We start from the raw sequence: 72,089 nt of genomic DNA, 5'->3' as shown, positions 1-72,089 counted from the left end.
CGTGGTCACCCCTGTCTGACCGTCTCCTGCCAGTAAGGCCTGTTGTGATCTTGTTGATCCTTTTTGAATAATTCTCCAAGAACGGGAGTCGACGGGCTCCGTTCGGTTGTTTGGATGCATCCAATTTGGATAGGTTGAACTGCAGAGAAGTAATGTCGACATACCTGTTATCTGTGGCGTAAAGTCTGTTATATGGTATTTGTGTTTGTCTACTAACTAACATGTCGTGTTTCAGCAAATTGAACTGTTTTGGTTGTTGTTGTCGGACCAGCTACTCTCGGTTAGCCGAGAGTCAGCCTGCCCCAACGGAGGGCAGCCCCAGCCATTTCATGTATGTGAAGCATGGAATTGCCCCCATATTGTTCAACACCCTGTGGCACAAGTATACAAAAGGTAATGAAGAATTGCAGTGGCCGAAGACTGGTTCCTTTGACGAAAAGAAAGTTGCCTTCCTACAGGAGCAACTATTCTCCAGACGCAGTAGGCAATCTATGTTTGATGCCTTAAACGCCTGGCAGAAAGAGGCCAAGCAAAGACGGATGAGGGGGGAGAAGTTGGCGAGAGCCAAGGCAGGACAGACTGTAACTCAGAAAGCTGTAGCCTATGACAGAGCAAGAGTAGAGAAAGGAATCGATTGTATGAATCGGGAGTTTAGATTAAAAGTTGACAAAAGTTATGTGGCCCGACCCAATGCAGAAGATGAGATAGAAGACCTACTGGACATGCAACCACCACCCCCGTATGTCCCGCAACAGTTGTATCCGGAGATAACAGCTGCTGTTGTATCGGCCAGAGCACAGACTGTTGACCCCGCGCCGGCGCCCGTTGCCTCTCCAGCAACTTCAGTCGCGTCAGCGCCTCAGCCCCCCTCCCTTGCGCCGGTCATTGATCATTCGTGGCTGTCCTCCTCTGTCTTGGAAAGTATGGCCCTATGGCCCAATTTGCTGTCGGCCTCGACAGCTGAAGCACCACAGCTGTCACCGGGGGCCATGTATTCCCCTTCTGCCCTGACCTCTTCCTCCGCGAGTGCAACCCCTTTCGCAGCTGTTTCAACTCGAGTACATCCGACCGGTTTATTAGATGGTAGGAAGTTGTTCACTCGGTCAGCCTTAGGAACCGGGGAGAAGGAGGCCATTGCAGTCCAGGCATCCCAGTGGATGCGGCAACCTATCTATACCCTAACCGACATATGGAACACCATGCGAGATTATGAACCGGTAATGCAGCAACACGCGTTGGCCTATATGGCCCAACGCCTCATCTCGTTGTGGGAAGAAGCCTATAAAGAGGACAGAGCTCCGGCCATCCTATATGATATTTACACTCAGGCCCATAGGTCCCAGCTGAGCCCAGAAGCGGTATATGGGAACGTGAACACTTTGGTCAGTTACAGAATGCGCCTGCCTGCAGCTAGCCCTGTAGGGGTACAGCAGTTCCCAATGCGTGAGGTGCACCCTATTTATCACCCCGAAGTAACCGAGATAATAAACGCACAAGGGGCAGTCACCCGCCCAAGAGTAGCTGCCCGTTTTCAGGAACAATGGGTATATACCCCCTGGAAACGTAGTGAGGTACTTTCTTTAAAAACTCAGTTGCCCGGCCCCAGGAAGAATCCTACTGCATATTATAAGGAACTGACAGAAGCCGCCTCCTCGGCGGTGATGACACTGGCTGACATTGAGCTATTTTTTGCTCTATTGGTACCGGTGGACATATGGCGGCAGGTACATGACTAGGATCATGTGGCTGAGTTCGGAGGAACATGGGAACAATTGACAGACTGGGATAGGGATCGTAAGCCAGGAGATAAACCTAGAAGTGAGGTATTGGCTTTACCGGAGAAAATAATAACCTATATGCATTCCGTAATTCCCCCCAGGAAGGTGGATTGGGACAAATTGACTGCATGCAAGCAGAAGAAAGACGAGAACGTGTCGGACTTCTTCACGAGGTTCGAGGGAGTTTTTATTGATTTTAGTGGCCAAGATCTGTCTAAGGAGGGTGGCATACGTCTGTTTGTCAACAGGTTTGTAACTAACCTGTTGCCTGAGATATCAGCCCGACTTCAGGCTGCGGAGAGTACCTGGACTACATCAACCCCCTCGACGATTCTAAGCATGGCTCAATATTATGAGCATAGGGAGAACGAGAGTAAGGAAAAGACGGAAAAGAAATCGAAGGACTTGAAAACTAGGGTTTTGTTACAGTAAGTTGAGAGGGGACGTGGTAGGGTAGGGGAACACAGAATTTCGCCCCGCGAGGGGCGGGGCTCGGACAGGGTGGAGGACGAACTGATTTAGGAATAAATCAGTGTGCCTTCTGTAAGCAGGAAGGGCACTGGTGAGCTCAGTGTCCGTTGCTGCAGGCGCAGAACGGGGTTTCGAGGGGTCAAGGAAGAGGCCGCGCCAGTGGTCATCGAGGTGGATATACACGACAGGACGGAGTTGGGCAAGGTGAGGATAGCCAGAATTGTTTCGACCATGGTCGAGGAAAACAGTACTATAACGAAGGATGTGTAAGTAGCGATTCGGCAGGCTACAGTGAGGCATAGGGAGGCCGAGGACAGAGTGGGGGACTCGTGTCAATTCCGATCGATGAAAACGGACCTTATGTACATGCTCGGTTAATGGATGCATCAGGTAAGTTTCTAGTTGACACAGGGGCTATGAATAGTTCTGTTTCACACGCCCTTGTCCCTGGGGCTGCTCTGTCTGGCCAGAATAATGTGTCTGTCAGTTTCTCCGGAACTCCAGTGGTAAGCCCCATCTCCCAACCTCTTTCTCTTACCTTGGGGCCGATTTCAATTGACTCACCTTTCCTTCTGACTTCACAATGTGGTGAGAATCTTTTGGGTATGGATATACTGAAGAGGCTGTATGCCCGCATCTATTGCTCTCCTGATGGTGTTTATTTAACAATGAGGAAACCCTTACCTCCCTCTGCACAATGTTTCTCTAAAACGGACCCTTTGCCCCCTGAGCTCCATAGAGTCTCTGGGCTACTGGAGATGCTGATGTAGGGTTGTTGAGCATACCACCCGTTTCGATCACTGTGAAGCAAAATGCTCGATTACCCAGAGTTCCGCAGTATAAAATTGCCCCCGCAGGGGAGCGGGCATTACTATCCATTGTCCATGATTTGATCCACATGGGGGTGGTGGAAGAGACGGCTTCTAACACGTGCAACAGCCCTATTCTTCCTATTCTTAAACGTGCCCCGATAGATCACAGTCCTAATTATGCTGATACTTATCGTTTTGTGATCGACCTGCGAGAAATCAACAAGATTGTCGTACCCCAATATCCTGTAGTGCCTGACATCACTACTATCCTGACCATGATTCCCCCGATGGCTAGATTTTTCTCTGTCATTGATTTGAAGAACGCTTTTTTCAGTATTCCCATCCATCAAGATAGCCGTTATCTTTTCGGATTCTCCTTAGGGGGTCGCAGCTTCAGATTTTGTCGCGCCCCACAGGGCTATACAGAGAGTCCCAGTATTTATAGCCAAGCACTTAAAACGTTGTTGGACACATTAACTTAGCCACCCGGCAACGTTTTAGTGCAGTATGTGAATGATCTTCTCGTGGCCTCTGATACGGAGCATGGTTGCCGACTAGCGACGACTGCATTGTTACAGCACCTGGCAGACCACGGTAATAAAGTTTCATTGTGTAAATTTCAATATTGTCGACCGGAGGTGACCTATCTCGGTCATCTCCTGTCGAAGGAGGGACGACGGCTAACCCCTGATCGTATTCTAACCATATCTAACATGCCTGTTCCTTGCACGCAACGTGATGTCCGCGCTTTGCTTGGCATAACTTCTTACTGTCGCCAATGGATCCCTAACTATTCCCTATTGACTAAACCTTTCCTGCATCTAACGACTAAAGATGTGCATGAACCTTTACCTTGGACAGCTGAATGTCAGAATGCTTTTGTTGCTCTGAAATCTGCTCTTTGCTCTGCCCCTGTGCTTGGCACCCCTGATTACCGGAAGCCTTTTGTACTCTACGTGCATGAGGTGGATGGTTGCTCGCTTTCAGTGTTAACACAAGGATTTGGTGGTAAGCAAAGACCTTGTGCATACTTTTCGGCGGTATTGGATAATGTCGCCAGAGCACTTCCCAGTTGTCTGAAAGCCACAGCTGCGGTTGCTGTGGCGATCCGACAATCGGAAGGGCTTGTCCTGAATACGGACCTGACAGTGATGGTGCCCCACGCTGTGCACGTATTATTGAACAGGACACAGACTCAGCACTTAACTAGTGCGCGTCTTACGGGGTACGAATTGACCCTGTTTGCACCACACATTACTATTAAACGTTGTGTCACCTTGAACCCTGCTACGTTACTACCCCTCCCCCCGGAGGATCATAGTCAAGATATACAAGATTGCATATTTCGGACAGAAGAGGAAACGAAGGGGCGGATAGATTTGACAGACATTCCCTTATCTGACCCTCAAGGGGAACTGTATGTTGATGGCTCATGTTTTCGGTTACCCAATGGCACTACGACTGCTGCTTATGCGATAACCACCTTGCAAACAATAGTTGAGACGGCCAAGGTACCTTATCGATCGGCCCAGGCTGCCGAGTTAGTCGCACTACTAAGGGCTTGTGAATTGGGTGAAGGGTTGAGGATAAATGTCTACACCGATAGCCAGTATGCTTTCGGCGTAGCACATAGCTTTGGAAGATTGTGGGCGGAGAGAGGTTTCCTTACATCCCATGGTCAAAAGATACAGAATGGTCAATTGGTGTTGAGATTGTTAGCCGCCCTGACCCTGCCCCAAGCCATAGCAGTTGTCAAATGCAGTGCGCACAAAGCAATAGTTGATGATGTGGGTAAGGGTAATTCCTTTGCGGACAGAAGCGCTAAAGAGACTGCCCAATCCAATACCACTTCCATGATTGTAACAAGTTCGCATAACGGGATGATAGAGGCGGAGGCATTCAGTAACACTATAGACAGCGCAAGAGACTTGCAATCAGAAGCAACCCCTGAAGAACTACAATACTGGCAAGAGCAGATAGGGAAGCTGGATGACAATGGATGCTGGATTGATTTGTCAGAAAGATGTAGGTGGCTGCTGCCGAACGCCTTTGTGACTACTGTTCTGTCCATGGCACACGGTCCTGCACATGTGGGAATTCAAGGTATTTGCACAATCCTGGATCCTGTGTGGTATAATACCAACATCCACAGGACTGCGAAGCATCTAGTTCAAAATTGCATGATTTGTCTACAGCATAACCCCGGGGGTAGCATCCCTGTTTTGACTGGCAGCTTCGCGCCACCCACCCTACCTTTTGAGGTGCTACAGATGGACTTCATTCAGTTTGAACGGGTTAATAATCTTAAGTACGTTTTGGTGGTGGTTTGTACGTTTAGCAAGTGGGTGGAGGCGTACCCTACCAAGGAAAATACTGCCTTAGCCACCACGAAGGCCTTAGTAAAATAGTTCTTTCCCCGCTATGGGGTACCCCGGGTGATTTGGAGTGACAATGGGAAACATATCAATGCCGATCTGGTTAAACATGTTTGCAAGGGCCTGGTAATACAGCAGAAGTTTCATGCGGCTCGCCATCCCCAATCAGCAGGATTCGTGGAAAAATATAATGGAATCCTTAAATTAAAGTTGGCCAAGTTGCAGGACACCACAGGTCTAAAGTGGCCCAATCTCTTACCTCTGGCTTTACTATCTGTAAGGACCACTCCTCACTCCCGTAGTGGAATATCGCCATATGAGGTGATATTTGGTAGGCCCGCTAATGTATGGGGTGTGCCGCGACCAAAATCCCTTAGAGACATCGAGTACCCTATGTTGGCAGACTACCTTTATGCACTAACTAAAGATCTTCGTTCCATTCATCAACAGATAACTGCAGTGCTGCAGCCTCTGCCGGATGGTCCCGGACACGGCGTGGAGCCTGGACAGTGGGTTCTGGTTCGGAACTACCAACGGAAATCGCGCTGGACCAAGCCTTTCCAGGTGCTTCTGGCCACAAGGACGGCTGTGAAGGTCGAAGGGAAACGGCATTGGATTCATGTGTCTCACCTGAAGAAGGTTCCCCTTCCCTTGCCGGATGACCAGGGGGACCAAAGCGAGGTGTTGAGACACGAAAGCGACAAGTCAGCCGAAGAGTCACCTTCCCCGGACGCCCGAGGAGAGACGGATGGGCGAGAGGAGGGTGTCGTAAGTTTGGCGACATCAGTAAGAGGTAATCAGGCATCTGGGTCTACAACGGGTGACAAGAGAAGTCACGCACCCAATCCTTTACCTGACCCCACTGTGCCTGTTCTTTTCATTAATCCTGAAACACCGGGTCATGTTCGCTATAACCTGCGGCCCCGACCAAAAGCAAAGATCCCAGGCTCAGCCTAGAGAATGAGAGCGAGAGATCTGGGTAGCCTCTGAGAATAAGTAAAAACACTGGACTGAACCCGTTGAGAGCTTGGAACTTTTTGATATTGTTCTGTTCAGAAAGAAGAGAGAGACATTGGTTGACTGGTAGGGGCCCAGGTGGAGTTTTCCTTTCTTTGAGATTACATGGAACAATAGGAGTCTACCTGTGAGGCTCTATAACGGACACAGGAAAGAAGCACCCTCCGGCAGGTTGGACTGCTTGTAGATTTTCTGTTTTCCCGAGCTTATAATTGGACTTTTAGTGAGAATGTACCCTTTTGGCCGTTTTGTCCCTGAGGAAGAGCGTCCCATAGTACACCGCCCTTTGCATCCACATTTGCCAATGTTTTCTACTTGGAGCTTGCGTGCCAAGATTGTTTTTATTGTCATAATAATTGTTTCATTCATGTTATGTTTAGGAATGTTCATTTATCTAGAATTCCGTTATCCTGTACTTACCCTGATAGCTACCACTCCCGTTCCTGAGGAGCACCATTTTCAGACTTTTACCCCGCATAAAGAAAGACACCGCCAGACTTATGTAAACAATGCTTTCATTGAAATGTTGCACCAAACCCACAGTTCAACGAATACCACAAACTGCTGGGTATGTGGGCTCCTCCCCTCAGTAATGCACAAACATAATCTGTTCATTTCAATGCCGTTGTCATATTTAGGGAGTTGTGAGGCATGGTTCAGATTATTGTCAAAGATGTATGAACATTATGCAGTTGATGGACACCGATTTTCAGAGAAAGATTATGATCTGATTCTGGCCTATATAGAAAGACATCAGGGATTCACCCCAAATGTCGAGGGTGCGGACGGTACCCTGGATCCTACCGCTTGTATGAATGTATATATGGAACATGAGAATGACACCTGGTTAAGGGATGAAGTATCGGATTTTGTGTCCTTCAATTTTAGTGAGTATTTTAGATATTTCCAAGAGCGAAATGTGTCAAATGAAAGAGTCATCCCGGTCCCTGTGTTGAATAGTACATCCTCCTTCTGCATACATGGTACTGGCCATTTATCTGTTGGTTATAGTAGATGTAACTATAGCAATAGATTACAAACCTTTAGCAGCCCGCCTATACCCACCCCCCCGAATGTATATTTTGTATGTGGAGAAAATGCTTACACTTGGCTTCCTAGAGGATGGTCAGGAAAATGCTACTTGTCCTTCTTATATCCTCCTGTTTATATAGCGCCTTCTGATTATCATCTCACTCATTGAATCGGCGAAGCTTAGATGGAGATGCCACTGACCAGATTGATACCCCTGCCCAACATTTTGTCGATATAATAAAGGGAGTTCTGCCAATGTGGGGACCCATTGTGACCAGTAAAGAAATTAGAAGACTGTCCAGAGTAGTAGAGGGAGTAGTAAACACCACTGCTGGTATACTGACCAATATCACTGTCGAGCTTCAGGCGACCCGACTTGTGACGCTTCAGAACCGCCTTGTTTTAGATGTTATCCTAGCCGATCGTGGGGGAGCATGTAGAGTGATTGGCAGCTCATGCTGTGTATATATACCTGACTCCGCCCCCTCAGTCCATCTGGCTATACAGAAGTTACATCGGTTGGCATCTGAGATTCACACGGAGACCGGAACCTGGTCTATTTCAGGCTGGTTCTGGGATCTCCAGAAAATCTTCATGTGCCTTCTAGGAATAGGAGGTTTCCTTTTCACTTGTATCTGCATCCAATGTGGGCCCACTTGTTGTTCCTATTGTGCCACCCAAGTCCGCCTCGCCTTACCTACTCCTAAAGCAAACCAGGGTAAGGTAAACGCTCAATTGGTTCAGAAAGAGATACATGATATAATGCAAATAGACGAGGGAATTTTTGAAGAGTAGCCCCCTAGATAGCTACATTATGCTAAAAAGGGCCGTTCTGTGGGATTCGAGTCAAATATGTGTGGTTAGCATAATGTGTCTTAGACTGTATTTCTACTCTTTATGCGTCGAGGACTGCTTCGTAAAGTACCTACTGTGGTTTACATGGCCTGCATGATAGAAAGGGCCGAAAAGCCATACTGTGGCCATCTTGATTCATGAACAGTCGTGCTTCAGATCACGTGTCTCTCTCTCCCTCCTTGCCCTCCCTTTTGCATGATTTAGCTCATACCAGCCTAAAGACAGGATGAATTGTATTTACGGCCGAGGCCCAAGGTCACATCTGCAGTAGGGAGTACTAAGCTAAATTCCTCCGTGCCTGAGACGAAAGGGAGTCACCCGGCCGACCTTCTTTGAACAAGATAGTAACCTTATACGGGCAGATGGTATGAGCTCATTTAGGAGCTCTAGGACTAACTGGTACTTTTCCACTTGCAATGCTTTGTATGCTGAATCTGTAATGTATATAAGTGTGGTTCTGTCAAGGAGCCAGCAGTCTTCTTCGGCACACCTGATGGGTGAGGTTCGATGAGGGTCCTCTATGTAGAGTTCTGTTGTGGCCAATAAACACTTGAACCTTCTACGTTGCCAACTGCTTATTATTGACTTGATATTGCGGGCCACTGGTAAGTGTGGCCCTTGGGATTACTATTAGATTACTTCAACAGCATGCCACCAGTCAGCGTTGTTTGTCGATTTAGAGATGACCACAGCAGCTGGCAGTGATTTATTGAATATACACTATATTCCGCTGCGCTGCCCAAGCCATTCTTATAGCCTTAAGGGCCTGGAATAAACTGAATCGCCACTCTTGCCCAAGTGTCAGGGTTAGTGGGTGATGCTGCTGGGTTTTGCGGCTTGGCTGGAGCATTGTGCGGTGTAATTACGGATCGGTATGTCTCCCTCACCTCCAGAGTTTGATTTTGCTAGCAATAAGGTAATTTCTTATTCGTTTAAATGTCACTCATAGTTGTACTCGGACGAGGAAAATGTCACACATAGCAACCTGAAACCTTGGCAGCTATGGGTAGGGGCCGCTAGCGCTGTGTTGGCTATGCAACATAGCTACAATTGAGGCTTATTTATCGTATGCGACTAATAAGTATTGACTTACCCAACAGTTGGGGCTTGCTGCAGGTGCAGTGCTCCTTGGTAGTAAAGATAGGGATGCAATGATATAGCGGCTAAATACCGGGCAAGGCACAGCCTTCACCTGCACGTGTGGGGGGCTCTGACACTTAGGAACACAACACCTTGAAGGTTTGAGGTCAGGAGTGCATTTACTAATATTCTACAGCATTTGCTGTAGTACTACCAGCTGCCCTGGGCCTAATTATTGGGGGCACCTGCCTGGAGCGGCTTCAAGTGAGACAGAGCAGTTCTTACATGCCCACTGTGAGGAAGGTTACTGACAGTGTAAGTAATTGGCACTAAGGCTTGAGACCTCTTTTCCAAGTCACTTGGCATTCTGTCGATGATATCGAGCCAGGCCAAGGTCACATGACTGCAGATTATGCGAAGGTAGGCAAAGAAAGCACCTTATTTGAGGTTCCCTCTTATAGCAAGAGCCTTTGCACCACTTGGAGCTGTTACAGTTGATATGCCTCTTTTCAGTCACTTGGCATTCTGTCAATGATTATCGAGTTTCAGACAGAAGGGACATGTTGTCTAGTATCTGATACATCTCTCCAATGCTCCCGGTTAGTACTGCTTCTAATGGTTTCGTCTGGCTTTGGCTGGATTTACACACTTTTTACCTGTTCTACAGGGGGTGCCGCGGTGCCTCGGCGAGTGACTCGCGCAGGGGATTCGGGTTTGTGGTGCCTTTTTCTTCGGAGTTGGGAAGTTTGATGTAAACCTCAGTGTCCTGCTTGGTGCCTGGGTGGCGTGCACCGTGAGAAGTCTGTTTCGTATTATTCCATTGAGCGAAGATTTCGCCGCTTGGCCAGCAAGGTCCTTGGGCCACCAGGAGTTATGCATGTGGCCCTTCGCAATGTCTTGTTGATGAATGTGCTATTGATGACAAAGGGTAAAATGGTTGCCGGTCCTGGCCGGGGCTCGGCATGCATGGTTTCATCTTTCTCACCTAATACTCACATCACGGACTTGTTCATTGATAATAGCATGGTTCATCTTTTGCCCTTACATAGGCAAAAGTTACTAACAGGCTCTGTTTTGCTATGGATAGTTAGTTTGTCTCTGCATGTGCCTCTTTTGCAGTACAACAAGGTAACTTTTGTCTCCAACGTGGGGTTTGTGCGCCGCTATTCCGTTTCCTAAGGGCTCCTACTTTCGGTACCTGGCTTATGTGCAGGTGACCTGTCTGGGTTGCGGAAGTTGATTAGTGTAATGGTCCCAATTGCGGTTAAGCTTACTACTCAGTGTAGGGAGACAATCCATGCAATATTCAAGTCGTCAAGGTGACAGTCCCACCAGTTCTGAATGGAGGCATGTTCAATATGCTACACAGCGAAGGTGGAATTGTGACTCAAGTTATCTTACTGCACAGTTGGGGAAAACGTAGCGCAATACCCGTTACATATTACGTAGATGTTTTGCAAGATTGCAAGGTTGCACAGTACTAACTAGTGTCATTCCTCACGCGCGTGGTGGATTAAGTGCTGAGATTTAAGCCCCCAGAGCTCGGTACAACCTTTGGCTTATCCCGTGTCGTCTGGGGGGCGCTGTGGGGGCAGTGCGCTGGAGCAATCGGGTTGGTTTTATTGCATTGAGTGACGACTTACTGCTCGGCCGAAAAGGTCACTGTGCCACCAAGGGTTAGGTAACATGTGTACGCTCAAGGCGCCCCTCAACCCCGTAAGGCACATTAAGGTGCCTTAAACCTTGGTGGTCTTAAAGTTTCTCGTTGGTCTAATGGGGTTTAGTACTGATACCAATATGTCTCCCTCATCTCCATTGTTGATTTTGATCGCAAGAAAGTGTCAGTTATAGTCCTTTAGATGTCACTCATAGTTCATCCAGTGTTCCAATAAGGACAAAAGTTACTAACAGACATTGTTTTGCAAAGGATAGTTACTTTGTCTCCGCATGGGCTTCGTTGGCGGTTCAGCAAGGTCAATTTTGTTTTCAACGCGGGGATTGTGCGCCGTATTCCGTTTCTGAAGGGCCCCGGCTTTCTGCTGTCGGCACCTGGGTCACTTGCGGGTGACCTGTCAGGCTGTTGCGGACGTTGATTAGTGCAGTGGTCTCAGTTGCGGTAGAGCTTGCTATCCAACGAAGGGAGACATTTAAGGAATGTTCAGCACGTTAGGGTGACAGTCCCATCAGTTAAGGATGGAAGCATTTTCAATAGGCTACGCAAGGAAGACAGTATTGTGGCTTCAGTTAGCTTATACAACTAACAAGCATTGGTAAAGCCAAGGGTACAGGTGTGTTGTAGGTACAGTGGTTTTGCAGTATATATCCGGAGGCAATGTTAGAAGCCGCTAAATAACAGTCTGCCCTTCCCACCGGTTACCAGCCCATGGGTGAGAAAGTCTAATGTTATATGTACTCAGGAAACTTCAACGCGAAAAGGGGCACTGTTAAGTACTGTGACAGCATTGTGCCATTGACTAAGAGGACCCTCTGGGGGAACACCTGCGGGCAACATACAGAATTAGGTACCATCTACACTGTGCGGGCGTCCCCCTGTTAGCTTCTGTTAAGACATATTCACCCGCGCTTCTACCAGGGCAGCAGGCGGGTGGTGGTAGTTGTCAGCTAACAGTGTGCTACAGCACAGTTATGTTTTGTTACACTGCGTTAGTGCCAAACGGCAACTGAGTTTATCGACCTTTTGGCGTCCCAAATTGAGGAAAGGGCAGGTATTTGCACATAACTTCCCCTGGTTCCATAGACTGTCTGCCCCCCCCCCCCGGGTTATTCTTCTGTGGGCTAGAACCAGACAATAGAAGGGGCATCTTTTGGGACTGGGGTCCCGATCACATGGATAGTCAAGCGCGGGGGTAGATGTACCACAAAAGGCATGGTCACTACTTGGGTTGCCCCCCCAGTTCTGGGGTCAAACTGGGTTGGAGCATTAGTCTGCAGTCCTTGCGTAGCATCCAGCAACCATTCAATCCATGTAAGGGCAGTTAGCGATAGATAATTATCAGCGGGTGGGTGACATACACTGGATAGACAGCGGCTCCGTGCCCCGGGGGCATGCGTGCTTTACAAATACACTGAGCTGCAACCACAAGGGTGCCGAGTGGCAGTAAACCAGTAAAGAGGGGTGTCTCTGGCGCCCCAGCTGGGTTGAGCCAGTCCCATCTAGAGGTACGCCCGGGGGAATATGGGGTGCTCCTTTAGGTTCCCATGACCTAGGCAGTGTGCGGCACCTCCGACATCAAGTGTTAGGCACTGGATTACAGACAGTGTGCCCGATTCGAATCAGACAGATTCTCTGAGCGGGTATGCCTAGGGAGCTTCACCAGAGGGAGCTGAGCGTTCGAAATTCCCATAAGGAGTAAGGGATGCAGGGCAAGTGCTGGAGGGCAGCTGTGCTCATTGTCTCATACGCCTGTTATGGACATTCCTGTGCACATGGTTTTAGCAAGTAAAGGGACCGTGCCAGGGTTAAGCATTTCCCCCTTGCCGGTATAGCCTAGTTGGTAAGAGGGTGTTGGAACAGTCTTCTAACATGTGAGCTGCTGTCCCAGGGTTGGAAGACACATGTATCCAGCCACACATGGTGCTAGAGGGGCGGCTGCCTGTGTGATCAGCAAATAGGTGGGGCATCGTGTGCCAGGGTGTCTGAAACTGGCCGGTCCTGAGTGGGACAGGGCTGAGTCATGTGACGCAGTGGAACTTTGCGGCGTGAGGTGATTAGTGTTTGGCACTACTTCACAGGCATAAAGGGCGTTTTTTTTTCACCTGACACTAGCTGATCCAAGCTAACGTCGAGGGCTAGTGGGATATAGATGGGGCATCGATAACCAGTAGGGATGTTCTCTTTCATCTGATTTGCAGGAGGCTCTAGACAGAGAGTTAGCAGGCAAGACTATAGCTATTTTGGTGGGGGGCTCTGGCGGCGACGGTGGCCGCCTCCAGAGCTGTGGCAGAATTACAGGGCGATCTGGAAGCAAATGGGTACCGAAGGTTACCTCTGCGTGGCATAGGGGTGCCAGAGCCCAGGAGCCTCATGGGAGGTTCCTGGAAAACCGTGTTGGCGCCCCGTTAGTCCTTCGGGTGGTTGTGGGCCTGAACAACCGGGGGCTTGCCTTGCTGCACTCCGCCCTGAAAGGGGTGTGAGTAATAAGGGACCATGATCCGGGAAGAGGATCACTGGTGGGGCAGCACAAATGGGGTTCGCCCCAGTGCTGCTTGGCTCATCAGGCGGGCAATGGCCCAGATGGTTGCCTGCCCTTGGATCGCCCGTAAGATAACCCACCATATTACATAACGGTGTATGTAATAAACCTGCAGCAGTTTCTTACCCAAACAAAATTTGTGTGGTGTGTTTTATTTATGCATAGAACATGCATGCTTCTGTGGGGGGGTGGGGAGTGTTGCCTCCTGCTGGTGCTATGCGGCTGCCCTGGCGCCCGCAGGGTGCCCTAGAAGGGCAGGCCTCTAGTGCCAGCAAGGCACCAGCCCATCCCCCTTCCTCTGATTATGGGGACCCCTCGAGGAAGAGTCCCCCTACTCTGGCAGCCAGGGGCTGCGGCATGCAGGGCGCGTCATTTCCGGGGCACAGGGAATGGGGGGTTTATAGGCCTCCCCCACCCTCTGTCTTTCCTTTTTTGCATTTGACTCAATCCCAGACTTACAACGTTCTGTAAAACTGGGGATGCGTCAAAAGCCTATTCCTCTCCAGGGGTGGAGGAGTGAAGTCGCAACAGGGAGAAATAACTTTATTTCTCCTCGTATTGGGGGTATCGTAGCCACGCGGCGAGGCGGCTTCCCCATATGCGAGGGGGGTTATGGACAAGCCCTTGCTGTGGTGTTCTGGACACGGAGGGATTCACCGTTTGTTGGAGAGGAACCCAGGCAAGATTATGTTTCACCTGTCGGAGCTTGGCGGTTCCGAAGTAGCTGACACTGGACAGACTTATGGGATTTGAGGTACGAAGTATTTTCTAGGAGGGGAGGTAATCTTGAAGTGTCGCGCGGCAGAGTGAGTTTCAGCCCATACTGATTGGTTTTGCATCCCTGAGTTTGGATGTGCCTGGGTCAATCTGTCCGCTTTTCGCGCCTCGCATGTGGCTGTGTGGGTGGTTGGGAGAGTGCAGTGACTTAGCACATGGACAGTGGGCTTGGCCCACATGCAGGATGCACACGTCTTGCGGGGTGGTGAGATCCCTTCCAGTGCACCCCATGGTCAGCCCACACGCGTCTGGTGGGATACATATAGCAGCTGATGTTGGCAACGCTTGGTCTGAGCGAGAGGGGGCACTCAGGCTCGGGTGTCACTGGGGCAGTGTTCCTTGCCCTTGATTGTGCCCGGTTGATTTTGCATTGTGTTTTTTGTATGGGTGGCATGGCTGGCAGCTGTGCATATGAGGGGCAAGAAGATGTGACCAGGGACGGCATCTTCTAACAGAGTGCCAGAGCCTGTGAACGATCACGACAACACGGGAGGCTTACGTACGGAATACACCTATTGCTAGTCCATGTATCATGTATATTTCAGTGCTCAATGAGGTGTTTTTGCAGCCGGGTAGCACTGTCCCGCGGTTTGTGTTATTTCTCCTTTCACGCTAGTGTCATTTTGGCGCCATCGGTAGGGGCCATGGGCCTGCCTCTGTGCCCGCGGGGTGGTGGCACTGGTTGGATTGGTGGTATGTCCATCTATTCGAGTGGATAACTGGCACCGGTGGCATTGAGTTACTGTAGCCTGCAGGGTTCTTGACATGCTATACGCTACTTTTGTTGAGGCAGATGCAAGTATTGTTTAATGGTTATCCCCTGGAAGGGTTGTAGGCGATATAGTTACCTTCCCCCTTCACGTAGGCCTACGTTACCCCCGGTTTTACTGCCTGTCTCGTATTGAAACTTAGAGATGACCACAGCAGCTGGCAGTGATTTATTGAATATACACTATATTCCGCTGCGCTGCCCAAGCCATTCCTATAGCCTTAAGGGCCTGGAATAAACTGAATCGCCACTCTTGCCCAAGTGTCAGGGTTAGTAGGTGATGCTACTGGGTTTTGCAGCTTGGCTGGAGCATTGTGCGGTGTAATTACGGATCGGTATGTCTCCCTCACCTCCAGAGTTTGATTTTGCTAGCAATAAGGTAATTTCATATTAGTTTAAATGTCACTCATAGTTGTACTCGGACGAGGAAAATGTCACACATAGCAACCTGAAACCTTGGCAGCTATGGGTAGGGGCCGCTAGCGCTGTGTTGGCTATGCAACATAGCTACAATTGGGGCTTATTTATCGTATGCGACTAATAAGCATTGACTAACCCAACAGTTGGGGCTTGCTGCAGGTGCAGTGCTCCTTGGTAGTAAAGATAGGGATGCAATGATATAGCGGCTAAATACCGTGCAAGGCACAGCCTTCACCTGCACGTGTGGGGGGCTCTGACACTTAGGAACACAACACCTTGAAGGTTTGAGGTCAGGAGTGCATTTACTAATATTCTACAGCATTTGCTGTAGTACTACCAGCTGCCCTGGGCCTAATTATTGGGGGCACCTGCCTGGAGCGGCTTCAAGTGAGACAGAGCAGTTCTTACATGCCCACTGTGAGGAAGGTTACTGACAGTGTAAGTAATTGGCACTAAGGCTTGAGACCTCTTTTCCAAGTCACTTGGCATTCTGTCGATGATATCGAGCCAGGCCAAGGTCACATGACTGCAGATTATGTGAAGGTAGGCAAAGAAAGCACCTTATTTGAGGTTCCCTCTTATAGCAAGAGCCTTTGCACCACTTGGAGCTGTTACAGTTGATATGCCTCTTTTCAGTCACTTGGCATTCTGTCAATGATTATCGAGTTTCAGACAGAAGGGACATGTTGTCTAGTATCTGATACGTCTCTCCAATGCTCCCGGTTAGTACTGCTTCTAATGGTTTCTTCTGGCTTTGGCTGGTTTTACACACTTTTTACCTGTTCTACAGGGGGTGCCGGTGTGCCTCGGCGAGTGACTCGCGCAGGGGATTCGGGTTTGTGGTGCCTTTTTCTTCGGTGTTGGGAAGTTTGCTGTAAACCTCAGTGTCCTGCTTGGTGCCTGGGTGGCGTGCACCGTGAGAAGTCTGTTTCGTATTATTCCATTGAGCAAAGATTTCGCCGCTTGGCCAGCAAGGTCCTTGGGTCACCAGGAGTTATGCATGTGGCCCTTCGCAATGTCTTGTTGATGAATGTGCTATTGATGACAAAGGGTAAAATGGTTGCCGGTCCTGGCCGGGGATCGGCATGCATGGTTTCATCTTTCTCACCTAATACTCACATCACGGACTTGGTCATTGATAATAGCATGGTTCATCTTTTGCCCCTACATAGGCAAAAGTTACTAACGGGCTCTGTTTTGCTATGGATAGTTAGTTTGTCTCTGCATGGGCCTCTTTTGCAGTACAACGAGGTAAATTTTGTCTCCAACGTGGGGTTTGTGCGCCGCTATTCCGTTTCCTAAGGGCTCCTACTTTCGGTACCTGGCTTATGTACAGGTGACCTGTCTGGGTTGCGGAAGTTTATTAGTGTAATGGTCCCAATTGCGGTTAAGCTTACTACTCAGTGTAGGGAGACAATCCATGCAATGTTCAAGTCGTCAAGGTGACAGTTCCACCAGTTCTAAATGGAGGCATGTTCAATATGCTACACAGCGAAGGTGGAATTGTGACTCAAGTTATCTTACTTCACTGTTGGGGAGAATGTAGCGCAATACCCGTTACATATTACGTAGTTGTTTTGCAAGATTGCAAGGTTGCACAATACTAACTAGTGTCATTTCTCACGCGTGTGGTGGATTAAGTGCTGAGATTTAAGCCCCCAGAGCTCGGTACAACCTTTGGCTTGTCCCGTGTCATCTGGGGGGTGCTGTGGGGGCAGTGCGCTGGAGCAATCGGTTTGGTTTTATTGCATTGAGTGACGACTTACTGCTCGGCCGAAAAGGTCACTGTGCCACCAAGGGTTATGTAACATGTGTACGCTCAAGGCGCCCCTCAGCCCCGTAAGGCACATTAAGGTGCCTTAAACCTTGGTGGTCTTAAATTTTCTCGTTGGTCTAATGGGGTTTAGTACTGATACCAATATGTCTCCCTCATCTCCATTGTTGATTTTGATCGCAAGAAAGTGTCAGTTATAGTCCTTTAGATGTCACTCATAGTTCATCCAGTGTTCCAATAAGGACAAAAGTTACGAACAGACATTGTTTTGCAAAGGATAGTTACTTTGTCTCCGCATGGGCTTCGTTCGCAGTTCAGCAAGGTCAATTTTGTTTCCAACGCGGGGATTGTGCGCCGTATTCCGTTTCCGAAGGGCCCCCGCTTTCTGCTGTCGGCACCTGGGTCACTTGCGGGTGACCTGTCAGGCTGTTGCGGACGTTGATTAGTGCAGTGGTCTCAGTTGCGGTAGAGCTTGCTATCCAACGAAGGGAGACATTTAAGGAATGTTCAGCACGTTAGGGTGACAGTCCCACCAGTTAAGGATGGAAGCATTTTCAATAGGCTACGCAAGGAAGACAGTATTGTGGCTTCAGTTAGCTTATACAACTAACAAGCATTGGTAAAGCTAAGGGTACGGGTGTGTTGTAGGTACAGTGGTTTTGCAGTATATATCCGGAGGCAATGTTAGAAGCCGCTAAATAACAGTCTGTCCTTCCCACCGGTTACCAGCCCATGGGTGGGAAAGTCTAATGTTATATGTACTCAGGAAACTTCAACGCGAAAAGAGGCACTGTTAAGTACTGTGACAGCATTGTGCCATTGACTAAGAGGACCCTCTGGGGGAACACCTGCGGGCAACATACAGAATTAGGTACCATGTACACTGTGCGGGCATCCCCCTGCAACTAAGGGTCGGTATCGGTTAGCTTCTGTTAAGACATATTCACCCGCGCTTCTACCAGGGCAGCAGGCGGGTGGTGGTAGTTGTCAGCTAACAGTGTGCTACAGCACAGTTATGTTTTGTCACACTGCGTTAGTGCCAAACGGCGACTGAGTTTATTGACCTTTTGGCGTCCCAAATTGAGGAAAGGGCAGGTATTTGCACATAACTTCCCCTGGTTCCATAGACTGTCTGCCCCCCCCCCCTCCACACCCGGGTTATCCTTCTGTGGGCTAGAACCAGACGATAGAAGGGGCATCTTTTGGGACTGGGGTCCCGATCACATGGATAGTCAAGCGCGGGGGTAGATGTACCACAAAAGGCATGGTCACTACTTGGGTTGCCCCCCCTGTTCTGGAGTCAAACTGGGTTGGAGCATTAGTCTGCAGTCCTTGCGTAGCATCCAGCAACCATTCAATCCATGTAAGGGCAGTTAGCGATAGATAATTATCAACGGGTGGGTGACATACACTGGATAGACAGTGGCTCCGTGCCCCGGGGGCATGCGTGCTTTACAAATACACTGAGCTGCAACCACAAGTGGCAATAAACCAGTAAAGAGGGGTGTCTCTAGCGCCCCAGCTGGGTTGAGCCAGTCCCATCTAGAGGTACGCCTGGGGGAATATGGGGTGCTCCTTTAGGTTCCCATGACCTAGACAGTGTGCGGCACCTCCGACATCAAGTGTTAGGCACTGGATTACAGACAGTGTGCCCGATTCCAATCAGACAGATTCTCTGAGCGGGTATGCCTAGGGGGCTTCACCAGAGGGAGCTGAGCGTTCGAAATTCCCATAAGGAGTAAGGGATGCAGGGCAATTGCTGGAGGGCAGCTGTGCTCATTTTCTCATACGCCTGTTATGGACATTCCGGTGCACATGGTTTTAGCAAGTAAAGGGACCGTGCCAGGGTTAAGCATTTCCCCCTCGCCGATATAGCCTAGTTGGTAAGAGGGTGTTGGAACAGTCTTCTAACATGTGAGCTGCTGTCCCAGGGTTGGAAGACACATGTATCCAGCCACACATGGTGCTAGAGGGGCGGCTGCCAGTGTGATCAGCAAATAGGTGGGGCATCGTGTGCCAGGGTGTCTGAAACTGGCCGGTCCTGAGTGGGACGGGGCTGAGTCATGTGACGCAGTGGAACTTTGCGGCGTAAGGTGATTAGTGTTTGCCACTACTTCACAGGCATAAAGGGCGTTTTTTTTCACCTGACACTAGCTGATCCAAGCTAACGTCGAGGGCTATTGGGATATAGATGGGGCATTGATATGAGGGATGATTGAGGGATGTTCTCTTTCATCTGATTTGCAGGAGGCTCTAGACAGAGAGTTAGCGGGCAAGACTATAGCTATTTTGGTGGGGGGCTCTGGCGGCGACGGTGGCCGCCTCCAGAGCTGTGGCGGAATTACAGGGCGATCTGGAAGCAAATGGGTACCAAAGGTTACCTCTGCGTGGCACCATAGGGGTGCCAGAGCCCAGGAGCCTCATGGGAGGTTCCTGGAAAACCGTGTTGGCGTCCCGTTAGTCCTTCGGGTGGTTGTGGGCCAGAACAACCGGGGACTTGCCTTGCTACACTCCGCCCTGAAGGGGGTGTGAGTAATAAGGGACCGTGATCTGGGAAGAGGATCACTGAAGGGGCAGCACAAATGGGGTTCGCCCCAGTGCTGCTTGGCTCATCAGGCGGGCAGGTGGCCCAGATGGTTGCCTGCCCTTGGATCGCCCGTAAGATAACCAACCATATTACATAACGGTGTATGTAATAAACCTGCAGCAGTTTCTTACCCAAACAAAATTTGTCTGGTGTGTTTTATTTATGCGTAGAACATGCATGCTTCTGTGGGGGGGTGGGGAGTGTTGCCTCCTGCTGGTGCTATGCGGCTGCCCTGGCGCCCGCAGGGTGCCCTAGAAGGGCAGGCCTCTAGTGCCAGCAAAGCACCAGCCCACCCCCCTTCCTCTGATTATGGGGACCCCACGAGGAAGAGTCCCCCTACTCTGGCAGGCAGGGGCTGCGGCACGCAGGGCGCGTCATTTCCGGGGCGCGAGGAATGGGGGGTTTATAGGCCTCCCCCACCCTCTGTCTTTCCTTTTTTGCATTTGACTCAATCCCAGACTTACAACGTTCTTTAAACCTGGGGATGCGTCAAAAGCCTATTCCTCTCCAGCGGTGGAGGAGTGAAGTCGCAACAGGGAGAAATAACTTTATTTCTCCTCGTTTTTTTCCTCTTTCCATGTATGCTACATTCAGCAGCACACATAGATGGAGGAACTAACCTTCAATGATTGTTACCTGCACAAAAACAATAATTCCCACAATGCCACAACTTACCACTAATGAAGTCTTAAACCGTCTACTAATGCTGGTATCAAGGGAAGGACCTGTCTCTCCAGGTTATTTGTAGGAATCGTGCATTGTATTTGTCAACAGCTCTGTTGCCACCTTTGGACATATACTCTTGAGAAGTGGGCCCCTTTTTTCCAAAATTAACAATGTCAGCTCCTCGTGCACTGGGTAAATCATGACACTTTCACCTGCATGAGCACACCCTTCAATGGAGTGAAAGACCACCAAAAAGCAATTTGTCAGTCTCTTGACCACAGTCCCTGCAACAAATGACAGATCACCTTCAGCTTCCGTGCATTGTGTAAAAGTTGGATGTTAGCTTAAATTGAGCTTTGTGATGCTCAGTATATTTTTAAGAATTTGTTACATCCTCACAAATCTTTTGCAATTGGTCTTCACTGTTGTCAATATTCAAAGCCCCTTCCTATTTAGACCTATATGGACAGTTTCCAATAGCTGAGACATGCACAGTTTTCTTTATTTGCTTGTGAGAAATCCCCTGGTGGTTTCGTAGCCTAGAAGTGACTTAAATTGTTTCCACCTGCGGAGGTCAGTCCTAATAGTCTCAAGAAGACGGGGGTAATTAGCTGCATAAAGCAAGCAGTGTTGTGGCATAAGGTACACCCCCAGATATTTTAGCTTTTGCCCGGGGCTCATCTGAACAGGGTTATAGTCGACAGTTTGCTTTTCACATCTTTGGACAGCCCACAGTATAGCGATCTGCTGATAACTCCGCTATTCTAATTGTTAAAATCAATCCAAGAAAATAGGTATTAATCCAGAAGAGAGGTTTATTTGTCTGCACAGTACCTTCACAATCATCAAATGACCCAGTACTGGTTTTATTCCCCAGACCCTCACGTTCGATTCCAGAAGCCCCCTACCTCATACTGTTAGACCTAAACTAAAGTATGCACAACATTCCCAACCTGCATATATACTAAAATATAACACTACTCTTCCCAAATTTCCTCTTACACATCTCTAACGTCTTGCTTTTACCTCCAGCAAATATGCCTGCTATAACCCTACAACTTCCCATCTTCTATGTCAACAACAGATTAGTAATGGCCTTTAAGGAGTTGGAAAAGAAGCTGAAGCTCTGCTACTGCCCCTTCTGGACCAGCATCACTGGATGAAAATTGTCAATTATACACATATTCTTGAGTCTATCACCTTTCCACAGTTGTATCCTAGCTTACAGATGCTCTGTCTGCCACCTCCATATCCATATGTACAAAGTATTTTTCATAGTATTGAAGCAACAATTTGAACAACCGGTGAAATTGTGTGTGATGTAGAGTATCCTAAAGTCAAATATGACCAACTCTCCAGACTCCCTCACTACCATAACCATACATTTGGAAAGTCTCAACACTTAGGGACCGATTCCGATGGCCGGTCGGACAGCTGTCCGTAGCCTTACCCTGCGACCGACACGTACCCGGAGCCGGTCCATCCTGTAGAGTAAGTACGATGCGCATAACTGCCAAAAACACGACCGACGCGTAGGCTGTGAATCAAGCCCCATTCTCCGTCCGAGCCGTAACTCCCAAAGAGGAACCGTGTCGCCCGGAAGCAGTATCCATAGCAGTTTCCGGCATGACAAGTACGATGCGTACTTCCTACGCGCCAGACGGGTTGTCACGTACGGCACGTCACAGCATCCGGAAAACAAGCATATCAGCTACGATTTGCGCCACAAATCAATACACGGCTATGAGACGGACCAGCTTGCAGCGTGTACGAGACAAAGCAACAATCAGCGTGCACGACACAAACACATCATGAATCCCATCGCGCAGGTCATACCAGTACTCTACATCTAGGAACCGACGTCGAAGGCGCAGGCGGTAAGTCAGACACCTACCACATAAACAAACGACACGTACCTGCAAAATGGCACACACACACACAGGGGATCCACATCCTGGCCACGAACAACAGCCCACCATAGGGGTTGCATGGCCAGCACCATTAACACCCCCACTCATAGGGGGCCTGTTGCCCATCACTACTGCCACCCCCACCCATAGGGACTATGTTGCCCATCACCCCTGCCACCCCCACTCAAAGGGGACCTGTTGCTCATCACTACTGCCACCCCCACCCATAGGGACTATGTTGCCCATCACCCCTGCCACCCCCACTCACAGGGGACCTGTTGCTCATCACCCCTGCCACCCCCACTCACAGGGGACCTGTTGCCCATCACCCCTGCCACCCCCACTCACAGGGGACCTGTTGCTCATCACTACTGCCACCCCCACCCATAGGGACTATGTTGCCCATCACCCCCGCACCCCCACTCACAGGGGACCTGTTGCTCATCACCCCTGCCACCCCCACCCATAGGGACTATGTTGCCCATCACCCTTGCCACCCACACCCCTAGTGCTTATGTTGCCCATCACCCCTGCCACCCCCACTCACAGGGCTTATGTTGCCCATCACCCCTGCCACCCCCACTCACAGGGGACCTGTTGCCCATCACCCCTGCCACCCCAACTCACAGGGGACCTGTTGCCCATCACCCCTGCCACCCCCACTCACAGGGGACCTGTTGCTCATCACTACTGCCACCCCCACCCATAGGGACTATGTTGCCTATCACCCCTGCCACCCCCACTCACAGGGGACCTGTTGCTCATCACCCCTGCCACCCCCACCCATAGGGACTATGTTGCCCATCACCCCTGCCACCCACACCCCTAGTGCTTATGTTGCCCATCACCCCTGCCACCCCCACTCACAGGGGACCTTTTCCCATCACTACTGCCACCCCCACCCATAGGGACTATGATGCTCATCACCCCTGCCAACCCCACTCAGAGGGGACCTGTTGCCCATCACCCCTGCCACCCACACCCATAGGATGGGTGATGCGCAACACATCCAGCATATGCAAACATCAGGTATGTCCGCAAAATACATCCCCCATGACATCATGACAACAGTGTGTAGTCTGTGATAAATGCCCACAACAGTGATTATTGCTACGAGCATACAGTGTAAGTAACAGCACATGTGTGACCAACACATGAGTGTGACATACACAAGGCAAGCATCACCATAGCACTGTGGCAATGTAAAAAGAACGCCCCCTCACTGTGTAGAGCAGAAGTTAAGTGGGGGCTCACAAAATGCAGCAGATGTCGAGCATTGTGGGGATGGGGACCAAACCCCCCTCAACACAGTGACCAAAAGGTAAGTGTCATCATGGTCAAAGCTGCAAATAACAAACAGCATGTGTGATCCCTGCTCCCAACACATCAAACACTTCTGGGGCAAACTAGTGGTTGTGTCCCATACACACAGAGATGTGGTGAGGCTAACAGTGCTGTGAAAACATAACACTCTCGACCATGTGCAGACAAGCACCACACATGGGGGCTGACAATGCACACAGTGTACAATGATACAACAGCAGAAGTGAGCATCACCAAGCATGCACACATCTCGAAAATAGACACACCAATCAAAACAACATGTGTAGACTGTAGGTGTCAGCTCACAAACTCACATTCCATGCCAGCAATGGCACCCAACAACCATGATGACTGTGTACAATGATGTGAAATGACTCACAGGGACAGCATGCAAAGTCACAGAAACAGCATCCAGACCAAGGCCCACAACAGCAATACCAATGCACTGGTGCTGATGCACAAACAGGTAAACTCACACTGCACATCGGATACAACATGTGTGTGTGTGTGTCACAGTATCCACAGGCAACTACACAACACATGAGGGGGGCTGAACCACAGTGACACAGATGTGGACACAGTGCCATACAAAAGTAAACCATCATTGGGACACCCTCAGTGGGCAATCAGACGTTGGGAGATGAGAGGAAGCACAACAGACACACGTGACACAAGCTGGGATGAACACCAACTAACACAGCAAGAGACTGACACACAACACCACTACCCCCAGGGAACAGACAGTGGGGTGACACAAGCATGCATGACACCTCCACTGTGATGACAAAGGCAGATGTCGTACAACTGGGAAACCCAGACATGTGTCCTGCGTCACAAACGTACATCACACATACACAAACACAAATCACTCAGCATGGCCCCTCATCCATGGACAAACAGGATCTAGGGGACCATCCATGCAAACATTCACATCAGTCCACCATCAACACCACACACCTGAACTGCAACAATGTGTATCTGTGAAGTCCACATGGACAGGTGACATTGCACATGCACCCATGACAAACACAGGAATGTTGCCAGGAACTAAGGTGCACACACACAGCACACAATGACTGTTTACAACCCTGGGGAATGACAGACACACTGCACAGTATGCGGTACATGGCCATGACCTTAAAGGTCATGTAACCTTCAGAATCCCTGCCACAGTCCCAGGACTATGCAGATGCCAAGGAGGAACACAAAGCACCCATGCTGACACCTGCCAGCATCGCTGCCGTGAACCCGATAAGTGGGAGCAGTCACACACACATACAAATGTCTCAATCACTGAAAACTACCACCTAGGGACAACTACATGATATTGCGAACAAACAAGTGCCTTGAGGAACCATGACTGTGTCCCATCTGTGTCTGACAACATCATCACCACTCAGAACTGACAAATCACAATGATGATACACCAATTAACCGTAGTGTGTCATGCACCCACACATCTGGTAGCCCATTGGAAAAGTAGTGGGATGAACCCAGTACCACTCGGCAAGCATCAACAACAGGAACATATCATGGGAACCCTGCCTGTGTATGAACAGGGATGTGGACACACACACATGCACATCCAACACACACCATGGGCCCAGGCCATGTCACTGGACAACACACTAACTTGAGGGGACACAACTCCTGTGGGAGCCCAGCTGTGCCAAACATATTCACCGCAAGTCCCACTCATGTCTGCAGAACAGTTGGTCAGTCAGCCATCAGTTACCACACAATGAAGGCTCTGGTCACAACAGCCTGGGTATGGGAGTCTCCCCTAAGTCACCTGCACATACTCAAAACATATGTCTAGAAAGTTGCACAGAGGACCCAGTTGCTCCTATTACAATGATGCCCACACCTGTAGGGCCTGTAGTGATGAGCACGAAGTATGTGGAAGTGACAATTTGGACAATGGTAAGCACATCATATGTGCAGGGGTGCAAGCCACATATTTGACCATGCCAATGAAATGCTCACAGAGAGATGTACACAAATAGTTGATCCAGACACACCCAGGTAGCTGCACCCACCAGAATAGGAAACATATCATATGGACCACAGGGAGTACCTCACATCAACACATCAGTATGCAACATTGTAAACCAAGCATTACAGGTGCAAGGGCATGTAAAACAACATCAACATGATGTACAGCTAAATCAAGTTCACAGGGACAAAGTAAAAAGCTTTATTCGGCATATGAAAAGTGAAATGTCTGTTCCAACAAAAGGCCAATGGCCAGTCCATGTCCAAATGGCAAGTAGTGAACTAGAGTGACAAATTCAGTATATGAAATGCTAAACGTCTGTGCAACCAAAAGGCCAATGGCCAGTCTATGTCCAAATGGCAAGGAGTGAACTAGAGTGACAAATTCAGTATATGAAATGCTAAACGTCTGTGCAACCAAAAGGCCAATGGCCAGTCCATGTCAAAATGCCAAGGAGTGAACTAGAGTGACAACTGTCACACCTTGCTTGCCTGCACTGCTAAGGACCCGGGTTATCCCCTCGGAGGGGGATACATGGGGGCAGGCCAGGCACCGCAGGGACAGGATCAGGGCGCAGCAGAAGGAGGCAGTGAAGAGGTGGGGGGTGCAGGCGAGACACTTGCAACTGCAGTGTAGCTGACTGAAGTGGTGGGTGCTGTCACAACTGTGGGGCAATAGTCAGATGGGGTGGGTGCCGGCACAACTCCAGTGGGCAGGTCAGATGCAGTGGATTGGCTCATCACTGCAGTGCCCAAGTCAGACGGGGTGGTCGTGGACTTCAAAGCAGTGCCTACATCCATGGGAGCGGAATGGGGGACAGGTCAGGTCGGCAGGGCAGGGGGGGGACACAGTCCCCACATCAGTGGCACCAACTGTCTGACCAGGTGTGGAGGAGCAAGTGCTAGGGGGGGATGGCCTTAGCATTTGGGGGATTGTGTATCTGTGTGCGGGGGAACCCGGGGCAGGGCGTGGTGGGGGAACCTCTGGAGTGGTGGCCTGCGGGATGGAGGACAGAGACTTTGCCTTGGAGCTGCGTGCTGGCGGGGGGGTCTTGCTCTTCTTGCGCCGGGGGGACTTGCGGGTGGGTGTCTTGGTCTGACTGTGCCTGGGGGAGGGTGTCCGGGTGTGAGGGAACTCCCTTCTGTGTGTGGGGACTTCCTCTTCCCCTTGTAATCAGGATCTGCTGGGTCGGTGGGGAAGAGGCCAAGGTCACAGAGGAAGAGCTTCTGGGGGGATGGGGTTGCAGGTGAGGCAAGGGAAGGAGGCTGGGAGGGAGAGGTCTTGGAGGACTGTGGAGTGGTTGTGGATGACTGTGTGTGTGTCAGCAAACCAGCCCCTGTGAATGTGGAATCAGTCCCCTGTGCTTGCTTGTGTGCATGTCTAGCCCTTGGTTTGGGGGTTTCTTTGCTTGGGACAGGTAGGCTGCTAGGAATCGTGGGTGGTGCAGGGGTAGGAGGGGTGTGGGACTGTTGGAGGAGGGACACTGCTGCCATCAGGGAGGAGGCCACAGACTGGTTGGTCCTCTGTAGGGCAGACATGCCCGAGGAAATGCCCTCCATGAATGACACCAGTTGTGTCAACAGACCTGTGTGTGCATGGAGGAACTTCAGCATCGACGTCTGCCCTACATGGATCTGTCTAAGTAAGTCCACAGACTCCTCACTCAGGGCAGCAGGGGACACAGGGGCAGGGGGTGCGGTGCCTGGCACAAAGGAGACATGCTCACGAACACGGGAGCCCACAGGGACCTCTGGGATGGTAGCCGATGGGAGGGGGGTGGAGGTGGTGGTGGCGGTGGCGGAGACAGCCTCACTAGCTGGTGTTTGGTGGCTGCTGACACCCACCTCCACAGGGGAGTCATCCTCAGAGCTGCTGTGGCCTTCAGCTGGGGGGGTGGTGTTGACGACTCCTCTGTATGGCTCAACTCGCCCTCTGTGCCACTGGGTCCACCTGACTCTTCTCCTTCTGTCCCTGTAAGGCTCTGTGGCTCCTCCTGGTCCGTGGAGCTGTCCACTCCTGTGGCCGTGGATGTATCTGGATAGGAAAAGGAAGTAAGAGAACAACATCAGTCACCTGCACCAACTGCACACACCATAGTGAGTACATCACATCACAGGTCAAGCCCTGGCATCATCACCTGAACACAGCTCAAAGTGCCAACACTGTTTAGGATGAGACAAATGTCATTCTCAACATCAACCATGGCACACATATCCCTCCTTGACTTTCACACATATGTCCGTTGCATGTTGGGTGATAACACACCAATGTGCCAACATGCACCAACCATACATTAGTTGTACATGCAAGTGAAAATGTAGGAGTATGTCACTAGACACACAGCATATCTCTTGCGACTGACTCAGTACAGATGTCCAGATGAAGGGATGGGCAGGGACTCATTTCAGATGCTTGGGATGCATGCCAGCAACACACACTATGATGTACTCATGTCCTGTGACAGGCTATGAGAGGTACTTGGCCAGTGGAAAAAGTTACCTTATGACTTCTATGGTGAAAGACTCCTAAGTAGGAGCATGTTCAAGAGGATAATCAAGGTGGGTCCCTCAGAATCAAATCCCATCATCAGGAATGTTTTCTAAAATAAGTTTTGACTGCAGGAGGCATCGTTTTACCTGAGACACACAATGTGGGGAGTTGGTGACCCAAAGTTAGGTCTTCTATTGTCACACATCTAGAGTCGGAATCTCTTCAGCTGACATCTGTGTCAAGTGGTGTCCGATGAGGGTACCGTGGCATTGGATTGGCTTGTAAGGAGGTAACAGGTGAGGTTCTGAGGGTCTTTCCAATGGCACTTATGCATCTTACTGATATTCACCATCCATCAGAATAATGACAGCATGGCCCCATTGTTACAATATGAAATACTGTTTTAAACTAGCTCCGAAAGGAGGCACTATGCATATTAAAACTGAAATGTACAATGAGACGTACATTCCACCTGCAAGAGATGTGCTGCATATAAAATATCAGATGCACATTTAAAAGGCAGAAATTGAAGAGAAAATAAAAAAGCCGTAGAAATAAATTTAGAGAGGATGAGATATATAGGATAGAAGAGAGATCTGTATACATATAATACTGTATATTTAGCCAGATACAGAATCACAGTGGACAAGATCTAGCAGAGAAAGTGACATGAGAAAGGGAAAAACAAAGTCACTGAAAGAGGGAGAGCACAGGCCCATGAGAGAGCAAACGAGATAAACGAACGAGAGAAGGCCAGAAAGAGGAAGACAGAAACAGCGAGAGAGATCAAGCAAGAGAGAGAGAGATAGAGACAGAACTAAGGAATGGGAGGTACTGGGTGAGCTGGAGACAGAATAGGGAATGAGTTAAAGTAAGAAAGCCAATTACAAGAGGTAGAAACTTTCTGAGCTTGATTAATTTAGAGATGCCCAGAGCGAGGAGGTACTGGAAGACGGAAAAAAAGAATGAGGGTGTAGAGAAAGCAAAGAGAATGAACAAAACAGAACAAGAGGAAAAAGGCAATTCGTCAGAGGGCAGAGAAAGTCACTCGGCATCAGTATCCGGCTGGAGGGCTTCAAGATGAGCAGAAGATATTAACATTCAGTAGAGAGGGAGAGAGCCGCAAAGAGGAAGGGAGGCCGCCTGCGCCCGCCACTTCTGTCCGAGCCGTCCTCCCTTTTCCATTATCATTAGGAGACAAGAAAACTCGCCCATCGCACAAGAGGCTCTTTCAAGAAAGTCTAATAACGTTCCGCAGGTGAAGAAGTTATCTCGGCTTTTTCTTTCCCAGCAAAGCTAACACTTTGTACATGAAATAAAGGTTATCTAGCAAAGCAGAGCGCCAGCCCCGCATACAAAGAAGCCGCTGCCTGCGCAGCCAGAGATGTGTCGGCAAATTGTCTTAGATGCATCACTCTGAGACAGAAAAAAAATATCTCGCTCTGTCTGTTTTCCCGAGTAATCTAAATTAGCATTTAAATAATGATATTTGTTATAATAGAAAACTTTCCTTTTTCTCACTCCAAAGATGTTTACAAGAGAGTGGGTGATTTGATTAAGTTTTAAGACAAAATTGATTCATAACCTTCAAAGGGGGTATGCATGTACGGGTGCGGAGGGGGGCAGGGGGATAGATCGCTATCAAACGACAACATCAAATTAATTTCTCCCCGGCGCTGGGAACTCATGTAAAATGTATGGAGTGGGCTTTAATTTTCTCTAGTGCAGGGCATCTTGTGGAAAGAAAAGAATTGTAGCGGGGTGGGCGAAGCTCTCCGCCTCCCCGGAATTGGTAGTACCGTCTCGAGCCGGGCGCGAAGCGACCTTGCTCGGATGCCGTACTTTATGTGGCCGAGTAATGAGAACCGAGCTCAGCTAATCAAACTGGAAAAGGTCCCATTACCTCTGAGTCCTTGCACCACTAGGGCATGTTAGACATCCAATGGCGTGCCATGTGTGTTGCTCCAGTTGGATTTAATGGAGCAAATGAGTGCAAGAGGGCACCAACCCCCTGGGGAGCTCAATTAGGTAGAACCACTTTGAAGTACCATCACAATGGGGAGCGAAAATGTACCCCAGGGGGAGAGGCATGAAATATGCCACATTTCATAGGATGATGAAAAGGCTGCATGTACAGCCCACCCTGATAGACAATTGTAGCATGGCTATAATATATTTTCTAATTATAGTAACTCAGTTGCTGTCTACTGCACAGAAAATGTTGGCCCTTGATAACCATTAGCCATTAGCGGCCCACACCCTCACCGCCAAACCCGTGTGGCCACTGCGCACCAGATTACGAGTTTCCTCATGTCTGGCGGCCTTTTGTTGGCGGTCCCATAGTCGTGCCCCTGAAAATGGGCACTGTGATGGGAATGCCACAAAAAGTTCCTGAATGGCATGGATTGTAAAGTGCAGGAACTGGGGTGCATGCACACAGAGGGGCACATGTTGTGCCCCCTGCATGCATCCCCATGCACATGGGCATTTGTATCAGGGCTCTATCCTCTTCATGGAGGAAAGACCTCCATGACACTGCCTGGTAACGGCGGTGCAGTGGCGGTCCTACTGCCCAACTTGTAACAGGGCTGTCGGACTGCAGTGTGGCAGTGGCTGGACCGGCACCACCACACCTTCACGAGTCTGAAGGTCTTCCGACTCATAATTAGGCCCTTACTAGTACCAATTATCCAGCATCCAGGAATAATGATGGTACGTGGTCATATAGCTAAACAAACAAATATGGCCAAAATCAGGGCTACATAAGAGTCCTCTGCCTTTTGAGTTTGCACACAAAACTGAAGGAGGTCTTCTCAGCTTGCACCTACTGCCATCACCTGAAGGACATATGTCCTCCTAAAATATTTTTTAAATGGGTTGAGAAAAAGTGTGACCTATTTCCTAGAGTCCCATGGTAGTCAGAAGATAATTGGCCCTAAAAGTACATTGCTATCAGAAACACAGATGCGGTGACATGATGAAGCCAAGTCCACCATTTAACCACATCTTAGAGCTCAGTCAAATCTCTAGCCCCTCGTAATTGAGGGATATTATGTTCAGGATTTCTCCCAAAGGTACCTAAATGGGTTCCTAACAAATAGAAGACATTTACCTAACTGTGGCTTCCACGCAACCTACAGTGGACGAAACAACTTCAGCATCCTTCAACATCAGCTCTGATGGTTCTGTCGAGTCACTGTGAGCATTGCAATCTCCATGTTTATAAGTGCATCTTAATGCTGGCTCTCTTTCTTGATTGGGTGTTTTTATATGGCAAAAGATACACCAGATCCAGGGTGCCGGGTGCTATGTGTCAGGGAACCTGGTGACAGACAATTCTACCCAGTTCAAACCAAGTCTGTCATTTAAGACAAAGGCCTTCATTTCTTCTGTTTGGAACAATGCAGTGCTCTGAATCGGAATTACCTCTACCCCTAGGATCAGACATTTTATGATGAGGAAGTAGCACACTATTCTAAGTGTGATCCTTTGGGCACACTTAGAAAAAGGGAATCACTGCAGGAATCTTTAGTACCACACCCAATTCCCATGGTAATCCCCATTTTTGCCTGTTCTCCCATATAAAGATGTCACCAGTTTTTATCTGGTGACATGTGTGGGAGTTGAAACACAAAGGAGTGAGGTTTTCTTATGTGATGTGAAATTCAGTTTCATATTGTAACTCCTGTTAGCAGTTGAATTGGGAATGCCTCCTCACTTGGGGCATGATTATGATCCTGTCGGGAATGGGACTGCCTGACTAGCTGTCAGCAGTCCTACCATTGGGATTAGGATGCGACCGCCTTCAAGGAGGTCGCAATCTGTATATTTTATAGAGCGGAGTGTGCTGCAGGCTGCAGTACACGCCACAGTCCAAAATAAAGACATTGCACATATCCCTACACTATGTGGCAGGCACCATACGGTGCCTGCCAGATGGTCCGGGGATATGTAGGGTGGCACCGTAGATGCCCCCCAGGGTCCATATCGGAGAGCGGGGGGGAGAGTAGCCTAATACGGGCCCCCCAAGTCCCTTTCCGTCTGCCTTTTCATGCCGGGTTAACCTCCATGAAACAGCCGGCAGAAATGGACATTGTAATCCCTACGGCGGTGCCTGAGCAGGCCCCCCACCATTGTAGGGATTGCAGTCCCTCCGACGGGCTCACTCTGACCACCCACCATCTGCTCGCCAACGTAATGCAGTGGGCAGACCTTCAGGGTCCGATGGCGTTGGGACCACCATCGGCAGCCAGACGGTGGCGGTCCTACCGTAATTGGGTCCTTGGTATCAGGGTTTTAGTTTCTCACTACTGTAGCTCCATGGGAATATTTTACGCTTGTTTAGAAAGTATTTCCTTGCTCCCATAGCCATTGTTTCTGAAATATGCAGGTTATATATGTTGTTGTTTAACTTGTAGAAGTTTTCTAAAGCTTCTGCATAACTGTCAATGATGTTCAGACTGGGAGTGATTGGAGGGGTTTGACCTTCTAAAATTCTATTGAGCCAAGTAAGTTTGATGAGTTTTGAAATAGATATATATATAATTAGATCTATAGGTGTTTTGGTCTGTGTGTCAGATTCATCTGGTGTCTTAATGGACAATTGTAACTAAACCTTGGTGCAGGACCTTCGGTAGTTTTGTTCTTTATTCCCTTCCTTAGTGGAATTGTGACAAATGTTTTTTGATGATGGTTTTGTCTAAGGTTCGTTTGATATATCAGTCTAGTCTCTGTCCTGGTGTCCCCTTGTGTTTCTGGCTGGGAGATAGAGAATATTTCTCATTCAAACTGTAACTTTTGTGGTCCTTTCATGATTGTGTACCGCATATTTTATCATCCGGTGCCCTTGCACCTGACCAAAGTAAAGGTGGTCTGTGGAGATTTAGTTTCATGTATCGTGGTGTAGTCTTGTTTCAGTAATGGTATGCTCCAGTGTCTAAGCTGGAGTATATAATTCCTAAATACGTATTCCAAAGTTCCGCATGTCAGTCTATTCACTCTCCAAATATTGTCGTTTTCACAGAACTCAGCCCCAAAAAATACAAGACATTTCTTCTTCTTTCTCCTTAAATGAAACATTTGGATGCTGAGCTCAGAATAATAGAGACAATCAGAAAGAGGAGAAGCTAGGTGAATGCCTGTAGCAACACTCTTCATTTTAGGAAGAACTTTGGACTTTTAGTAAGTACAAGAACATTTGACTTTGAAGTAGGATCGAAGGGCCAGACTCTTCTATTCTAGGCCAGTGTGGCCTAGAGTGCGGACATTCTTCATCTAAGCATAGGTTGCTGATGTAGATGCTTGAGTGAGGCCCCAGCTATCCAGGGCTGTAGATTGACTGTAGTTTGATTGGCAATCAATGGGGTATGGTTCCATGAATATCGTTGTCAGAATATCGTCTGACTTAAATATTGTGTCCTAACTACTGTTTACAAAAATATCACCACATTGTTGTAAAAAATAGAAAATCAACACCCAATAACACATTTATGTAAATGTCATTCGGGACAATATTTCTGCAGGCTGTGTTCTGAAATAGAAGCACTAATGGGAACCTTATCACAGCCTACCATGAAGACACTCACCTTAAATCAAACTTTAAAGCTGACTAGGAGTCATAGTTTACACAGTTAGGTGAAGGTTTGAGGAATTATATTCTCCAGTTGCCACCTTGCAGCGTAAGTATTTATTTGCAAAGCAGACTTTTGCTAGACTACAGCAGAGCTGCAAAAATGAAATACTTGTGGTGGTTATGTGCAAATTGTTGGCCTGTATTGGCGCGAGGCAGCATTCAGTGTGCCAGGGCAGGGAAAGAGCTGGAATGCATCATATCTTTCTAGATATGGATTATTGATGCGTTCTCCCTGTCACACAATGCAGCGCAGCAAATTGTCTTGCTGTGTTGTGTGACTTTTTGAAAAATCTGCTCCCAAGTTGGCCCCATAGTAGTTGTTTTTTTTCCTACTGGGTTTCATGAGAGAGAGAGAGAGAGACACACATATGAAGGAATGTTTTTCACAATATTTGAAACAGGCAGTCAGATGATTACCTTGATGAACGACAACCCCCACCTCACCTCCGTAGCCCCCCCCCCCCAGTGGGACAACATGCTGAGTGTGCCTGTGTTATAAAAATTAGTGCTGCGCTGAACACCACTAAGCAGTGGAACACATTAAGAAATGAATATAGACCAGTGAACAAAACCCTCCCAAACACCAGGTCTAACTCCGATTAACAAAATCACATAACAACTTGCAACAAAATCAATTAATGCAGACAGCAACTACATGCTTCTCACAAGCCCTCCTGCCACACCCACTGAGCTGCATAATACATATACCTATTCATCATTAACACATAACTATTCCAGACTACATCAGAACCATAAATAAACGAATGATGTTACAGCTAATAACCCCCAGTATTCTTCAGCCTGTCGGAATTCTTATAATACGGATGAGAATGTTCCAGACCAAATGATGCTCAGAGGGCTATGCAAATGGCAGAACATAACATGAGTCGAGATCGAGTAGATTCGGTTCTGCCAGACCTAATTAGTAGGCAGATAGTGCCCGAACTCATAAAAAATGTAAACTGTTATTCATAAAATAAGAGCGAAATGCAACGACTAGACATTTGACTCGCCCTGCAGGAGCACTCAGCAACACACGTCTGCAGCCTACCAATGAGGATGAGGCTGCACCCCCTGCCTGGCGTGTCGCAGAAGAGGTTCATGCCCTGCACATGTCCGCCACACGTGGACACATTAAAAATACATGGCCAGTGTTTGCTTTTAAGTGTAACCCACCCAGCTTGATTACCTGTGATTGGCGTCTGGCATTTCCATTGCACAGAACAAAATTACTGTCTTACATAATTGATGATCAGTCAGTACAGAAGAAGAGGCAAGTGAGGATGTAAGGGGGAGCCCTCCCTTGAAAGTCAACGCTTTAATTAAGCATCAATAACATGTATTTACTCTGGAGCTGTCAGATGTTGAGCTTCAGAGTTTGGCAGCGCCTCCGTCGGACATTTATACAACTTTCCTGTCTTCCTGCAGTGCACAGACCTTTCCCATCACTCAGACGTGTCTGCCAGCTGGAAGGAAGCCTGGTGCTGCACCACCAAAGCTAGGTGAAAGAGTTTCACTAGTTCTCTGATAGACCCTATTGTGCATTGGAAATTAAGAAAGTCATTTAGGACCTTATTACGAGTCCGGAGGTTGATGGACAGCCAGACACGCAGGGTGCGACAATGGCAGTCCTCCAACCGTATTACGACCAGGGCGGTCGGGCTGCACTGGGACTACCGTAACCGCCAGGGATCAGAGATCTCTGACGGTAGCGAAGGTGGTCTTGAGGCGTAAAATGCTTGACGGCGCTGCTGCCTGCACCGCTGCCAAGCATATTACAAGTTTCCTCACCACCACACTTTTCATGGCAGTCGCACCGACATGAAAAGTATGGCGGTGAGGAAACAAAGAGGGCCCTACAGGGTCCCCCTGTGCTTATGCACCATGGGGGTATGACTGTATGAATGCACCCTAGTACCTGGACAGCATGGACTGCAGCAGTTCATGCCATGCAGGTACTCATTTTGACATTCCCATTGTGGTGCCTATTTCATAGGACCGCCATGGGACTGTCGAAGAACAGCCTGCCATACAGAAGAAAACTCCTAATCCTATGGGCGGCTCAAATATGGGTTTGGTGGTGCGTGGTTGGGGCGGTTCCGCTCCCGTACTACCAAACTCATAAGGCCCTTAGACTTTGGGCCCGATTTAGATCTTAGTGTACGGTTGTTAGAAATTGGGTTTCTTATTGGCTAAGGCATACACCTAGGCCAGGCAGAACCCGCCACTCCTAGTCAGGGTAAGGGAGCTACACACCAAAGATAACCCCTGCTCACCCCCTTGGTAGCTTGGCAGAGAAGTCAGGCTTATCCCAGAGGCAATGTGTAAAGCGTTTGCGCAATACACACACACCAATGACACACTAGGCACACCAAAAAAGAGACTGCACACAAGGTTATGTAAAAATAGCCTTTGTATTATATATACATCAAACATTATACCATAAATCACTGCGTAGTATGTAAAGCATGTTTGGACCACCTAACATAAACCACTGTGCCACTAGGCACTTGTCATAAAGAAAGCATATTACACATCAGACCCCAATCACATGAAACACTGTCACTGGGTGCTTGTTATGACATCACATTAGCCATAATCCATTTTGTCATTTCAATATAATTCTTAATTAACCTGTACCTGTTAAGAGTACACCTTTCTGAAACACAATACAATTGTCATTTGAAAACCTTCCACACCTTTGATAAAGCAAATCTATGTTTACATACTGAAGAATATATAGTCCCAACAAAAGAGAGTTTGGAAACTATCAAACAGTGAGAGATGTGATGATTTTGGGGTCCCCCTAACCTAGGACGAGGCCCAAGCAGATGACAAACACAAAGAGAACATCATGCTGAACGATTCGGTGGTGGTCCCATCCTCCTAGGACCACCCCAAGCAAAGTTATGGGCAAAAATTAGGCCTGGGCAGTAAATTCCGTTCCGCTCGCGGAATTTGTGGAATTTCGGTAATTTCACGTTCCACGGAGAATGCAGAATTTTGCCAAAAGTTCTGCATTCCCCGGCTCCGTGGAATTTTTTGCTTGATCGCGTTCTCAAAATGCTTGTTCGCGAGATATTTCCCCTCGAGCACGCAAACAGCGTTCGCAAACAGGAAAAAAGCATCGCGAACAAGCAATTCTGCGTGTTCGCGGAGATTTTTTAACGTTTCGCGGAGCTTGCATAGCAAATTCCGCCCACTCCTAGCAAAAATGGAATACAAAGAAAAGGCCCTGCAAAGAATCATGGGGCGATATTCCATAGTGCCACTAAACTGGGGAGAGTCACTGCAAGGTTTGGCTGAGTTTATCTCCACATCTGGGGGTTTGTGGGAAGTGCCTCTCCCACCGTGCACCTCAACAGAGTCTCTTGGTGGAGGTCAGCTCGGGGAGCCCACCCCATATGTCCTCACCGGCTCCCTGCCCCAGCAGCACTCACGCGTGCTGCTGCAGGAGCTGGCAACTTATATGGAGGTCTGCTAGTTTTGGCGCACAGTACGGCAGTCCTCCACGGTCGCCTCACGCTCCTGTCAGACATTGGCACAGGGAGCAGGGAGAGCAGACCACACGGAGGAGGCAGCGGCCCGCCCCTGTCCTTACTGTTGTGCTTCCCCACCTCAGGAAGCACATGGGGCCCGGGAAGGGGTCCCGGCCCCCTTTAACATGAGTGTGCCTAGGGATGGGGTCCTCGGGCGCGATGGAGGCATGGGGAGGGTGGACACATGCACGCCCCTCCCCGAATGTAACACATTACCACATCAGCGTTCCCTTGGGCCCTGGCCCTACCTGGGGGAATCTGATTGAACGGCAGCAGAGTTCCACGCGCTCCCAGTGTGGAAAGGTCAAAGGTCACCAAACCTTCAAAGGGCATAACTTGGACCCGTTGGGCTAATTTGGATGATCTTGAGCTTGTTTAACTCCTGGCAACCAGCTCTGTCCACCAGGAACATTTGCAGCAACCTTCTTTACATATAAAGTTGTACAGCCCTCCAAATGCTGGTCCTTCTGACTCCCTGTGCCAGTTCTTCTTTGTGGTTTTGTTGGGGGGAGCAAAAGAGTCCAAGGTTTCCCTCAACTGGTCCCCAGGGGGAGAAAGGGTACCAGCACACACAAGCCCTCGGGATTCTTACAAGTAGGATACCACAGCAGGGCATACAGAGTCAGTCCTTTTCTTCCACCACAGACAGAAGCAGCAACTGCAGGCCAACCCTCGCCTCAAACAGAAAAGGCAGCGCTTCCCACACAGTCCCTCACTCTTCTTCTTGGTAGAGTTCTCTTGTTTCTTGAAGCAATCCCAAGTCCTGGGGTTTTAGGTGTAATGCTTATACCCAAAAATGTTTTTGATCTCTTTGTGGCAAGGGTCTCTGAACCCAGTACAAACCAGTTCTCAATTTACTGGTGCAGACTGAACACAGGGGGCGGATACAGCATTTATGCAAACGGAGACACAGCCTATTCTGGTATAAGTCACAATCCTCCCACCACTCTGAATGCAGACTACGTCTATTTAGCTCTGCATTGAGTCACCCAAGCAAGCAGGGCACACCTCAATCCCCCGTCAGTGACTGTCTGGAGTGAATGCACATCTCAGCTTCTGTCACCCACACACCGGATGCTGAATAGACAAACAGCCAGAGGCACACAGAATAGTGAAGTAAGAAAATGCTCACTTTCTAAAAGTGGCATTTTCAAAAACAGGATTTAAAAAACAACTTTACTAAAAGGTGTGTAAATAAACTCTGTGCTCTGACAGTCCAAACATGATTTTCCTATCTTGTCCCTGTGGGGAGTTACACATGTAAAGATGGTACAGTGCAACCCCATTATAAGCCTATGGGAGAGAAACCTTTCAACAGTGAAAAATGTAATACACTGTATTTCACTATCAGGACATTTCACACACACTAGTACATATCCTACCTTTCACATACACTGCACCCTGCCCGTGAGGGTATCATGGGCCTACCTTAGAGGTGCCTTACATGAAAGGAAAGGGAAGGTTTGGGCCTGGCAAGTGGGTGCACTTAGTATCTCACAATAGAGGGTCTAGTAAGGCCCACAGGATGCATTTATATACTACAAGATATGCATCACCTTCATCAGTCCCTTCATGGCAGGTTTTGAACTCACAGGTCTCAAACGCTGCATCTGCGAAGGGCCTGGAAGTGGGTGCACTTGCCAGGACAACATGGCAGTTGCAAACTGTGCTCGCAGACACTACAGTGGTAGGTCTTAGTTATGTTTACAGGGCTACTCATGTGGGTGGCACAACCAGTGCTGCAAGCCCACTAGTAGCATTTGATTTACAGGCCCTGATACACACTGTGCACTTTACTAGGGACTTACCAGTAAATCAAATATTCCAATCATGGATAACCAATCATTGTCACAATTTATACAGAGTGCATATGCACTTTAGCACTGGTCAGCAGTGGTAAAGTGCCCATAATAAATAGCCAACGAAAACAGGGTCAGAAAAATAGAAGGCAAAAGGCAAAACATTTGGGGATAAACCTGTCAAAAGGGCCAGGTCTAACACAGGATTACTCCGTCACAATGGTGACGGATATCCCAACCGTCATATTATAAATCCCATTACACTCTATGGGACGTTGTGACAGAGTAACCGGTCCAACAAGATCTAACTCAGGCCTTTTGTCGGGTTTCTCACCCCGTCAGTGGAGACCCTGACTTCCTTTTCTCTGGCGGAGGATTGTCTGCCATATTTATAGATCAAGAGCATCTTTGTAATGAAAGTACATCCCATGGCAGTGGCAATTCAATTACTGTTGAATGTCACATGGGATGCAACATCCTTGGCTTTCTTGTCAGTGAAACAGCCCTCAACACAGGGGTATATGGCCACAAAGGTAAATACAAATGTTCCTGATGCCCAGGGATTTCTTTTTCCACCTCCGAAACATTTCAACATTTACATGGCAGGGAGTCCCAGGAAGTTAAACACAGTAACGTTGTCCCCTTTCTAAATAGGTTGGAGCAACTTTGATTCAGCAGTCTTTTGGTGGATGAGACTTTGCCTATAGATGGCAGCGGTTTCTAACTGGGGTGCGGTACCACAAATATGGCAAGGCAGGAGCACCACCAACTTAAGATGGTGCTTCCGATGCACCAAACTCTAAACAGATTATTATTTAGCACAAATTGAGTTTTAAAGCAGTAGTCAGCCAGTGATGAGTTGAAGAAAAACTAACATGACTCAAATAATTAGAAGTGATGGGACAGTTTTGGGTGGAAACTAAGGGCCTGATTAAGAGTCTCACAGATGGGAACTCCGTCACAAATGTGCCATCCACTTTATAGGAGCATTGTGCGCGAATGCACTTGCAATAAGACAAATGGGATATACATCATGTTTGTGACAAAGTACTTATCCGCCAAACTCCAAATCAAGCCCTAAATTGGGATTAGATGAGTCCTGTGGCAGTAATGTGGTTTAGCATGGAGAAGGCACTTCTGAATTTCTATGGTAGTTGGGTTTTCACTTACAGCAGGAGACTAGGTTAACAAAGCTTGAATTGTAGCAGTAATGGGGTGATGCCAGTAGGCAGTCTGTCAGTCCAGCAGGTTGGATGATGCCCTGGCCTCATTTGCAAAGACAGCTGGATGAAATCTAGACAACTGTAAGATTAAAAGTTCTAAAAAAATATATACAATTTCATTACTATATATATCAATGTAGAGACCCCAATCACACAAAAGGTGATGGGAGGAATGCTTGCAATTAGGCTAACCACTGGCAATCGCTAGGGGTAGTATCTCAACCCCATTGTTATTTTCCTTATCATGCCACCTCAGTTTGGAACCAGCCATATGCAAATTAGTCCTGAGCCTGCTCCTAATGGGAACAGTCCAGCCCAAAATGCCAAGCCAGGTCTTCCCTGATCCGGAACACAAGCAGTCCAGGACCAATTGTAGAGACCTCATCAAGATTCACATAATTATTATTTGTTCCTTGTTTTTGGTTTTTTAATTCCTGTGAGTCTGAGGTTACAAGGACATGTTGTGTGCCCTCAGTAGCCACATTGGATGTGTCTATCACAAAATGAAAAGATAGGTAGATATAAGTACTGAGTAGCTTTCAAACTAAAATATTTTATGCCATATTTAGTTAGCTAATGTATTGTAAACACCTGTAATGTGTTGTAAAGATAGTCAATGCTATGTCCCGCAGGCCTGTCTCCATCATGGCAGTCGGTGCCCAGAACTAATGTATGTGAATTATTGGAAAACGAAAACTGAGAAAACACATTGGAGGAAACCAAATCATGGAAAACCAAATTTAAGGAAAGACAATTTTAAGGAAATACCAATAATTCGAAAATTATAGGAAACATTTCAAATGAACAATAAGGTGCCGATTCCGATCCGGTAAAAAGGCCCTACGAATCGTCGTACGGAGCGTTTTCTCCGTACGACTCGTTCCCGGTAAACTGTCAGTACAACCTAGGAAGTACGATTCGTACAGAAAGCCCATTTCCGTACGAATCGTAAAAAAGACCGTACGGGTAAAAAAACCCTACGAATCAGATCCGGAACAGCCTGTACGCGCCGTCCGAATGGATGTAAGCAGCTTTTCACGGCCCAGCAAGTACGATCCGTCCCTACGGCACTCCGTACGGCTCTTTTTTTACGGGAGCCAAAAAAAGCCGTAAAAGCTGATTCCCCAAGGGTATACAGGCCCCCCCCACCCCCACCCCCATATGTACGCACCGTACCCCCACCACCCCCGTATGTACGCACTGTACCCCCACCACCCCCGTATGTACGCACCATACCCCCACCCCCGTATGTACAGTGCGTACATACGGGGTTGGTGGGGGTACGGTGCGTACATACGGGGGGTGGTGGGGGTACGGTGCGTACATACGGGGGGTGGGGGGGCCTGTATGACTGGTACCCCGGGAACAACTTTTCCCAGGCTACAAGTCGTACAAACTTCGCCTCGTAGTGGGTAGAGTCACTCCCCGTGTACGGGCTGTTTTCCGTACGATTCGTAAATCGGATAGCCGGTCCGCATCGTACTTGCACGCTCGGACTGTCATATTACGAATCGTACGGAAAAGTGTCTGGGTACGTTTCATACAACTTTTCCCACTACGATTCGTACAGAGCGGGCCGATCCGTATGTACTTTTTCCCATACGAATCGTACTTCACGGGTCGGGCGTGACTTCTATGATTCGTACGGAAAAAAATACGGATTCGAGTCGTACGGAAATATTTTTTAACGGATCGGAATCGGCACCTAATTGTAAGGAAACATCCAAAGTCACACCCTTGGGTGAAGATTAGGCATATTGAAGGGTGTTTGTGATCAGGGATGGGAAATGTTTTGGGCTGATGAGGGTGTTTAAGAGTTTCAGGATTAGGGATGGCTGGAGTTTAGGGGTCATGCAGGTTTTTTAAGGATCAGGCATAGGTGGAGTTTAGGGTGGGTAGGGGTTTTTAGGGTTCAGTTATTAGTGGAGTTTAGGGGTGGTGAGCAGTGTTTAGGGTTCAGGGATGGGTGGTGTGTAGGGGAGTTGAGGTTTTTTATGTTTTACGGATCAGTGGAGTTTAGGGCAGGAGACTGTTTTTAAAGTTCAGTGATAGGTAGAGTTTTGAGACGGTGAATGTTTTTTAATGTTCTAGAATAGGTGGAGTTTAGAGTTGTGTGGGGTTTTAAGGCATCAGGGGTAAATGTAGTGTATATGTAAAAAAATTCTTTTTAGGGTTCAGGGATGTGGGAGTTTAGGGATGGTGATTCTTTTTAGAGGGTCATGATTAAGCGCTTTTCAGGGGTGGTGATGTGTTCTTGGGATTCAGGGATGAGTGGAGTTTAGGGGCGTAGTGGGATTTTAAGGGATCAAGAATAGGTGAATTGAGTCATAGAAAGTGTTTTTTAGGGTTTAGGACTGGGTGGACTTTAGTGGTAGTGAGGGAGCTCTAGGTTAAGACTAGAGATGGGTGGAGTTTAGGAGTAGAAAGGGCTTTAAGGTTCAGGGATGGGTGGATTTTAAGAGTCAGACATGGGTGTAGTCTATGCTTGGGGAGGCATTTTTAGGGGGCTGAAATTGATGTTTTTTAGGGGAGGTGAGGGCTCAGCAAATGAAAAGCATCCTAAGTAATTTCTTTACAATTTAAAATATATAAATCCGAAATAATATCCCCTGACGTAAAGAATTGAAATAAGCACCTTCTGCAAAAATGTTGCCAAAAGACGTGCAATCATTTCATCTACACCTTAAAAATAAGTATGCAGAAGTCAACTGAAAAGAAAAAATAATTTCTTTGAAATGGTTTCTATGAAATGGTCAATACCATTCATCCTGAAAATTTCCATTAAACCGTGTAGATAAAATTGTTTCTCGGTAATGATATTCCAATAAATCGTTTTTATATTAAATCTCATAAAAGCATCCAGAACTGTGACCCACTCCTTTGAAATCCCAAAAATTATTTGGAAGGCCCTGTCTCCAGTCCAGTCCCTTCGGATCACTGACACAGTATTGTGGTAAGGAATACTGTCCAAAATATTGGAAAAATACATTGTTGAGAATAATATCGTCCAAAAATTGAGAAAACATATTTACTTTCTTATTACAAATAGAGTCTAAAGTAGTAAATGGTAACTATTTTAATCTATAATTTTAATATAATGTATTGCTCTAATATATATATTATTAAATATTAGAGCAAAACATTTATATATAGTACCACACAAGAGCTTCATTTTGCCGGAGTTCTGGACCGTTGTCAGATGGTGCATCACACTGGTGAAGCCTCCCGGAGAATTTAATTGTCCACACGATTCAAAAAGAAGGAACGCGCTATCAGGAAATAAACCAAGTGAGTTTAATTGGTAACGCGTTTCGACAGACAAGCTGTCTTGTTCACACAGTGAGCATATACGTGGGGAGGCTATACATAGACAGTTCAGCAAAAGTAATAACAGACTCCACGAAAGATACTGTGGATGCATCGTACGACTGTGGCGGCCATTTATAAATGGGCAAGTATAATATACATCACATTAACGTGCGCTGTATGAAGTACAAATACGTGTAATATGTGATTGAACAGTCTGATTACCATGGTGGTAAAGTAACGCAAGAGTAACGCAAATTATGTCACAGCATAATATCTGCTAGCAAATAAAAAGCGGGTATAATATCTATGCAATAATAACCATAGTGGTTTGAAATGTGACAGTGTTACTAGCGGGATAGATAGCGCATACTGCAAACAGTTGTATGAGATGCCCAAGTGTTGACAGATTTGAGTAGAATTACCGTAGTGGTTGATAGTACACAGTTTGAAAAATGCAGTTAACCACAGCAGCTGTTGCTATCAGGGTGGATGAAGCATATTCTAACCAGATACAATATGATGCAATGTCGGAAGTATTAGCAAAAATGGCAAACATGATGATTAACCTAGGAATAGTAGGATAATACAAGGGCATTCACTGTTGAAAGTCCACATGATTAGGGATGGCTGGAGTTTAGGGGTCATGCAGGTTTTTTAAGGATCAGGCATAGGTGGAGTTTAGGGTGGGTAGGGGTTTTTAGGGTTCAGCTATTAGTGGAGTTTAGGGGTGGTGAGCAGTGTTTAGGGTTCAGGGATGGGTGGTGTGTAGGGGAGTTGAGGTTTTTTATGTTTTACGGATCAGTGGAGTTTAGGGCAGGAGACTGTTTTTAAAGTTCAGTGATAGGTAGAGTTTTGAGACGGTGAATGTTTTTTAATGTTCTAGAATAGGTGGAGTTTAGAGTTGTGTGGGGTTTTAAGGCATCAGGGGTAAGTGGAGTGTATATGTAAAAAAATTATTTTTAGGGTTCAGGGATGTGGGAGTTTAGGGATGGTGAGTCTTTTTAGAGGGTCATGATTGAGCGCTTTTCAGGGGTGGTGATGTGTTTTTGGGATTCAGGGATGAGTGGAGTTTAGGGGCGTCGTGGGATTTTAAGGGAACAAGAATAGGTGAATTGAGCCATAGAAAGTGTTTTTTAGGGTTTAGGACTGGGTGGACTTTAGTGGTAGTGAGGGAGCTCTAGGTTAAGACTAGAGATGGGTGGAGTTTAGGAGTAGAGAGGGTTTTAAAGTTCAGGGATGGGTGGATTTTAGGAGTCAGACATGGGTGTAGTCTATGCTTGGGGAGGCATTTTTAGGGGGCTGAAATTGATGTTTTTTAGGGGAGGTGAGGGCTCAGCGAATGAAAAGCATCCTAAGTAATTGCTTTACAATTTAAAATATATAAATCCAAAATAATATCCCCTGACTTAAAGAATTGAAATAAGCACCTTCTGCAAAAATGTTGCTAAAAGACCTGCAATCATTTCATCTACACCTTAAAAATAAGTATGCAGAAGTCAACTGAAAAGAAAAAATAATTTCTTTGAAATGGTTTCTATGAAATGGTCAGTATCATTCATCCTGAAAATTTCCATTAAACCGTGTAGATAAAATGGTTTCTCGGTAATGATATTCCAATAAATCGTTTTTATATTAAATCTCATATAAGCATCCAGAACTGTGGCCCACTCCTTTGAAGTCCCAAAAATTATTTGAAAGGCCCTGTCTCCAGTCCAGTCCCTTCGGATCACTGACACAGTATTGTGGTAAGGAATACTGTCCAAAATATTGGAAAAATACATTGTTGAGAATAATATCGTCCAAAAATTGAGAAAACATATTTACTTTCTTATTACAAATAGAGTCTAAAGTAGTAAATGGTAACTATTTTAATCTATAATTTTAATATAATGTATTGTTCTAATATATATATTATTACATTTTAGAGCAAAACATTTATGTATAGTACCACACAAGAGCTTCATTTTGCTGGATTTCTGGACCGTTGTCAGATGGTGCATCACACTGGTGAAGCCTCCCGGAGAATTTAATTGTCCACACGATTCAAAAAGAAGGAACGCGCTATCAGGAAATAAACCAAGTGAGTTTAATTGGTAACGCGTTTCGACAGACAAGCTGTCTTGTTCACACAGTGAGCATGTACGTGGGGAGGCTATACATAGACAGTTCAGCAAAAGTAATAACAGACTCCACAAAAGATACTGTGGATGCATCGTACGACTGTGGCGGCCATTTATAAATGGGCAACTATAATATACATCACATTAACGTGCGCTGTATGAAGTACAAATACGTGTAATATGTGATTGAACAGTCTGATTACCATGGTGGTAAAGTAACGCAAGAGTAACGCAAATTATGTCACAGCATAATATCTGCTAGCAAATAAAAAGCGGGTATAGTATCTATGCAATAATAACCATAGTGGTTTGAAATGTGACAGTGTTACTAGCGGGATAGATAGCGCATACTGCAAACAATTGTATGAGATGCCCAAGTGTTGACAGATTTGAGTAGAATTACCGTAGTGGTTGATAGTACACAGTTTGAAAAATGCAGTTAACCACAGCAGATGTTGCTCTCAGGGTGGATGAAGCATATTCTAACCAGATACAATATGATGCAATGCCGGAAGTATTAGCAAAAATGGCAAACATGATGATTAACCTAGGAATAGTAGGATAATACAAGGGCATTCACTGTTGAAAGTCCACATAGCATAAATACTATCCTCAAGCATGTAAATAATCTGGAGAATACTTAACAGAATAATAGACTCTCACCAGGAGGGTAGCTACGTATGAGCCTCCTGAAGAACAAAGAAAAGTGACAAAAGTGAAAAAGTAGAATAAATCATAATATACAAGAAATCTTAACTTAATGTAGAGTGGATCCGGAAGACGGGGAAGAAAAGGGTAGGGAGGCCGAATTGTATGAGACAGTCCGCAGGCTGTGAATCCCTTCCTTTCCTCCTGTGCAAAGAGAAAATAGGAAAAGTAATATTAAAACATAACCTGAATTACTATTGTACACGTAGCAACACAGACATATTGAAATTGACATTAGCATGAACCAGAATCAGCAACAATGTAATGTAAAAAAAAGTATTTATTGTACTTTATATTGTTTTTATTATATTTTTCTTCATATGAAAATATATATCTACATGTATATAGATATATATTTGTACTAATAAATAGGGCACAATATGTAATAAAAATATAAAAAATATGATAAGATAAAATATAATAATTATTTACACAATAAATAAATTAAAACAAGTTAAAAAAATCCATTTACAAAAAACAGAGAAACATTAAAATACATTTTAGAATAAAAGGAAATAATGTTAAATATAAACTTAAAATATTTAATGCTATAAACTCTAATTAGCCAACATTATTAAAACTATTGCCGTCTAAGAATATTATATATAATATTCTCACTCTAGTTTATGTAATCATTAGAAAAGTTTTGAACTTTGGGGGGTTAACATATATTACTTCCACTCCAGTTTGTGCAGCAATAGAGAAAGCATTTGATTTTGGAGGGGTGAAGTTTACTATTCCCACTCCAAACAGCATAACAGTAAGGAAAGTTTTGGGCTTTGGAGGGGAAAACTAATCCCACTCCAGTCTGTGTAACAATAGGAACAGTGTTGGATTTTGGAAGAATGAACAGCATTACTCCCATTCCAGTCTGTGCAACAGTAGCGAAAGTGTTGGATTTAAAGGGGTGGAATTTACTATTCTCACTACAAACAGCACACCAGTACGGAAAGAATTGAATTACAAAGAGGTTAATTTTACTTTCCTACTGCAGTCTAAACAGGAGTAGGGAAAGTGCATTACATATATAAATAACACCATGAATGTAGAATTAAAAATACATTCTTAATATAAAAATTAATTAACACACACTGATATATAGTTAATAAAAAATACATTTATATAATTACTATTCATTAAAATAATGAATTATCAATTAATAAATAGTTATTTCATAATTAATTAATCAACTGGCACATTCATCAAGCAAAAATCACCTCGCAAAAATACCGAATCGCAAAAATCTCCCGTTAGCGAGTGCCATACAACGGATCCCAATGCATCAACACCAATAGCGAAAGATTAAAGAATCGCAAAAATAATCCCCGTTAAAATAAAGAATCAGAAAATAAAGAAACGGCAATACCGAAAATGCAAATAGCGCCTGGCATTAGCGAATCGCAAATAAAGAATCACTAAATAATGCATCAAAACTCGCAAATACCGAAAATATCAAAAATCGATATTTTGCATGAGCAGATTAAGAGGATTCAGAACCAGGAGGTAAAGTTGCAGAAAAAGTTTAAAAAAAAAAAAAATTGCTCAAGTGTACCGCAGATGTAAGCAATCCGAAGGCCATAAAATGTGGGCCTGGAGACCCTGTTTCCTTTCACAAAATGGCAGCCCTCTACGTGCTTGCAAGGAGGATGAGGATAAATGCAGCAGCACAGCGCAGGAGAAGGATCCAGGAGAGGATATTCAGAGTGCGCATTACATTGCTTGGCAAAAATGAGGATGAAGTATACGACAAGTACCGTTTCAATCATGCAATGATAATGTGCCTAATTGCTGACCAGGAACCACTACTGCAGCACCAGACACGTCGGACCAATGCCATTCCTGCGCACGTCCAGGTCCTATGCAGCCTGCACCTACTGGCGTCTGGAAGTTTCCAGGGGGTCATAGCGGTAGCGGGAGGCGTATCACAAAGCGCACTTTCACGCTTCTTCCGTAAATTCATTGATGCCATGCTGACAATGATACATACCCACATCAGCTTCCCCACAACCCCACAGCAGATGGACCACACCAAACAGGAATTCTACCAGGTGGCCCAATTCCCCCATGTTATAGAATGCATTGACTGCACGCATGTCCCCATCTGTCCCCCCTCAGCCAATGAGTACATCTTCCGTAACAGGAAGTCCTACCACTCCATCAACGTGCAGATCGTGTGTGATGCCAAGCACATCATCACAGACATAGTGGCACAATTTCCAGGGAGCACACACGACTCATATATATTCAGACACAGTGGCATCCACAGGCGTCTGCTCAATGGAGAATTCGGAGAGGGACTCCTGCTTGGTACGTACTCATACCTATTCATAACATCTGTATCACACATGAATCATCATAACAGACGCTAAGCCTTTGATTCCCCCCTGTAGGTGACAGTGCATACGCCCTGCGGGAATATATCCTCACCCCCCACATCAACCCAGCTACACCACAGGAACAACGCTACAACGCGGCTCATATTAGCACCAGAAATGTGATTGAGAGGACATTCGGGATCCTGAAGAGTCGCTTCCGGATCTTACATAAGACTGGTGGTGCTTTGCAATATAAACCAGACACCTGCTGCAGGATTGTAGCAGTATGTGCCATGCCGCACAACATTGCAACCAGAAGGGGGATACCCATAGAGGTGGACAGGAATGACAACTATCGGGATGATCAACCAATCACATAACACTGACAGGCACACGTTCCAAACACAGCTGAAGGTCAAAGGAGGCGGACATACATCACACAACATCATTTCAGAGCAGGTAAGAATGAGCCATGACGATGTCATTAGGAGTGCTACTGTTTACTTCACATGAGCACTTATGTGAATAATGTAACATTAACATGCTCTTTAGAGTTCCCCCACACATTGGGGGCAAAATGACCGTTGGCATCACAGGAGTTCTAAGGCTAAATTAAATTTGCCCATGGTTACCCCACCATGGTCAGGGATGCAGGACTGAATGTCTAGTGGCGCTTCCCACGAACACCCAGCCTCTTATTGCGTGTCTCCTCCACCTCACCACGATGTGTCTCTGTGGCTGTGGAGCAGCGCGAACTGCGCCTCCTGGTGCAGGTCTCCAGCACCGACACGCTGCTCACACTGGATGCAGCCTCACTGCCCTCCTCCCCCCCCCAAGGTGCTGCCACTGAATGTCCCTGACTGCAAGTGTTCCACTGCAGTGGTCACCTGGCCTAAGGCCTTCGCCACGTCCCCACAGTAATGGCCGAGGTCCACCTGCAGTGACACTGATTGGCGGGACAAAACAGCAGTGCTATTGCAGAGCTTTGCGATGGCCCTGGTCGATGCTGTGGTACAGAGCAAGTTCTGCCTATGCCTCCTGCGCTCGCTGTGTTGGCCTGCTCGGATGGCAAGGGTGAGCTCCTGAAGGTTATGGCTTATGTCCCTATTGCCCTCTGGCACAACTGTGGTCATGTGCCGCACAGCGTCAGTTAGAGTGCACAAGTTTGGAAATATTGAGGTTCATTGTCCCCATGTGTCTCCCCTGCAGGCGCTGAACACGCAGCATCCGGGCCTCGACACCACCATAGATGTTCCTTGGCTGGTCGTCTCCCTCGCCAGTACTGCGCATGGACCTGCGCCACTGCGTGACTCGGCCACGTGCTGGTGGTGGTGCTGGCGGTGTGACACGTGTCTGACTTTGGCCACTTGTGGGTGCAGGACTCGGGACTTCATCCATCACCTGCAGGGAGGGGACATGTGCCCTGCGTCTTGGTAGTATTGTCGCTGGTGGTGGTGGTAGTGTCGCAGGTGGTGGTGGTGGTGGGATTGTCGCTGGTGGTGGTGGGGATTGACCTTCCTGCGGAGTGTCGCCATCGATATCTGCCGGTGTCTCGGAGATGATGAGGCGCTCACTATCATCTGAATCCCCAGGAGATGCATCTGTGTATGAAACAGTGCGTTGTTAGTTTTCTTGGTGACTACATCTGTTTGTCATTCTGCATTTATTTCCTACAATGAATTACATGATTTGACACTCTGTTGGCCCTGTACTGCTGATCTCATTTATTGTGCATTGGTGACTATACATGCACACTTGGCTGACATGACTACGACTCCCATGGTTCAATACTAATGTGAGGGCATATGTGTTATGCACTTCTCCCTGCACACTGTGATTGACCTGGGGGGATGGGGATGGGTATACGATATGCAGCGTATGGGCGCAGGCATGCATCTTACCTTATTCTGTGGGAGCTGCGCCGGAGATGTCAATCAGCGTTACTCCGACGACCGCCTCTGGCTCAATGGTCCCCTCAACGAGCTCCTCCAGGGCAGTGATGGCAGGTACTGTGGATGGCCCCCCTCCTGTGCCAGCTGCCTCCTTGACCCTTTCGGCAATTCGTTCCTTTGCCCTCTTCCTGAGGTCATACCACCTCTTCTTTAGGTCGTCGATGCTGTGGGGCGTCACTCCTACGGCATTCACCCTCTCCCTGATGTGAAGCCAAATCTTCCTCTTTTCAGCTTCGGGCAGCTTGAGTGACAGCTTCCCAAACAGCTTGTCATGCTTGCTGCTCACCCCCTCGATCAGGTGCTCAAGTTCCCTGTCAGAAAACTTTCTCTTTCTCTTCCTGGGCGTGTCTGAAGTGGCAGGTGCATCCTTGTCCATCCTGGATGAAGGTAGGGTGCATGGTTTCAGTGGGTGAAGGCCTCAGCCTGTATGCTCTGCCTCCTCCTGTGAGCTCCTCAGGGCAGTGAATGAGGGTGGGGCTGGTTGACTTCCTGGTTGTGATGTCATCAGCCCGCTTCTAGAGCGACCCGTTTTTAGCGAATTCGCTAATACCGAAATCGCTAATACCGAATTCGGAAATACCGAAGTAATTGCTAATATTTATTTTAAGGAATCGCTATTGAGTTTTTGGTAGATTTTTAAGGAAACGCTAAGATTTACCGAATCTGTTCATGCATTCCGAAATGCGATTCCTTATTAGCGATTCTTTATTTTTCGCTATTAAGGAATCGGTATTCAGGATGTTGATGCATGTGCACCCAACTCCCCACCCTATACACCTACAAACCTTGCAGCCCGCATCTAAAATTTGAAAAATAAGAATTTCATTATTTACATATTTGAAATCAATGTAATAAATAAAACCAGAAAATAATTAATTGAAAATTAATTATTGCTTAATTAACTTCCCAACCAAGCCCCCTACAAACCTAGCAGCCCACAACTAAAATGTCATTAAAATAATGTAATATTCAATAATTTACATATTTAAAGTACACCCATACTCCACCCATGGAATGCCTCCGTGGGGAAGAGTAAGGCAAGGCAATGATGTGCGCTGCCTTGCATTACTCCAGCTGTATCGAGCCATGCAGGGACACACAAGGTGGCCTTGTATGCCTTGATAAATCTCACTTAGGTTATGCTTCACCCTAGCAACCCTTTGTGCCAAACAAGAGTGACACAAAATCTTGATAAATATGCCCCTAAATTTCTCAAGGTTACATGTCTCAAATTCTTGCACGCCCTGCACATCACCCCAACGGTGCATATAATCCCTAGGTTTCTGGCTCAGCAGTGATCAGCCTGATGAGCTACTGATGACATCCACCACTGGGTCCCGAGTCTCTGGAGGTGGCTGTTGGGTGGGGGAGGTTCTGGGATGGGGCAGTTTGTTGTTTATTTTCACAATACCATGTTATATCGATTGGGACTTTATATTGCTATAGGGGTCATTTAACTCACGCTATGGCATTCTGACATTGGGTTTTCTTTCAATTTGTGTTCCCCATCGGCCAAACGATGTAGACAGGTGTCTCTGTATCTAAAACTCAATCAAAGCAGTGATTCCTAAAAATCATCGTTTCAGAAAACATGTATCAAGCACATCCCAGAATGTAAAACAATACCACTTTGTAGGCCATACACAGGTAAGTAAGTACCTTTGTCCTGCTCTGATTGCAGACTGTAAAAGCATTAGATGAAATTCAATCTCCTGCTAACTCCACACACAGGCGCTGGGTGGGGTCATCTCCCCTTGTGTGTATCCGTGGTGTTGCAGTGCTGCAGGGAAGATCTCTCAATCAAAATGTCATGTAACAGTCCAAGTGCCATTAATGAGAAATGTATTTTCAACCAAATGAATATTCCATCAATTTACGCAAATTCATGTATTTCCATTCCTGTTCCATGGTCTATTAAGCAAACAACTTCCCATCAGAAACTGGCCTCCTTGCCATTTATTTGAACTTCTGACCACACAAAACACAATCCTACTAATTAAATAGACACTATACATAGTATTTGTACTGGCTCATCATGCTATCAACCACTCTTAATAACGATTTGCCATAGCAGGACCCTTTCAAATAAATCAAGCTGAGCTTCTATTGACCCTCATTATTTCAAACCCAGTACTTTGTTCAACAAATCTCCCTTCACACTACCTGAACCAGTACTCCACCCACGAACCAACATCCCAAAAGGTAAAGCAAATTATCTACCAATACAACAACCATTCGCCTGGCTGAACAAAACTTAGCTCAACATATACACGCATCACTTTCAATAAACCAGCTTAATACATAAAAACGCAATGACAAACTGAAAATCAAACACATAGGGGCTTATTTACAGGCCCTGTGCGCCGCCAGGATGTCACTATTAATTACGTTCCGGCAGCGCACTGGGCTTACCCATATCTATGAGGCCACATAAAGGTACCCTGGGTTGGTTTTCATGGCCTAGTAGATATGGTGTGAGGCAATGTAGTGCAAGTCACTGCATCACACTGATGAGGAGGCATGCCATTGGTGTTACAGTGGGTGTCCCCATGTTACACCCATTGCATTTGGCACATTCCCAGATCTACAACAAGCAGTATACCTGGGAATATGTCAAATGCCTACACCTCCCCAGGGGTGGCATGAGGGATGCTTTTGTCAGGGAAAGTGTCACTTCCCCCACAAAAAACACCTGATTACAACACAGACACCCTTGCACCATTGTACAAGGATGCCTGGGTTGGCACAAGGCAGCCATTTGTGCACCAGCTTGGAGGAAGAGGACGGAAATGTGCTGTATCTCAGAGGTACCGTGCATTCCTGCCCTTTTCTTTTGACTTAGGGCATCGCAGCAGGACGGCTTGCGGTGCTGCCCTATGCAAAAATATAATAAATGAAGGCTAAGATGTCAAAAGCCATAGCTGCCAAGGTTTCAAATTGCTATGTGTGACAGTTTCATAATTTCAATTTCATAATTTCAATGTATTTATGAACGACATTACAACGACTATGAGCAAGCAATGAAGACGAGGGAAACATATAAATATCAGAAATTACACCCATTTGAGCAACGACAAACTGTAAGATATTAAAACTTCTGCAAAGCACCAGAAATGGAAGGGCACATACAAGAGACAGACTGCTTGACTGCAGATCTTAGTAACTGGGGGTAGGCAGGCACTGCAGCTGCTCAGAAGATGATTTCATTAATCTGATCATTCATGACTGCTCGCTAGCCTAAAAAACACATTTTAGCATAGCAAGTGCAACTAGGAGATTATACCATCATTCAGTCTCAGGCCTTTACTCATAGCTGCCATGCTTTCAGAATTCCTATGTGTCACGTTTTCATGATTTTAGTGTAGTTATGAATGACCTTCAACGGCAACATGTACATGTGTCACTTTTTTACAAATCAAACTAAGCAAAGAAGTGCATTGACAGAAACAAATATCAGAAATACACACTTTTGAACAATGACAGGCTCTAAAATGATATTGAAGCTACTACAGAATACCTGAACAAGAAGTTTACTAACCTACTGCCCCTTTCTAAAATGATTGTACACTCAACTGCTGTCGTCCTACTGCGGCCCCAATACTGACACTCATTTAGGATTTCCACCTTTTGCAGAAAAAAATACTGGTCATCATTACAGGTTTTAACAGTTTGCAAAGTCCTGGAATTTATTCTTTAAGGGAACTTTATATAAAATTGTCCCGATTCATTCTTAAAATGCTCTTTCTGTCTTTGTTTACTTTATCAGTTAGGGGCTATTGCAGCAGCTTGAAAACACATTTTAAACTGTTTTCTTCTTACATGCGCTGTTTAAAGTGTGTACAGATGTGGGGAAAAATACCTTTTGTACCTACGGAACATTGAAATGCTTACTGTCCTGGAGTCATGCTTGTCGTGCTGTTCTCTCTGATCAATGACCTCAATGCTGCTACCTGGTGCTGGTGTGTAGTAGGCTGAGGCAGAGGGTTTCTCCTGGGGCTCAGTGCGGCAGAGAGTTCTGGCATGCATTAAAATCGACTGCTGTCCTTTAACTTTAGCATCAATGCTGGTGCTCACTGTACTGGACAGGCTCAGGCAGGAAATTGACCATCGGACCTGTGCTAGTAGGACACATGTGTTGCCAGGCAGAAAAACAATGAGATCATCCTGCCTTTTAGCCGGCCTATGCCGACTTGGCTCCCTGGCTCCTACCCTGGCATTGGCACTCAATAATAATGGCATGATACATTACACACTTTGGACTCCAGGCCACTCTCTGTCCCACGTGGAGTCCGGAGGGGCCCTGCCAACACTCAAGTCCCCACAGGAGGGGAGAGGCCCCAAACACTGTTGCATCTCATCATCAGCTGCCTAGTAGTCAGAGAGTCAGACTGAGCCACCCAGCACCGCAGACCTCAACAGACATTAAGCCTCTGAGGAGGCGGAGTTGGGGTGTCTCTGCTGAACTTTAGTGACAGGATTAAATTCATTAATAGCATAAGCATCAACTAATAGTAAATAAACTCATCGACACTCACCAGGCACGTACTTCTTTGCAGTGAGTGGGACGAGCGTGGCAATTCGGCAAAGCCGGCGCGACTAGCCACAATGTTACGACTTGGACTAGACCCAACAGCCACGAGTGCCACGGCTGGCCGGCGGCAATGAATGAAATCACCCAGGCAATCATGATTCTGGGCGGCTGGTCTGGCGTGCTCAGCTCTGGGCTCCAGCTGCACCGTTCACTGATGTGATTCGGATTGCCCGCTCCAGCACCCAAAACGTACTAGAACTGCAGCTGCTGCAGTGGTCACACTCTGATAACTCACACTCTTATGCACTGACTGTCTCGGTACGGTAGTAGCCATTGGCCAGGCACTGACTCCTGATGAGTCACTTGTAATGCCGTGGCACGTGGTGTCTGGTAAAAATTCAATAGTGTTACATTGCAGCAGCTACTCTGTGAGAAACTGAGCCAGCCCCCAAGCCTGCCGGGACTAGCGCGTATCTCGGATAACCATCCGCTGCCTAAATTCAGTCAATGAAGGTGCACTAGCTGTGCGCCCGCTTTGACAACAGAGGAGGCGCTATGATGCTTGACTTTGCATTTCAGTGCGGTGATGTGGACCTCCACACTGAAATGCATTAATCTAACTCCTGATGCGTGGTACTTTGCGGGGCTGAAAAGGCAAAATGACCCTGTGCTGCCAGTTTAATCTAAAATATCACTGACTAGGCCAGAATACAGTACCCCAAAAAACAACACAATCTTCCAAAATACATAATTTCAAAATTCAAACACTATCACCTGTGAAATCAAACAAATCATACCCCAAATAGGAATAAACTTTCACTTACAAAACAAACATCCCTGATAAGGAACAAGCGTCAAACGTTCCCCAAGAAAAGCAGAATTACACCAAGATTATTATCCAGTCAAACTTGTTAGCACCCCATTTACCAAATCCAGGCGCCGGTAACAATTGGGACTGGAGGGGCGACCGCAGGGGTATTGGGGCAGGGTGGAAGGGTTGGGGTGAGGTTAAATAAAACAATTAATTCAAGTTACCTGCTTGCCGCGTCCTCCTTGCCGCTCCTACTGGTCTCAACTCGCCTCCTCCCGTTGGCAGTATCAGGAAGCAGCCTGGAAGCACCCTGGAAGCACCCATGCTCCCATGAACAACCACAATGCAGCAATGCAGCATTGTGATTGGTCTGAGTGCCGTGGCTCGGTGCTCAGACGGGGGATGGGGGCCTGGGCATGTTCTCCACCCAGGCTGTAATGCAGCATGGGTGAAAAAGAGGGAAAGTGCGCATGACTTTTATGGTCAGCCCAAGAAGGCCGGCCAAATAGTCATGTGCACTTAGGAGAGGGGGCAAACCATTCCTCGGTTGCTCTGTCAGCCCTGCCCCGCCCCACCTCAGCTCTGCCGTGCACTTAAAAAGAAAAATGAACCGATAATAACTGTTATTGTCATTTTTATCTTTTCTTATACTGTTGAAAAAAAGCAGTGGGGCGGCGCTCCTCCGCCTTAGTGGAGGAGCCGCCACTGAAAATCAGCAGTCAACCAATGAAAGCTAGCTCTCCTTTAACTAGCAGCATTCTGTAGATCTGGAAAATACAAAATGAACATCGTAGGAATGGAAAGAATAAGAGACAGGTTTAGGAGCCAGCAAAAAACAATCTTCAGTACAATCTAAAATAAAGAGCACATAAATGTACTTTCTCACCATTTACTCTTTTACAAATGTGCCACCCATATAGCTTATACACATCTCAGCAAGTGATCCAACAACTAAAGTCCAAGGTGTTCAATTTACCTTGTATCTACCACGTTGGTAAGTAACATAAAACACTAACAAATCATACTTGTGTCAGCAACACAGCTCAATTTCCTGACCTAAATACCTATTTTATAGAAATAATTCATAGGCCACAAATAAAATACAGAATTCTCCCCAACATGACAAAATAGACTAGTGCGTCGAATAACTTACTGGTGATCGAACACCGCCGAGCATTTGGGATGATAAATCAAGGCCTCGTTGCAGTGGCTTTTCAATCCTACATTGCACAGATGAGCAGGGAAGCAGATAACTGTAAACCCAGAGAACGCCTTAATGATTCAGTGCAGGTTTCCTGTGAGACTCCTTCCCCCGCACCCATAAATACACGCACTGAAATAATCCCCCCTCACAGATCATTTGAGCAGCGCACACAGATCACCTCCAAATTAGCTGTCAGTGGAAAGATAACAAAAGTGAAAGGCAGAAAAAAATAAAAAACGAGAGGTTGTGTTTTTTTGCTTTTTATAGATGTAACCAAGAAGAGCCTTTTACCAGCAGGGACTTAGCCACTCACCCTCTACCTCGAGTACCCACGTGATGCGTTGCACCAGTGAATAGATTAACACAGTTAACAGATCATTGAAGCCATCAGAAGCATCCTTTTACAGCAGACATTTAATTGACTTGGATGTTAATGGATCATGATGACTATCTATATCTTGTCAATCACTAACCCTTAAGGAGATAAAGAAGGGGGTAGACTTGACTCCAAGTTTAAATGTGCCCTGATTAAACACCAAATTACTTCTTGATGACACTGGGGTTTTCTGAGACAGTACTTAAAGTCAACCTACTCACAATGAATTCCCTCCCACCTAAAAGCCTGGCACTTAGGGCCTGATTAGATCTTGGCGGCGGGTATTTCATCACAAGGTATCCCGTCTGTGGAAATCCAAATCCCATAGGATACAATGGTATTTATATTTCTGCAAATGGAATATCTGTCACCGTTGTGAGGGAGTAACCCGTCCACCAAGATCTAAACAGGCCCTAAATGCAAGGGTGGATACGTCTCATGCTCCGTGTGACAAACTTCTTGACATTTTTTTTTTTTGACAGGCACAGTGGCTACAGAGATCATGAGATGTAGGGCCTGATAATATTTTCTCTATCTTGAGTCGTGGAGACCATCGGGTTTATGACGACAGAGTACATTTTTGTCTGCTGGCATAAACCTTCCTCTAACAGCACGATGGAGTATAGGCTACTGGACACAAGTCATCGACCTGTGGGATTCAAGTCAGTATGTAAAGTTAGCATAACGTATCTTGGGCTGTATCTCTATTCCATATACATCGAGAACTGCTTTATAAGGTGGCCCATTCGTTCTCCGTGCCTTGTATGATGGAAAGGACCGAAAAGCCACACTGCGGCCATCTTGGATTATGACCAGTCGTGCCTCAGATCACGTGGTTCTCTCTGAACACCGTCTGTATGATTTAGCTCGTACCAGTCTAGAGACAGGGTGAAATTGTATTTACGGCTGAGGCCCAAGGTCACATCTGCAGTAGGGAGTATCAAGCGAAATTCCTCTGGGCCCGAGACGAAAGGGAGTCACCCCGCCGACCTTCTCTGTAGAAGATAGTAACCTTATGTGTGCAGATGGTATGAGCTCATCTAGGAGCTCTAGGGCTAACTGGTGCTTTTCTACTCACAATACTTTGTATGCTGAATCAGTTATGTATATAAGTGTGACTCTGTCAAGGTGCCAGCAGTCTTCCTCGGCGCACCTGACGGGTGAGGTTCGATGAGGCTCCTCTATGTAGAGTTCTGTTGTGGCCAATAAACTCTTGAACCTTCTACGTTGCCAACTTCTTATTATTGACTCAGTATTGCGGGCCACTGGTAAGTGTGGCCCTTGGGTTTACTATTGGATTACTTCAGTTGGCGACCACGAAGGGACCCCGTGATAGGGTCTTTCCTCCCCCGTATTTGGGTGACAGGATCGAGGACGTCTTGGCCGGGTGGGCGGATAGGAGTTCACGTCCACTCTGTGCGCCCGATCGGGGTGCCCTCTGCTGCTAGTCGCCCTTCACCGGGGTCCTACGGGCTGAAACCCAGGAACTGACCGTATTGGTCGTAAGAAGTTGGCAGCGGAGAACGAACTTGCGTACCTGGGTGCACCCGGTGAGTAATTTGTTTGTTTGAAGCATGCGCTGTTGAGCGGTGCATTGGTTTGAAGCACGCGCTGTTAAGCAGTGCATTTGGAACAGTTAACTGTATTTGATTTGAGGGGTCGTGAGTACCCTAGGAGAATTACGGAGGTCTTGCAGGGTGGTCTGGTAGGGACTAACTGTAGAGACTCCGCGGATCTTTTGTGATATTTTGAGATACGGATCAGATGCCTAGTTGTTACCTGTGAGTAATACACGGCCGGATTGCACTCGGAAAAGCCTGTGGCTGTAACTGGGTAGCCATGAGACATATCTGAAGTACGGCTTGGACTACATCAGAACAGTCTCGGTGGTGAACCAGGGAGGTCATGGGATGGTCTGTAGTTCAGTTCGTGGTTACCCCTGTCTGACAGCCTCTTGCCAGTCTGTTGGAAGACTGCCTGTTGTGATCCTGTTGATCCTTTTGGCTAATTCTCCACGAACGGGAGTCGACGGGCTCGGTTCGTTTGTTTGGATGCATCAAGTTTGGATAGGTTGAACTGCAGAGAATAATGTCGACATACATGTTATCTGTGATGTAAAGTCTGTTGTATGTTATTTGTGTCTGTCTACTAACCAATATGTCGTGTTTCAGCAAATTGAATTGTTTTGGTTGTTGTTGCCGGACCAGCGACTCTCGTTTGGCTGAGAGTCAGCCCGCCCCTCCAGAGGGCAGCCCTAGCCATTTCATGTATGTGAAGCATGGAATTGCCCCCATATTGTTCAACACCTTGTGGCATAAGTATACCAAGGGTAATGAAGAGTTGCAGTGGCCAAAGACTGGTTCATTTGATGAAAAGAAAATTGCCCTTCTACAGGAACAACTATTTTCTAGGCGCAGTAGGCAATCTATGTTTGATGCCTTAAACGCCTGGCAGAAAGAAGCCAAACAAAGACGGATGAGGGGGGAGAAGCTAGCGAGAGCTAAGGCTGGGCAGACCATCACTCAGAAAGCTGTAGCCTATGACAGAGCTAGGGTAGAGAAAGGAATCGATTGTATGAATCGGGAGTTTAGATTAAAGGTTGATAAAAGTTATGTGGCTTGACCTAATGCAGAGGATGAAATAGAAGACTTGCTGGACATGCGGCCACCGCCCCCTTATGTCCCGCAACGGTTATATCCGGAGGTATCCGCAGCTATTGTATCGGCTGGGGCAGAGACAGTCGCCCCTACGCCGGCTCTAGTTTCCTCTACAGCAACTCCGGTTGCATCGGTGCCTCAGCCCCCCTCCCTCGTGCCTGTCACTGATCGTTCTCAGTTGCCTTCCTCTGTCTCGGAATTTATGGCCTTATTGCCCAATTTGTTGTCAGCCACGACAGCTGAAGCTCCCCAGTTGTCGCCAGGGGCCATGCATTCTCCTTCTGCCTTGACCTCCTCTTCTGCGAGTGCAACTCCCTTTGCAGCTGTTTCAACTCAGTACATCCGGCCGGTTCATTAGATGGCAAGAAGCTGTTCACTCGATCAGCCCTAGGAACAGAGGAAAAGGGGGCCATTGCAGTACAGGCATCCCAGTGGATGCGGCAATCTATTTATACTCTGTCTGACATATGGAGCACCATGCAAGATTATGAGCCGGTGATGCCGCAGCACGCGTTAGCCCATATGGTTGACCGCCTCATCTCCTTGTGGGAGCAAGCTTATAAAGGGGAAAGAGCTCCGACTATACTGTATGATATTCATACCCAGGCACATAAGTCTCAGCTAAGTCCAGAAGCGGTATATGGGAATGTGAAAACTTCGGTTAGTTACAGAATGCGCCTACACGCAGATAGCCCCGCAGGGGTACAGCAGTTCCCAATGCATGAGGTGCACCCCATTTATCACCCAGAAATAACTGAGATAGTAGACGCACATGGGACAGTTACCCGCCCGAGAGCAGACGCCTGTTTTCAGGAGCAATGGGTATACACCCCATGGAAACGTAGTGAGGTACTTTCATTGAAAACTCAGTTGCCTGACCCAAGAAAGAACCCTACAGCATACTATAAGGAACTCACAGAAGCCGCCTCCTCAGCGGTGATGACACTGGCTGATATCGAGCTATTTTTTGCTCTATTAGTGCCGGTGGACATATGGCGGCAGGTGCATGACCAGGACCACGTGACGGAGTTTGAGGGAACCTGGGAGCAATTGAGAGACTGGGATAGGGATCGTAAGCCAGGAGATAAGCCCAGAACTGAAATATTGACTTTGCCGGAGAAAATAATAACTTACATGCATTCCCTAATCCCTACCAGGAAAGTAGATTGGGACAAATTGACGGCGTGCAAACAGAAGAAGGACGAGAATGTGTCCGACTTCTTTACGAGGTTCGAAGGGGTTTTCATTGATTTTAGCGGATCTGTCTAAGGAGGGTGGCATACGCTTGTTTGTTAATAGGTTTGTAACTAACCTATTACCCGAGATATCAGCCCGACTTCAGGCTGCGGAGAGTACCTGGACTACATCCACCCCTTCGACTATCCTAAGTATGGCTCAATACTATGAGCATCGGGAGAACGAGAGTAGGGAAAAAACGGAAAAGAGATCGAAGGATTTGAAGACTCGGGTCCTGTTACAGCAAGTTGAAAGAGGCCGAGGTAGGGGTCGAGGAACACAGAACTTCGCCCCGCGAGGGGCGGGGCCCGGGCAGGGTGTAGGATGAACAGATTTAGGAATAAATCAGTGTGCATTCTGTAAACAGGAGGGGCACTGGCGAGCTCAGTGTCCGTTGTTGCAGGCGCAAACAGGCGTTCCGAGGGGCCAGGGGAGAGGCCGTGCTGGTGGTCATCGAGGTGGACATACTAGACAGGAAAGTGCCGGGCAAGATGAGAATAGTCAGAATTATTTTGACCATGGTCAGGGGAAACAATATTACAATGAAGGATGTGTGAGCAATGACTTGGCAGGCTATTCTGAGGCATAGGAGAGCCGATGACAGAGTGGGGGACGTGTGTCAATTCCAATAGATCAAAACAGACCTTATGTACATGCCCGTTTAATGGATACATCAGGTAAGTTTCTAGTTGACACAGGGGCTATGAATAGGTCTGTTTCACATGCCCTTGTCCCTGGGGCTGCTCTGTCTGGCCAGAATAATGTGTCTGTAGGTTTCTCTGGAACTCCAGTGGTAAGCCCCATCTCCCAACCTCTTTCTCTTACTTTGGGGCCGATTTCAATTGATTCACCCTTCCTTCTGACTTCACAGTGTGGTGAGAATCTCTTGGGGATGGATATACTGAAGAGGCTGTATGCCCGCATCTATTGCTCTCCAGACGGTGTTTATTTGACTATTAAGAAACCCTCTTCTCCTTCAGCACAATGTTTCTCCAAAACGGACACTCTGCCCCCTGAGCTTGCAAAGATTCCCCAAAGTCTTTGGGCTACCGGAGATGCTGACGTGGGTTTGTTGAGCATACCCCCCATTTCGATCACCTGAAGCAAAATGCCCGGTTACCCAAAGTCCCGCAGTATAAGATTGCTCCCGCAGGGGAGCGGGCATTACTGTCCATTGTTCATGATTTGATCCGCACTGGGGTAGTGGAAGAGACGGCTTCTAATACGTGCAACTGCCCTATTCTTCCTATTCTTAAACGAGCCCCGATAGATCAAGGCCCTGATTATGCTGACACCTATTGTTTTGTGATTGACCTGCGTGAAATAAACAAGATTGTAGTACCTCAATATCCCGTGGTGCCTGACATCACTACTATCTTGACGATGATTCCCCCGACAGCTAGATTTTTCTCTGTCATTGATTTGAAAAATGCTTTCTTTAGTATTCCCATTCATCAAGATAGCCGCTATCTTTTCGGCTTCTCATTAGGAGGCCGCAGCTTCAGATTTTGTCGCGCCCCACAGGGCTATACGGAAAGCCCGAGTATTTACAGCCAAGCGCTTAAAACGTTATTGGATACACTAACTTTGCCAACGTTCTGGTGCAGTACGTGGACGATCTCCTCGTGGCCTCGGATACCGAGCAGGGTTGCCGAGTAGCGACGACTGCATTGTTACAGCACTTGGCAGACCATGGTAACAAAGTCTCGTTGTCTAAATTTCAATATTGTCGACCGGAGGTGACCTATCTCGGTCATCTCCTGTCGCAGGAGGGAAGACGACTGACTCCTGATCGTATCATAACTATATCTAACATGCCTGTTCCTTGCACGCAACGTGATGTCTGCGCTCTGCTTGGCATAACTTCTTACTGTCGCCAATGGATCCCTAACTATTCCCTATTAACTAAACCTTTCTTGCATCTAACGACTAAAGATGTGCATGAGCCTTTACCTTGGACAGCTGAATGCCAGAATGCTTTTATTTCTTTGAAATCTGCTCTTTGCTCTGCTCCCGTGCTTGGCACCCCTGATTACCGGAAGCCTTTTGTACTCTACATGCATGAGGTGGACGGTTGCTCGTTTTCAGTGTTAACACAAGGATTTGGTGGTAAGCAAAGACCTTGTGCGTACTTTTCGGCGGTATTGGATAATGTCGCCAGGGCACTTCCCAGTTGTCTGAGAGCCACGGCTGCGGTTGCTGTGGCGATCCGACAATCGGAAGGGCTCGTCCTGAATACGGACCTGACAGTGATGGTGCCCCACGCTGTGGACGTATTATTGAACAGGACGCAGACCCAGCACTTAACTAGTGCGCGTCTTACAGGCTACGAATTGACCCTGTTTACACCACATATCACTATCAAAAGATGTGTCACCTTGAATCCTGCTACGTTACTACCTCTCCCTCTGGAAGACCACAGTCAAGATATACATGATTGCATCTTTCGGACAGAAGAAGAAACAAAGGGGCGGATAGATTTGACAGACATTCCTTTATCTGACTCTCAAGGGGAATTGTATGTCGATGGCTCATGTTTTAGGTTACCCAACGGCACCACGACCGCTGCTTATGCGATCACCACACTGAAAACAGTTGTTGAGACAGCCAAGGTACCTTATCGATCGGCCCAGGCTGCCGAGTTAGTTGCACTACTAAGGGCTTGTGAATTAGGTGAAGGGTTAAGGATAAATGTCTACACCGATAGCCAGTATGCATTTGGCGTAGCACATAGCTTTGGGAGATTGTGGGCAGAGAGAGGTTTCCTTACATCCTATGGTCAGAAAATAGAGAATGGTCAGTTGGTTTTGAGGTTGTTAGCTGCCCTGACCTTGCCCCAAGCCATAGCCGTTGTTAAATGTAGTGCTCATAAAGCAGTAGTTGATGATGTAAGTAAGGGAAATTCCTTTGCGGACAGAATCGCTAAAGAAACTGCCCAATCCAATACCACCTCCATGTTTGTAACGAGTTTGCATAAAGGGATTATAGAGACAGAGACATTCGATAACACTATAGATAGTGTGAGAGAATTGCAATTAGAAGCAACCCCTGAAGAACTGAAGTACTGGCAAGAACAGATAGGGAAGCTAGATGACAATGGATGTTGGATTGATCTTTCAGAAAGATGTAGATGGCTGCTGCCGAATGCATTTGTGAATGCAGTCGTGTCCATGGCACACGGTCCCGCACACGTGGGGATTCAAGGTATCTACGCAATACTAGATCCTGTGTGGTATAATACCAACATCCATAGGACTGCAAAGCAACTAGTCCAGAATTGTATGATTTGTCTACAGCATAATCCAGGAGGTAGTATCCCTGTTCTGACTGGTAGCTTCGCGCCCCCCACCCTACCTTTCGAGGTATTACAAATGGATTTTATTCAGTTTGAGCGGGTTAACAATCTCAAATATGTCTTGGTCATGGTTTGTACGTTCAGCAAGTGGGTGGAGGCGTACCCTACCAAGGAAAATACTGCCCTAGCCACCGCAAAGGCCCTAGTAAAAGAGTTCTTTCCCCGTTATGGGTTACCCCGGGTGATCTGGAGTGACAATGGGAAACATTTCAATGCTGACCTTGTTGAACATGTTTGCAAGGGCCTATCAATACAGCAGAAGTTCCATGCGGCCCGTCACCCCCAATCAGCAGAGCTGGTGGAAAAATTATAATGGGATCTTAAAATTGAAATTAGCAAAGCTACAGGATACAACAGGACTAAAATGGCCTGATCTTTTACCCCTGGCCTTACTGTCTGTAAGTACCACTCCCCACTCCCGCAGTGGGATATCGCCGTATGAGGTGATATTTGGTAGGCCCGCTAATGTGTGGGGTGTGCCACGACCAAAATCCCTTAGAGACATTGAGTACCCTATGTTGGCAGACTACCTTTATGCACTAACTAAAGATCTTTGTTCCATTCACCAACAGATAGCAGCAGTACTGCAGCCTCTGCCGGAGGGTCCTGGACACAGCCTGGAGCCTGGACAGTGGGTCCTGGTTCGGAACTACAAACGGAAATCGAGACCCACGTTGGACCAAGCCCTTTCAAGTACTTCTGGCTACGAGGACAGCTGTAAAGGTTGAAGGCAAACGGCATTGGATCCACGTATCGCATCTGAAAGGGTTCCACTTCCTTTGCCGGATGATCAACAGGACCAGAGCGAGGTATTAAGGCATGTAAGTGATAAACCTACCGAAAAGCCACCTTCCCCAGAAGCCCAAGGAGAAACGGATGGGTGAGTGGAGGGTGTCGTGAGTTCGGTGACATCTGCAACAGGTAATCTGACACCTGGGAATGCAATACGTGACAAGGAAAGTCACACACCCAATCCTTTATCTGACCCCACTGTGCCTGTCCTGTTCATAAATACCAGGTCATGTCCGTTACAACCTGCGGCCCCAACAGAAAGCAAGGATCCCAGACTCAACCTAGAAAATGAGAACGAAGGTCTGAGTAAAACCCTGGGAAAGGTAAAAACACTGGGCTGAACTCGTTGAGAGCTTGGAACTTTTTGATGATGCTCTGTTCAGAAAGAAGATAGAGACATTGATCAGCTAGTGGGGGGCCCAGGTAGAGTTTCCTTTCAGCAAGAGTTGTGTCAAGTGCAACTCCGACGCGAGAAGTTTTTGTGCTCTTTTCTTTTCCTTTTTGTGTTTCATGGAACAATAGGAGTCTGCCTGTGAGGCTCTATAACGGACACAGGAAAGAAGCACCCTCCGGCAGGTTGGAGTGCTTATAGATTCCCCTTTCCCCGAGATTATACCTGGACTTTTAGTGAAAATGTACCCTTTTGCTCGTTTTGTCCCTGAAGAGGAACGTCCCATAGTACACCGCCCTTTGTATTCACATTTGCCAATGTTTTCTACTTGGAGTTTGCGGGCCAAAATTGATTTTATTGTCATAATAGTTGTTTCATTTATGTTATGCTTAGGAATGTTCATCTATCTAGAATTCCACCATCCTGTGCACACCCTGATAGCTACCACCCCCGCCCCCGAGGAACACCGTTTTCAGACTTTTGCCCCGCATAAAGAGATGCATCGCCAGACCTATGTGAATAATGCTTTTATTGAAATGCTACATCAGACCCATAGTTCAACGAATGCCACAAATTGCTGGGTATGTGGCCTTCTTCCCTCGGTAATGCACAAACATGATCTGTTCATTTCAATGCCATTGTCATATTTAGGCAGTCGTGAAGCCTGGTTTAGATTATTGTCAATGATGTATGAACATTATGCTGTTGATGGGCACCGATTTTCAGAGAAGGATTATGATTTAATTCTGGCCTATATAGAAAGACACCAGGGATTCACTCCAAATGCCGAAGGTACAGACGGTACCCTGGATCCTACCGCTTGTATGAATGTGTATACGGAACATGAAAATGACACCTGGTTAAGGGATGAAGTATCAGATTTTGTGTCCTTCAATTCTACTGAGTATTTCAGATATTTCATGGAACGCAATGTGTCGAATGAAAGAATCATTCCGGTCCCCGTGTTGAATAGCTTGTCCTCCTTTTGCATACATGGTACTGGCAATCTATTTGTTGGTTACAGTAAATGTAACTAAACCTATAGATTACAAACCTTTAGCAGCCCCCCTATACTTACTCCTCCGAATGTATATTTTGTGTGTGGAGAAAACGCTTACACCTGGCTTCCCAGAGGCTGGTCAGGTACATGTTACTTATCCTTCCTATACCCTCCTGTTTATATAGCACCTTCTGGCTATCATAGATCCCACTCGCTGAATCGACGAAGTTTAGACTCAGGAAACACTGATAGGGATGCTACCGATCAGACTGATACCCCTGCCCAACATTTTGTCGATATCATAAAGGGGGTCCTGCCTATGTGGGGACCCATTTTGACCAGTAAAGAAATTAGAAGATTGTCCAGGGTAGTAGAGGGAGTGGTGAATACCACCGCTGGGATACTGACTAATATCACAGTTGAGCTTCAAGCGACCAGACTTGTGACACTCCAAAACCGCCTTGTTTTAGACGTTATCCTAGCTGATCGCGGAGGAGCGTGTAGAGTGATCGGCAGCTCCTGCTGTGTATATACACCTGACTCCGCCCCTTCGGTTCATCTGGCTATTCAGAAGTTGCATCGATTAGCATCTGAGATTCATACGGAGACAGGTACCTGGTCTATTTCGGGGTGGTTCTGGGATCTCCTTACCACCTGGGGTTGGAAAATATTCATGGTCCTCCTAGGAATAGGGGGTTTCCTTTTCACTTGTTGTGTTTGCATTCAATGTGGGCCCGCCTTTTGCTCCTACTGTGCCACCCAAGTTCGTCTTGCTTTACCTACTCCTAAAGCAAACCCTTCTAAGGTAAACGCGCAACTAGTGCAGAAAGAGATACATGATATAATGCAGATAGACGAGGGAATTTTTGAAGAGTAGTTCAAATGGATAGCTACATTATGCTAAAAAGGGCCGTTCTGTGGAATTCAAGTCAGTATGTAAAGTTAGCATAACGTATCTTGGGCTGTATCTCTATTCCATATACATCGAGAACTGCTTTATAAGGTGGCCCATTCGTTCTCCGTGCCTTGTATGATGGAAAGGGCCGAAAAGCCACACTGCGGCCATCTTGGATTATGACCAGCCGTGCCTCAGATCACGTGGTTCTCTCTGAACACCGTCTGTATGATTTAGCTCGTACCAGCCTAGAGACAGGGTGAAATTGTATTTACCGCAGAGGCCCAAGGTCACATCTGCAGTAGGGAGTATCAAGCGAATTTCCTCTGGGCCCGAGACGAAAGGGAGTCACCCCGCCGACCTTCTCTGTAGAATATAGTAACCTTATGTGTGCAGATGGTATGAGCTCATCTAGGAGCTCTAGGGCTAACTGGTGTTTTTCCACTCACAATGCTTTGTATGCTGAATCAGTTATGTATATAAGTGTGACTCTGTCAAGGTGCCAGCAGTCTTCCTCGGCGCACCTGACGGGTGAGGTTCGATGAGGCTCCTCTATGTAGAGTTCTGTTGTGGCCAATAAACGCTTGAACCTTCTACGTTGCCAACTGCTTATTATTGACTCAGTATTGCGGGCCACTGGTAAGTGTGGCCCTTGGGATTACTATTGGATTACTTCAGACCGTCTGCCTTATTTAGATTGGGCGGTGGGATGGCTTTTTTTTTACTAATGCCAGGGATTTCCATTACCCTTCACTGTGGAAGAAAACAGTCCTGGGTCAAATAGTTTTCACTTTTTCAAAAACTGTTTCCTTCTTTGTCAGGCGGGTGATAGTCTGTCAGGCAGGGTGGTAGATGACATCACATCTGCTACCCTAACAGATTACTAGCCACCAACTTTAGAGGTCACTGTGATCCTAGTAGTGATGTCTGTACCTACACAGGGATCGCCATCATGGCAGTTCCTCTGAAGGTACAAAAAGTGTAGTGGAAGGCTGCTGTTGGTTTTGAGAGTTGTCAACATCAAACTTTGTTTTTCAAAACCAAAGTTACAAAGTGAGAGTATGTTTTTGAAAAGCAAGTAACTAATGACCCCCACACACAGGGAGATTTTTCCCTGGGAGTGGGGGGTCGTTGTTTTGCCTTCTGTCCATTACTCCCAAGTGTTTCCTGGTGGTGACAGTCAGAAAAAAAGCCACCGCACAGCCCTCTCAAAACAAAGCAGCTCAATAGCCACTATTCCGTTGGAATGTCAAGGTACGTTTTCTGACAGCAGATCCAGCAGGACCACCAGCATCGGAAAATTGATTTAGAATGGAGTGGACAGCTGGATTGAGAATTTGACTGATGGAGTACCCTGTCCACCAAACTCTAAATGTGTCCTTTAATTTGCTACACTTGAAGTGTTCACGTATTCAGATGATAATGATTGCCAAACAGAAAGTATAGTACTGGATGTATTTTGACACAGAAATAAGTAACCACCCTGTCATCCTGAAGTTGAATTTAATTTACACTGTTAATATTAGATGTGTTAATGCATGCCATTGACTTACTTTAACCGTAACTGCTGAAGCAATGTTTTTTTTTCACCCAAGTGAGCTATTCCTAAAGGAAGTGCCGGTCTATGACCAATCAAGTCTCTCTTTCACATCTTAACACCTGAGATGAGAATGTGTTGATTTGTGTGGTCAGCTGAGAAAAGTTTAAACTTTTGTTCCAAGGTCATCTTTTTCCTTTCTCATGATCCAATCTCAGGCACCTGTGAACTTCCTTTTTTATATGATGTCATGTGATTCAAATCTAAGTAAGTATATAAAACTGATGCGCTCCGTGACCACTGTGTAGTGTGGTGCATTGTGGATTCTGGTGTGCATGGGACGTGTGGGTTCCAAGTGATAAACCAAGCTCTCCTGAAAGGTTGCATGTGCCACATTGACACATTGACAGCAGGGCAAGACGTGTTGCAAAACAGGAATGGATAGCTTGATCTCTTTGGATAAAAAGCTACTTCTTGAGTGAATATGGATAGCAGAAACCATCAGTCTCAAAAATACCTCTTCAAAAGCCTTAGATATACTAACACAACAAGCAATGGAGGTAGCACCATGGATTATAGCTGGTTTAAAACAATAAAAATGGATTGGACTTTCCCATGGTAAGGAATAATACAATAATAGTCTTCTTACAAGAGAGATGGACATTGATTGTCTAAACAGGTATTTAAATATCATATACAATGAAGTATTGAGTCAAAAGGGATTAAAAGTGGTTGACCATGTGGAGGAATATTTATACTGATTCCAATAATATTAAAATTAGACGTACCCCAAACGTATAAAGAACAAGACATATTTTTAATAATAAAGATTTCAGGAGCCATAGGGAATGTATAAATAATGATGCAGGAACAGTAAATAATCTCATTATAATTAATATTTATATTCCTACGGGTAAGCACTGAAATGAGTATCTGAATTAATTAAATGTAATTTTGTAAGATATTACGTTAAAATATTCAAAGGCTCAGTTACTGTTAACAGGAGATTTTTATTCTAGGGTTCCCTCTTCCACAAATGAAGAATAATCTCAAAGTAATCTAGAAGATAATATGGGAACACCACCTCAAATACTAAAAAACATATAAAGTAAAACAAGAAGAAGAAACTTAGATCTATAATGCAAGATCTGTGGTCTCTTAATAGTGAACAGAAAATGTTTAAATTATCAACCTGCAGCCAATACTTTTAATAATTGAAGAATAAGCTCTTTAGTAGAATGTACAATAGCGTTATTGGACCTGAAACAACAAATAAAGGATTTCAATATCTTGGTAGTGATGATAGCCTCCAGTTATTTATATTATAGCTCGGGCCACAAAAATACTATGGTGCCAATTACGATCCGGTAAAAAATTTCCCCGTACGACTCGTATCCGGTCTTTTTACCGTACGAATCGTACAAGTGCCGTACAAACTGCCAATTACGATTCGCATGGGAAAAAGACCATACGAATCGCATTGGGAATCATTCCCCACACGTCCTCGGGTCGGAAAAAGTGTCCGACACGTCCTCGGACGAATCACCGTACAAATGTGAAAAGTGAAGTCCGACCGCGGATCACGATCCATCCCGTGCGTCAGAAGTTACAACCGTATGGAAAAAACACCGTCCGCACCGAACACCCATAGCAACCATGGAGACATGTGCCCGCATACGCGCCGACCCCCCCCCCAGCCCCCGTACGTATGCGCCGCCCCCCCCAGCCCCCGTACGTACGTGTCGAACCCCCCGTGTATGTACACCCATGTACGTGTCATACCCCCCGTGTATGTACACCCGTGTACGTGTCCTACCCCCGTGTATGTACACCCGTGTACATTAGAGTCGTAGCCCCACCCGTGTATGTACACCCGTGTACGTGTCGTACCCCTCCGTGTATGTACACCCCTGTACGTGTCATACCCCCTGTGTATGTACACCCCTGTATGTGTCGTACCCCCACCCGTTTATGTACACCCGTGTACGTGTCGTACCCCCATGTATGTACACCCGTGTACGTGTCCTACCCCCGTGTATGTACACCCGTGTACATTAGAGTCATACCCCCACCCGTGTATGTACACCCGTGTACGTGTCGTACCCCCGTGTATGTAACCCCTGTATGTGTCGTACCCCCACCTGTGTATGTACACCCGTGTACGTGTCGTACCCCCGTGTATGTACACCCGTGTATGTGTCCTAACCCCCTGTGTATGTACACCCGTGTACATTAGAGTTGTACCCCCACCCGTGTATGTACACCTGTGTACGTGTCGTACCCCCGTGTATGTACACCCCTGTACGTTTCCTACCCCCCGTGTGTGTACACCCCTGTACGTGTCGTACTCCCACCCGTGTA

Source organism: Triturus cristatus, chromosome 1_2, assembly GCF_964204655.1.
Source record: "Triturus cristatus chromosome 1_2, aTriCri1.1, whole genome shotgun sequence".
Classification (NCBI taxonomy): Eukaryota; Metazoa; Chordata; class Amphibia; order Caudata; family Salamandridae; genus Triturus; species Triturus cristatus.
This window is presented reverse-complemented; position numbering follows the sequence as displayed.